We start from the raw sequence: 72,089 nt of genomic DNA on the forward strand, positions 1-72,089 counted from the left end.
TGAAACCCACATGGAGAAGAACCAAGCCTACCAGCTGAGAGCCCCGGCTGAATTCCAGGCACAACTAACACATATTTGCTACCACATGAATGAGTCTATGGAATGTCCAGCTGTGGCCGAACCGCTCCATCAGATGCTTCTGAGGCCATCAAAGATGAGCTGTCCACATAGTGACTGGCCCAAATTACATATTTTTTAGTAAAATGAAAAATTGCTGTTTTAAACCACTAAACATTGGCTGGTCTGTGAGGCAATAATAGACAACCAGAGCACAGTTAGAATTAGATCCTGTCTTTCTGTTGAAATTAGAGTTGGTTGAGTTGAACTGCAACATTCAGGACTGTACATTGCACAGAATATTCTACAAAAAAATAATGTGGATGTTCTCACATCTAGGGTTTTTGCCAGAAGAAATATAAGTGACATACATAAACAACACATACTACCTCTTAGGGGAATTATTACAAAATAATATTTAATTTCTTGAATACACTCTATACGCTACAAAGAGAGCGTGAACTCCATTAAACTGCCTCTAGTCTAGATATGATTTAGTCTAGATATTCCCCTCTCCTGACATGGTAGGGTGTAATACAAGTAACCATTAGAAATTTGGTCCTCAATTCTTAGACAGGAGAAGATGTTTGGATTTTAACAATATTTCTACCTTTTCAAGTCTTGGTAGGGGATGTAAGGATTTTGTGACATCTCACATTCACCAAATACTTCGTGAGCATCGATTATGTGTCAAGCACCGTGCCAAGTTCTGTCAGTACAGTGGTGAATGGAACAGACACTGTACTGGCTCTCACAGAGCTTACATTCAAGTAGAACAGACCGTAAACAAATCACTATATACCAAATAACTGATCATAAGAATTTTGCTAAATGCTACTAAGGAAAACTACAGAGTGTATCAGAGGCTTCATTAGCAGAATGCAGTCTGAACTTCTAAGACATTGGTGGTGCAATAATAGAATTCTTACCTTCCGTGCAGGAGGCCCAGTTGGATTCCTGGCCAATGCACCTCATGTACAGCAACTGCCTGCCTGTCAGTGGAAGCTTACATGTTTCTATGATACTGAACAGGTTTGTGCTGGGCTTTAAGGCTAAGACAGGCTAGGAAGAAAGGTCTAGTAAGCTACTTCCAAAACTCAGACAATGAAAACTCCATGAATCACAAGGGTCCATTCCACAGTGAATCTTGGGTGCAGGACCAGGCAACATTTTATTTCATTGTGCATAGTTTTGCCATGAGTCGAGGTCAAATACACGGAAGGTAACAACAACAATTTGAACTTGATAGTAAAAAATGCTTTCACTGGCAGCATATATCGAAATCTAAAGGATGAAGCCAGGTGGATCAGGGGAGGGCAGCTTTCCAATGAGAGGGCACCAGTGTGAGGTCCTGGAGTGGGAAGGAGCACAGGGCCTGCAGTAACAGAGAGAAGCTTGGACCAGAGCAGAGTGGCCAAAGAGGAGAGCAATTGGGAATGAGACCGCATGGGGTATCAGCAGATGGATTATGCAGATATTTTTATGCCATAATAATTTTGCATTTTAATTCTAAAAGTGAGGTGACAGCCATGACTAGTTGTAAGAAGTATAATGATCATACTGTTGTTTTGAAAATATAAATCACAAGAAGAAAACTTTTGGGCTAATGTAAAAAGTTATATAGCCTCTAACAAAGGAAAGTTTCATGGGAGAAGAACTTGTGGTGATATTGACACCTGGCTTCAGTTATCTAACGTTTTCCCAATAATTGGCCTTCACCATACCTTAATCCAAGGTTCTTTCCTGCTGTAAAAGTCTAAGTGCCTGTGGTTCTCATGGTGTGGGGAAGAATGTGACACAGGGCAGAAAGAAAGAATCAATTGTAACTTCACTCTTTCCTCCACATGAAGCAGCCCAAGTATGAGATATCCTCTTGTCCACCAGTAAAGAAATAGAGCTGATTATTCTGTAGGTGGCATTTTCTTTTTCAGTATCAAACTAATCAATGTCCTGCTGTGGTGGTAAGAGACACTAAATTGCTGAGCCGGCTGCCTTTCAGATGAGATAAAACTGAGCACCTGCACTTAGGTCCATAAATAACTGAGGGCTATTTTTTTTTTCCCCTGGGGATTGAGTTGTTCCTAACATTCCACCAAATGCTAACTTAGTGATTACACCATGTCTGTCTAAATTATCTTTGTAATTCCTGGAAAAAAGCTTCGGTTTGTCCAAAGCAAAAATATATTTTAAGAAGCACAAGCATATACTTGAACTACAACTTTTGGCTGAGCACCTCCAAATACACAAAACTCAAGAAAAAAAAAAAAAATCCTATAATTGTTCACTCTTTTTGTACTTGCATATGCCTAACCTCAAATCTGTTCCATTGTTGGTAAAGCCAGCCTAGATACATGATTATTATCAGTTTAATTTTATTTATAATCAAACAACCTTATTGAATAATAACCGTATGTCTACAATCATACTAGCAGTCAATCCTCTTACACTTGGTAACTTTTTAAGAATTAATCTTGTCCATCCTGACCTATGTTTCTAATGAAATTATTTTAGCATCACTTGTATGCGGGTACATGAGACATATTTGAGAACTCTTTTTTCATATGAAAAGATTTTCTCCTCCAAACTCATAAGGTATTCTCTCTCCTGGTGACTTTTCATATAAGTATTTATAAATCCGCTATTACCATAAGCATGTAATTTGTTAATGTCTCAGATCTCCCCTAAATGCTTATCCATAAAAATATATGGACAATTGAATAACACTCCACTTTTCATGCAGACACTTCAGAATCATATAAACAAATTTTGTTGTTTATTGTTGTTGTCATTGAGATGATTCCAAATCATGGTGATCCCATGTATGACAGAACAAAATTGCCCGGTCCTGCACCATCTTCGTGATTGTTTGCATGCTTGAGTCTATTGTTTTGGCCGCTGTGTATTTTGAATGCCTTCCAACATGGGGGGCTCAACTTCCAGCACTATATCATACAGTATTTTGTTTGATCCATAGAGTTTTCACTGGCAAATTTTTTGGAAATGGATGCCAGACTTTTCCTTCAAATCTGTTTTAGTTTAGAAGCTCCACAGAAACCTGTCTACCATGGATGACGCTGCTGGTATTTGAAATACTAGTGGCATAGTTTCCAGTTCATAGCAACACACAAGCTACCACAGTATGACAAGCAGACAGATGGGTGGTGGAGACAAATCCTAGGCCTTTTAATTATTACTCTTGACTTTAAAGTGACCTTACAGTAAAAGGGTGATGCCTAGTACATAAAACTTAGAACCTGGAGTTCTTAGAACTTTTACCAGTACCTTTTTTTATCTTTTATATCCACCTCATTCAGGAATTTCCAGTCCCATTATTACTCTTACCAGCAGACAAAGGCACTTCTTTGGTTCTTGTTATGGATTGATTTGTGTTTCCCAAAAATATGTGTTGTAAATCCTAACCTGTGCTTATAATCACATTTGGGAATGGATTGTCTTTGTTGTGTTAAAGAGGCAGGATTAGTGTATGGTGTATTTTGAGTCAATCTCTTTTGAGATATAAAAGATATTAAACAATCAAACTAAGAAGAAAAGATGGGTAAGGTAGACGACAAGACACACAGAGATCTCTAAAGAACAAGGAAGCAGAAGCTGAATAGACAAGGACCTTCCTCCAGAGCTGACAGAGTGAGAAAACCTTTCCCTAGATCTGGTGCTCTGAATTCAAATTTTAGCCTCTTAAACTGTGCAAAAATAAATTTACGTTTGTTAAAGCTATCCAGTTGTGGTATTGCTGTTATAGGGGCACTAGATAACTAAGACAGAATTTGGTACCAAGAAATGAGGATGCTGCTCTAACAAATACCTAAATTGTGGAAGCAGTATTGGAATTGGATAATGGATAGAGGCTGGAAGAGTTTTAAGGTCCCTAATAGTAAAATCCTAGAGTGCAGTGAAAAGACTGTTGGTAAAATTATAGACATCAAAGGCAATTCTGGGGAGGGCGGAGAAGGAAGTGAGGAGAGCTATAGAGAAAGTCTCTACAGAGAACGTTACTACAAGTATAGGCATTAAATGTGCTGTTGGTGAGGCTTTAGAAGAAAATGATGAATATGTGAATAGACAATGGAGGAAGGGCAATGCTTTTTTGCAGTGGCAAAGAATTTGTCAAATTACGTTCAAATATTTGGTGGAAGGTAGAGCTTGTAAGTGATGAACTAGGATATCTGGCTGATAAGACTTCTAAGCAAGATCTTAAAGAGGCTGTGTGGTTTCTCCTTGCTGCTTTTAGTAAAACCCAAGAGGAAAGAGATGGATTAAAAATGAACTGTGCAAAATAAAAACAGAACTTAAAGACTTGGAAAATTCTGTTGTACAAACTAAGGACACGTGTCCTAGTGTGTTCACCAATGATGCGGCTACACAATCTTTTACTAAAGAGATTAAGCCTATGACTGAGGGGTCTAACCAACTACCACAGCAGAAAGCCCATCAGCTTAGACTGAAGGGAATAGAGAAAGAACAAAAGGAGTTAACGTTGTCCACCTTTTCAAATTCTACAGGCGAGAAACAGGCCAAAGGAGCTACATCTGTTGACCTCCAAGAAAAGAAAAGGGCCATCTCTGGAGCAGCTCAGAGATCAGCAGAATTGGAAGGAGCACAGGAAGCAGGGCCTTGTCAGTTTCAAAGGGCAGGACCACTGTCTCTTGGCTCTCAAAGTGTGGGGCCACAGCCTTCTAGGTTTCAAAGAGTTAGATCTTCTCCAACTTAGTTTTGGGGTGTGGGGCCACTATTAGGGTATGCCGAGGGATGGAGCTGTTGCCCAATGCTGAGGAGACAGGACTGCCATGTCCAAGGGGCAAAAGAAAGGGGGCTGCTGGGACCAAGGAGGTGGGGTTGCTACTCAGATAGAGGGGGAGAATGGGGCTGCCTAAAGCCAAAGGAGCAGAGTTGCCATCCCAGAGGATCTGGAAGGTGGACTGAAGCCCAGGGCCAAGAGGCCTCCACCTGGAATCCAGGAGACGTGACCAATATCCAGAGTCTGGAGGGCAGGGCCTTTGTGCAGACGGTCTCAGAGAAGAGAAGATTATTTTCAAGCCTTGAAAGCTAATGTAAATTGTTCTGCTGGGTTTTGGGATTGCTTGGTGCCTGTTATCTCTTCTTTCCCTTCAATTTCTCCCATTGGTAAGAGAAATGTCTACCATGTGCCTGTTCTACCATTGTACTTTGGAAGCAGATAACTTGTACTCTAGATCTTACAGGTTTGCAGATGAAGAGGAATGTTGCCTCTTGATAGAATACACCTGAAGTCTCACCCATATTTGATTTAGATGATTCCGATGATGAGATTTTGAACTGGGAGTTGATTTAAGGTTTTGGGGATGATGTGATGGGGTGGATGTGTTTTGCACATGGTAAGGACATGAACTTGTCGAGGGGCTAAAGGGTGGAATGCTATGGATTGAATCGTGTCCTGCAAAAACATGTGTTAAAAACTAATCTCTACGCCAGTAGTTATAATCCTATTTGGGAACAGGTTGTCTTTGTTGTGTTAATGAGGCAAGATAAGTGTAGGGTGTATTTTAAGTGAATCTCTTTTGAGATATAAAAGAGATTAAACAAGCAAACTAAGAAGCAGAGATAGGTAAGATAGATGCCAAGACACATGGAGATCTCCAAAGAACCAGGAAGCAGAAGCTGAACAGGCAAGGACCTTCTTCCAGAGCTGACAGAAGAAGAAAGCCTTTCCCTAGAGTAGACGCACTGACTTCAAACTTCTAGCCTCCTAAAACGTGAGAGAAAAAAATTCTGTTTGTTAAAGCTTGTGGTATTTCTGTTATAGTAGCACTAGGTAACTAAGAGAGTCCTCCTGCCTCCCTTTCCAATCACATGAAATGGTCACCATGAATCAGTTGTTAATCGCTCCCTCCTGCCTGTTGTACGTACTTCAAATTCTGCAGCTCAGTTTTAAGACCCCCAATTAACTAGTTCTCATTTTTTTTTCATTGAACTAGGACTTGTTTTAATTTTATCTTTTATTAGAACAAGTCCACAAGAGCCATAGTATGACCTTGAGTGTATTCCACCTGAATTAAGCCACACTCTCAAGAATAGATTTGACATATTAAACACTAATGACCAAGGACCAGATGAGTTGTGGAACGACATCAAGGAAATCATACATGAAGAAAGCAGGAGGTCATTAAAAGGATAAGAAAGAAAGAAAAGACCAAATTGGATTTCAGAGAGACTCTGAAAGTTGCTCTTGGATGTAGATTAGCCAAGGCAAAGGAAGAAGTGGTGAAGTCAAGGAGCTGAACATAAGATTTCAAAGGGCATCTTGAGAAGACAAAGTAAAGTATTATAACGAAATATACAAAGACCTGGAGATAGAAAACCAAAACGGAAGCATACACTTGGCATTTCTCAAGCTGAAAGAACTATAGGAAAAATTCAAGCCGTGAGTTGCAATAGTGAAGGATTCTACAGGCAAAAAAATTTTTTGTTGTTGTTTCATTTGGTTTTTTTATTTATATATTTTGTTGTACTTTAGATGAAGGTTTACAGAACAAACTAGTTTCTCATCAAACATTAGTACACACAGTGTTCTTTGACATTGGTTAACAACCCTGTGACATGTCAACTCTTTCCCTTCTCAGCCCTGGGTTCCCTATTACCAGCTTTCCCACTCCCTCCTGTCTTCCACTCCCCGCCCCAGGGCTGGTGTGCCCCTTTAGTCTTGTTTTTTTCCATGGGCCTGTTCAGTCTTTGGCTGAAAGGTGAACCTTGGGAGTGACCTCATTACTGAGATGAAAGGGTGTTCCTGGGCCATATTCTCAGGGTTTCTCCAGTCTCTGTCAGGGCAGCAAGTCTGATCTTTCTTTTTGAGTTAGAATTTTGTTCTGCATTTTTGTCTAGCTCTGTCTGGGACCCTCTATTTGGATCCCTGTCAGAGCAGTCAGTGGTGGTAGCCAGGCAACATCTAGTTTTACTGGGCTCAGTTTGTTGGAGGCTGTGGTGGATGTGGTCCATTAGTCCTTTGGACTAATCTTTCCCTTGTGTCTTTAGTTTTCTTCATTCTTCCTTGCTCCTGAAGGGGTGAGAACAGGGGTGTATCCTGGGTGGCTGCTCACAGGCTTTTAAGACTCCAGGCGCTACTCACCAAAATACAATGTAGAACATATTCTTTAAAAACTATGTTATGCCAATTGAGCTAGACATTTCCTGAGACCACGGTCCCCACAGCCTTCAGCCCAGCAATTTGGTCCTCCAGGGAGTTTGGATGTGTCTATGGAGCTACCATGACCTTGCCTCGTACAGTTTGTGCTTGCTTCCCCAGTGTAGTGTACTTTCTTACCCTTCGCCAAAGTTACCAGTTACCTATTGTGTAGTTAGTGTTTTTCCACCCCCACCCCTCCCCTCTCTCGTAACCATCAAATATTGTTTCTTTTTATATGTGAACCTTTTCATGAGTTTTTACAGTAGTGGTCTTATACAGCATTTGTCCTTTTGTGATTGACTTATTTCACTCAGCATAATGCCCTCCAGATTCTTCCATGTTATGAGATGCTTCACAGACTCATCATTGTTCTTTATCATTGCATAATACTCTGTTGTGTGTATGTACCACAGTTTGTTTATCCATTCATCTGTTGATGGGCATCCAGGTTGTTTCCATCTTTTTACTATTGTGAACAATGCTGCAATAGACATGGGTGTACATATGTCTATTCATGTGATGACTCTTTTTTATCTAGTATATATTCCTAGGGGTAGAATTGCTGGATCATATGGTATTTCTATTTCTAGCTTTCTAAGGAAGTGTCATATCGTTTTCCAAAGTGGTTGTATCATTTCTACAGTGAAAATATTAAATGAAGCAGGAAACATTAAAAGATGATGGAAGAAATACACAGAGTCACTGTACTAAAAAGAATTGTTTGATGTTCAACCATTTCAGGAGGTAGCATATGATCAAGAATGGATGATACTGAAGGAAGAGGTCCAAGCTGCACTGAAGGCATTGGAGAAAAACATGGCTTCGGGGACTGACAGAAGACCAATTGAGAGGTTTCACAAATGCATGCAGCTCTGGAAGTGCTCATTTGTCTATGCCAAGAAATTTGGGAGACAGCTACCTGGCCAACCAATTGGAAGAGATCTATATCTGTACCCATTCCAAAGAAAAGTGATCCAAGAGAATGGAGAAATTATCAAACAACATCATTAATATTACACACAAGTAATATTTTGCTGAAGATCATTCAAAAGAGGTTGCAGCGGTTCATCGATAGGGGACAGCCAGAAATTCAAGCCTAATTCACAAGAAGATATGGAACAAGGCATATCATTGCTGATGTCATGAATCATGGCTGAAAATAGAGAATACCAGAAAGATGTTTACTTGTGTTTTATTGATTGCGCAAAGACATTCAACTGCGTGGCTCATAACAGCTTATGGATAACATCGTGAAGAATGGGAATTCCGGAACACTTAATTGTGTTCGTGAAGAACTTGTGCTTAGAACAAGAAGCAGTCATTCAAACAGAACAAGGAGATACTGTGTGTCTTAACATTAAGAAAGGTGTGTGTCAGAGTTGTATCCTTTCACCATACTTTTTAAGTCTGTATGCTGAGCAAATAATCCAAGAAGTTGGACTATATGAAGAAGAACAGGTCATCAGGTTTGGAGGGAGACTCATTAACAACCTGTGATATGCAAACGATACAACCTTACTTGCTGAAAGTGAAGAAGACTTGAAGCACTTACTGATGAAGATCAAAGACCACAGCCTTCAGTATGGATTACACCTCTACATAAGGAAAACAAAAATCCTCACAACTGGACCGGTAAACAACATCATGATAAATGGAGAAAAGATTGAAGTTGTCAAGACTTTCCTTTTACTTGGCACCACAATCAACGCCCATGGAAGCAGCAGTCAAGAAATCAAACGATGCATTGCATCAGGCTAATCTGCTACAAAAGACCTCTTTAAAGTGTTAAAAAGAAAGATGTCACTTTGAGGTCTAAGGTATGCCTGACCCAAGCCATGGTGTTTTCAATAGCCTCATATGCATATGACAGCTGGACAATTTATAAGGAGGACCTAAGAAGAATTGATGCCTTTGAATTATGGTGTTGGCAAAGAATATTGAATACACCATGGACTGCCAGAAGAGCTAACAAATCTGTCTTGGAAGAAGTACAGCCAGCATGTTCCTTAGAAGGAAGGATGGCAAAACTTAGTCTCACATACTTTGGACATGTTATCAGGAGGGACTAGCCCCTGGAGAAGGACATCACACTCGGTAAAGTTAGAAGATAAGTGAAAAAAAGGAAGACTGTCAACCAGATGGATTGACACAGTGGTGGCAACAATGGGCTTAAACATAACAATGATTGTGAGGATGGCTCAGGACACGTCAGTGTTTCATTGTGCTTTATGTAGGGTGGCTTTGAGTTGGAACCTACTTGATGGCACCTAACAACAACAATAATAACATTGAACTTTCTTCCACTGTTCCTCAAAGAACTCTAGCATTTCCATCAAGCTGTCAAATGAAATCCTTGACAACTTCTATATTTTCTCTGTTTATCATGATGTTGCTTATTGGTCCAGTAGTGAGGAGTTTTGTTTTCTTTATGTTGAGGTGTAATTCATACTGAAGGCTGTACTCTTTGATCTTCATCAGCAAGTGCTTCAAGTCTTCTTCACTTTCAGCGAGCAAAGTTATGTCATCTGCATATCGCAGGTTGTTAATGAGTTTTCCTCCAATCCTGATACCACATTCTTCTTTATATAGTCCAGCTTCTCAGGTTATTTACTCAGCATACAGAATGAATAAGTGTGGTGAAAGGACAACCTTGACACACAACTTTCCTGATTTTTTAAACCATGCAGTATCCCCTTGTTCTGTTTGAAAGGCTGACTCTTGGTCTATGTACAGTTTCCTCACGAGCCCAAGTAAGTGTTCTGGAATTCCCTTTCTTTGCAATGTTATCTATAATTTGTTATGACCCACACAGTCAAATGTGTTTGGATAGTCAATAAAACACAGGCAAACATCTTTTTGGTATTGTCTGTTTTCAGCCATGGTCTATCTGACATCAGCAATGATATCCTTCATTCCATATCCTCTTCTGAATCCAGCTTGAATTTGTGGCAATCCCCTGTTGAGGTACTACCGCAACCATTTTTTAATTATCTTCAGCAAAATTTTACTTCTGTTTGATATTAATGATATTGTTGAATAATTTCCAAATTCTGTTGGATCACCTTTCTTTGAAATGGGCCCAAATATAAATCTTTTCCAATTGGCTGACCAGGTAGTTGTCTTCCAAATTTTTTGGCATAGGCAAGTGAGCACTACCAGCATTGCACCTGTTAGTTGAAACATCTCCATTGGTATCTCGTCAGTTCCTGGAGCCTTGTTTTTCACCAATGCCTTCAGTGCAACTTGGAATTCTTCCTTCAATACCATTGGTTATTGAACATTTTTTATTTCCAGAAATGGTTGAATATCACCAGTTATTTCTGGTATAGTGACTTGGTATATTCCTTCCATCTTCTTCTGATGTATCCTATGTTGTTCAATATTTTGTTCATAGAATCCATCAATATTGCAACTTGAGGCTTGAATTTTTACTTCAGTTCTTCCAGCTTGGGGAACGCTGAGTGTGTTCTTCCCTATGGTTTTCTAACTCAGATCTTTGCACATTTCATTATAATACTTTGTCTGCTTGTGCTGCCCTTTGAAATCTTCTGTTCAGGTCTCTTACTTTATCATTTATTCTGTTTGCTTTAGCTATTCTATCTTCAAGAGCAAGTTTGAGAGTCTCTTTTGACATCATTTTTTTCCTTTTTTTTTTTCCTCTCTCTTTAGTGACCTTTTGCTTTCTTCATGTATGATGTTCTTGATGGTCATTAATGTTCAATGCTTCAAATCTGTTCTTGAGGTGGTCTCTAAATTCAGGTGGGATATACTCAAATTCATACTTTGGTTCTCATGGACATGTTTTAATTTTTTTCAGCTTCAACTTAAACTCACATATGAGCAGTTGATGGTCTGTTCTGCTGTCGGCCCTGGTCTTTTTCTGATTGATGATATTGAGCTTCTTCATCATCTCTTTCCACAGATGTAGTCAATTTGGTTCCTGTGTATTCCATCTGGTGAGGTCCATGTGTATACTCACCATTTATATTGTTGAAAAAATGTATTTGTAATGAAGAAGCCATCTCCCTTGCAAAATTCTGTCATGCAACCTCCAGGGTTATTTCTATCACCAAGGCCATATTTTCCAACTACTGATCCTTTTTCTTTGTTTCCAACTTTTGCATTCCAATCACTAGTAATTATCAATGCATCTTGATTGCATGTTTGGTCAATTTCAAACTGCAAAAGTTGGTAAAAATCTTCTGTTTCTTCATTTTGACATAAGAAGTTGATGCAAAAATTTGAATAATATTCTCATTAACGGGTCTTCCTTATAGGTGTATGGATATTATCCTATCACTGACAATGCTTTTCTTCAGGACAAATCTTTAAATCTTCTTTTTGACAATGAATGAGATGATATTCCTCTTCAATTTGCCATTCGTGGTGCAGTAGGCCATAAGATTGTCTCATTCAAAATGGCCAATACCTGTCCTTTTCCACTCAATTCCACCAATTTGAAGGGTGTCTTAAAAAAGAGAAGAGACACAGAACACAGACAGAGGAAAGACAGCCATATGAAGATGCAAGTATGTACCAAAGAATACCTGGGGCTACCTGAATACCTGAAAGAGACAAGACAGAATTTTCTTCTGGAGCCTTCAAAGAGAGGATGGCCCTGCCTACACCCTGGATTTGGACTATAAGCCTCCAGAAGTGTAAGACAATATATTTTTGTTGTTTAAAGCCACCCGCTTTGTGGTACCTTGTTATGGCAGCCTTATGAAACTAATACAAAGAAATATTTGTAACAGTAAAATAAAAAAAAAAGAGAGATCAAAAATAGAAGAGTAGAAAGGCATGAAAATTTTAAGATCAATACAAGCTGTCCAATGTCCAACTTATAGGGAGACCCAGAAAAAGTAAATGGAGGAAATTTAATGATGATGATGATGAAAATGATGAAAAAGTTTCCTTGGTCTGAAGGGCATAATTTTCCAATTTGAATGAGTCATCTGAGATCCCAGCAACATAATTAAAAAATATATATGTTTCAACTCATGGTGTAGTGACACTTAATATCATGGGGATAAAAGGGAGCTCTTAAAAACGTCCAGCAAGAATAAAAATACATCCCATTCGAAAGATCAAGAATCAGAATGACAGACTTTCTAAAGGCAGCATTGGAAGCTAGAATATAGTGGAGCAAAAGCTTCAAACTTTTGAAAACAAAAAGATAAAATATGGCAAATAGAAAACTCTAAAAACAACAAAAAATAAAACAAAATAGGTTGATAATGCTATGCAAAATTCAAGCTCTTCTACAAATGCAAGTTGTTACACAATTTCAACCTAAAATTCTTTAATCAGCCAAGTTATCAGTCAAGTATATTAAAACAAGATCTTTCAAAAAATTAATTTGCAAGCTCAAAAGATTTGTATAGAACCCAAACGACCCAATGCCATCGAGTCGATATAGAGATTGGCCAATTGCAAAGCATCCACCCTGGAGCTTCGAGGAAACAGAGTCAGGGTTTTATAGTAACAAGCTTATAGGAAACTTTAGCTACCTGGATGCCAAGTGAGTATCTGCTGGCTTGTGTTTAAACAACTTCTGTGATGGTTTAACTGTTCTTTGTTAAAAACAGGAATTGGTGAGGTCCTGTCTAACAAACAGGAGGTAGGAGGACCCCTGATAAACAGGAAATAGGTAGAGTCCTGACAAATAGGAACCTGACAGACTTCCTTTGGTTTTGTCTGTTTATTTGAGGTGGGCCCCGGATGAGTGATTCCATCTTGGGTTAATTATTTAGGTTATCAGGTATAAAGTAAGGAAAGAAATTTTAAGACAAAAAGCTAAAAACCAAACCATTTGCTGTTTGATGACCCCATGTGTGTCGGAGTAGAACTTCATAAGATTTTCAGTGGCTGGTTTTTTTAGAAGCAGATCAGGAGGCCTTTCTTCCCAGGTGCCTCTGGGAGGTTTCGAACCTTCTGCCTTTTGGTTAGCAGCCAAGCATGTTAACCATATTTGTACTACCACCCAGGGATTCCTTTTAAGACATAAGTGGTCTTTAAAAAAAAAAAAAAAAGTCCTATGTGTCCTTTCTCATGAATAGCTATTAGAAGATCTGTTACAATAAAATAAGAAAAAAACTAAAAACAGAAAAAGAGAATCCAAAAAACATGGAAGAGTGTCTCAGAGTGACAGCCCCAGCAGCTCCAGAGGGCGACCATTCAGGATTCATAGGGAGGTGATCTAGGAAGATCTTAAACTAGAACCACTTTCTGTTTCTATTGCCCCATAACCTAAGCTGGGTCTACTGATTAACTATGAACACATCTCTAGATAAAACATGGCAAATGGAAAACTAAAAACAACAAAAAACAAAACAGATTGATAAAGCTCTACACCAATTCAAGCTCTCGTTTTACAAATGCAAGTTGTTTTGCTCAATTCAACATAGAATTTTTGTTTGCTTGCTTGTTTTTTTTTCCCCCTAATAGGTTTGCCTGTGCAATTGTTAATGCTGTGACATAACTCTGATAAGCCTTTGGCATCTACTTATACCATACCTGCAGTGATGTCTTTCTCCTGTTACTGGAGAATAGTGCCCACTAACGTCTCCTTTTGTTACGGCAGCCCGGGTGTCAAAAATCTACCTAACCTAGGAGCTTGTCTTTGACAAGAACCAGACTATCACCTTCCTTCCTCTTCCACCACAGAAAAACAGATCCTTCCCCAAATAGGCACCACTACTTAAATTTTCAGCATTTCAAGAGTTACTCCAGCTGTTATTCTTAAAACCCTCGGGGAAGCAGGGATGTGAGAATGATTAGAAACTTTGTCAATAGAAAATCACATTGGTTTCTTTTCAATCTCCTGATCAGTGAAAAAACAAACAACTAATGCAAGGCATTGTTGGTTTGGCTGTCTCTAAGAGGAGTTAATGTGGACACATCTGATTACCTTAAAAACCGTTCTTGTCTTTCACTTTATCTTTAATGAGTTTGTCAGGTTGATCAAGCAGATGAAATTAGCCAAGAGCTGCAGCATCAATTTAATTTCATCTTGTTATACTATCAGTTTAGGAATACGTTTACTTTTTAAATAAATCAAGGTTAGTGTGGTTTAATTTTAGATTTCTATTGAAAAGAATCACTTATACCTGTTTATGTGCCATTAAGGTAGGTATTTATAAACTCTTGCTGTATAGGGAGACTTTAAATGATACCAAATTTTAGCGCTATAATGAACTTCTAATTGGTAAATTCAAGAAATCTTCTTCCTTGGTAGAAAATTAAGTAAAATAATTTTGGAAGTTCAGCACTACATGGCTCAGTATAGTACATGTTAATATTATTTCCCGTGGCTGTTTATTATTCACTGACTGTTAATAATTTCAATTATTTCAATGACTGCTCAGCTGAGAGTTAAGAAGCCTTGGTTGTTTATGAACTAAATATATAACCTTAAGAAAATCACTTAACTTTTCTAGATATCAATTTTCTCATCTATAAAATGAAAAGATTGGACAAAATTATCTTTAAAATAATTTCTAGGTCTAGTAACACATAATTTTACAGTTAATATCCTTGTGATAAGGAGCCCTGGTGTCACAATGGTTAAGCTTTTGGCTGCTAACCAGCGGTTCGAACCTACCAGTGGCTCCATGGGAGAAAGAGCTGGAAGTCTGCTGTGGTTAAGATTACTGTCGTTGTGTGCTGTAAAGATTACTAGCCTAGGAAGCACTCTGGGGCAGTTCTACTCCGTCACATTGGGTTACTATGTGTCAGAATTGACTCCACAGGCACACAACATGCTTGTGACAAAAAAAAATTGTTTTTGTTAGCTGCTGTCAAGTGGATTCCGACTGATGGTGACCCCATGTGTGCAGAGTAGAGCTGCTTATAGGGTTTTCAAGGCTTTGTCCTTTCGGAAGCAGATCATCAGGCCTGTCTCGGGAGGTGCCTCTGGGTAAGTTTCAATTGACAATGACAACCTTTTGTCCTGTAGTTGAGTGCTTAAGTGTTGGTGCCACCCAGGGAAGTTAATAACAAATTACTGACTGAAAAAAGGGAAGTAGAAAAGGTAGGAAGGGACAGGAAAACTGGACTAATGGAAACAGGGAAACTGAGGTGGAGAAGGAGAGAGTGTTGACACATCGCAGGTGGCAACCAATGTCACAAAACAATTTGTGTATTAACTGTTTAATGAGAAACCAATTTACTATATAAACTCACCTAAATCACACACACACAAAGAATCTTACTTGAAAAGTGACCATAAATGACTGGCTCCAAATTGGTAACCTAGGTAAAAAATAATTTATATGTTGTTTGAGGAAATTATTGTCATTGAGAAGGAAATGTGAGATGAAAAAGAGTTTATTCTAAATTGTTATTTTCCTTTTGAGCATTAATGCAAGTTTTGAATCTTGCAGTTCTTTATTAATACAATAATATTGGGCTTGTACTTTAAGTAGTAATTTACTCTCCCAATCTTCCTCCATTATTTAATAATAAGCGCTATCACATATAGGGGAAAGACTGGTGGCGTAGTGGTTAAGTGCTACGGCTGCTAACCAAGAGGTTGGCAGTTCAAGTCTGCCAGGCACTCTTTGGAAACTCTATGGGGCAGTTCTACTCTGTCCTATAGAGTCACTATGAGTCGGAATCGACTCGACAGCAGTGGGTTTGGTTTGGTTTATCACATATAAAGAACCAGGTGCTTATTATGAGCAATTTATGAACATTTTCTAATTTAATTCTCATAGTGTCCATCTAAGGTTAGTACTATTACCACAGTTGTATAGAGTAGTACACTGAGGCATAGTGAGGTTGAATAATTGGTCAAGATTAGCAAATGACAGATTTTTTTAACCTGGGGTCATCAGATTCCAAAACAACACCTTAACCACCATGGTGTCCTGCTTATATTTCTTCAGAAATAAATGTTTTAGTAAACAAATGTGCTATAACTTTCTCCATTTTCTATGACTCTATAAAATGTTGGACTACACATTTTCTTTTTTTTTGATGAGCAAGATTCTCACCATAACAGAATATAGGTACCCTGCCATTACACAAAAGTGAAAATGCTAACCATAGAATAAAGATATTCCTTTGCCATTTAGGTGAAACAAGATCTTGTGAACCAAGCAGAAAATTAAAACGAAAGACTTGCTTGCCATTGTCTAATTAAAGGTCATTTTGTCCGTGTACCACATGGAGCTACATTCTTGGGTGCAGACACAAAGTCAATGGCAAGTTAAAGAAGAGCACATTTTCCGGAAGTACAAGCCACTTCCATACTCAAGCCATTAACCAAAAACCAAACCAAACCTAGTGCCGTCGAGTCGATTCCGACTCATAGCGACCCTGTAGGACAGAGTAGAACTGCCCCATAGAGTTTCCAAGGAGCGCCTGGTGGATTCGAACTGCCGACCCCTTGGTTAGCAGCCGTAGCACTTATCCACTATGCCACCAGATTTCCACTCAAGACATTAAAGCAATGCAAATACCTGGTTTCAAAAATAAAGATAAGTGATCTCACAGGCAGTTGACAAATTTCATTTGTACCATTTAAGTGAAGAAAAAAGTAAAAACTGAACCTTCCTTTTTATGTAATCCTTGTTTTCTAAGCCATATCGACAGTGCGTTAGGAACTTTAAGAACTGTAAGATGCAATTTCAGTGCTTCTCTGGCTCTCCCCTTTTTCAAGAAAACCAGACTCGTCAGTTTACTCACAAATATGGATCAGTTCTATGTGCTGTGAATCCTTTCCTTCTCATATCTCCCTATATTCTCTTTGTCCCTCTGACGTGCTGTCCTTGAAATCCCTGTTTTGTGACTCCTGCTGTTGGTTTCTTTCTTTTTTTCTCAATTCATCGGAGGAAACCGAGATGAAGACCAAGGAAAGGCGGCATGGGGCAGGCCACCTAGGGCAGAGGAACCCTCAAGATTTGGACCTGGTCCACCCCAGTTTATGAGGAGACAACCGTGGGACTAGGCGGCGGGGGAGAAGAAAGCCTTATACTCAGGGCATGTTTCCATTGATGATCTTAGAGGTAGTAGGTGGCTAGCCTCAGATGCTAACCTTGGCTATACTAGTTACGAATACCATGTTATGAAATGAATAACTAAATGGCATTATGCATTTGCAAAATCTTAATTAATATAGTCATACTAACATAAAATACCTTGCATCAACTATATATTAATTGCCTAGTACACAGCTATACATTATTAAATGTGTCCTAAATAGGCTTTGAAAAGCTAAAGCACTTATTTATATACTCATTCAACAAATATTTATTAAAGACTTCCTTCAGTCATTTGTACAATTCAATCAGGATTGTAAAGGTTTTCTGCTATGTGCTTTGTTGAACAAGTCATGCAACTTCTTAAACCCTGTTTTTTTTCATTTCTATGAAAAGAGAATTTTACCGGATTATCTGTAAAGGTCTTTCCAGCTTTAAACTTCTATGATTTTTATGACTTAGTTCGTTTCGTATTTTAATAATTCTTTGTTTCCACTGTTGGATATCTTTAACTTATGCAGCATCCATTATCCTGATTGAAAAGTCCAAACGTGTGGCCAATTCTTGCATCTGCCGTCACGGTGCTCACAGGCTTAGAGTTATTAAAGTTTTCTAGGTCACAGACTAAATTTGGAAAATGGCAAGATTTTACGTAGCTACTACTTTAAGATTTAGTACCATAGTTTCTATTATCCCAAAATAGTCCTTGTTAACATTTACCTTCTACCTCTGAATATACTATAAACAGTCCCTTTACCTTTTCAAAATTAACAGCTATCGTGAGCACATTAAAAGGGCACCATTGTGAAGTTTGTTTTATAGCTCCTTCCATTAAAATGTATCATTTTCAACATCTCGCTGTTTTACTTCTTTTCCCTGGCGTTGAGCACAATTACCACACTATTCTTATAACTCTGCTTTAAAGCTCTCCACCCAGCTGAAAGCCACACTATATCGTTAACTCCACAAGGCCCAATAACATTTTCCCAAAACATGTTGTGACTGTCACCACTGGAGAGCAATGCTTTTAGGGGAAACTGTGGGGTGAGTTTGCAGTGCGTTCCTTTCTTTCTTTTCTGCTCTCCTAATTTCAGATAATTATTGAGTCACAGTTTATTACCTAATTGTGTACATGCTGTGGTATTCAAGTACTTTCATTTATATAGTTGACAGTAACTAGAATTTTCTTCGGTATAGTTATTTTTTCTTCAGATTTGGGAGGTGAAACTGCACTCCACTAATTGTGTATACTTGGGAGCCCAGGATAATCCTAACTAGAATGTAATCAACTGTAGTCATTAGGGAATTATGCCATGGACCTTGGGAAGTTACATTAGTTTTTCTCTACCAAGATAACATCCAGTGGGAGCTATACTGAGATGTACATGAGCTGTAGACTTTATCTATAACAGAGGGAGCAAGGTCAGGGTAAGAGACCTGAGCCACTTCAACTAAATAAAATTAGGCTTAGGTTCAGTACTCTGGTACCATTTTTAACATTTCTAGTCTTGCGCCTCTTAATGGTTTCAGAAAGCACATAACTTTGATTTTCATTCTAATTAATTTGTTGGGCAAATACTTGGAAAAACTCTTAGCTTATTTGAATTTATCTATTGGTCACTATGAAATAAATTTTTTAAATAGAGTTTGATTTCACTGCTACCTTAAAGAAGGTTTATAGGTGCCATTTTTAGTTCAAGGCGCCATTTGGTTTAAACGTCTACACAAAAGGGTCTCTCATTGGTAGAGACTAAAATTTATCAGCAATATTTAAAACATGCTCGACAGTTTCTCCAAATTGGCCTCAGGCTCCATTCTTGTCAGGGCTCTCACTGGGATTTCATATAAAGATTGTTTATCTGTCAAAATGTGCTCCCAAGTCCATGTTTCGGGAGCAGAGAAGCATCAAGCATTCTAAAGAAGTCCAGGGGTTTTGACCAAAGTCAGGTGAAAGAAAATAAAGTGATTCCAGGCATAAGTGGCACCTTACGATTCTTTTTAACGCAGATTTATTGAGATATAATTGACATATAATAAACGGCACATATTTAAAGCTTACAATTTGACCACATCCCATTCATTATTCCCCAGAATTCCCTCCTGCCTGTCTGTAATCTCTCCCTCCCACTTCTCCACCTACCTCCGGCAACCACTAATTTGCTTTCTGTTATGATAGATTGCATCTGCTAGAAGTTTACATAAATGGAATCATACAGTATGTATTCTTTTTTTTGGTCTGGCTTTTTCATTCCGAATAATTAGTTAGGGATTCTCCCATGTTACTGCATGCATTAATAGTCCACTGCTGTTATTGATGCGTAGTATTCAACTTTCTGGATAGATCATGATCTGTTCACCTATTGACGGATATTGGGATTGTTTTCAGTTTGAAGATATTACAAATACAGCTGCTATGAGCTTTCATTTACAAGTCTTTTTATTTTTTGTGGACATTTGGTTTCATTTTTCTCAGGTAAAATTCTAGGAGGTAAATAAATTTTGGTTCATATGTTCCAAAACCCAGAAACCCACTGCCGTCAAGTCGATTCCGACTTATAGCGGCCCTATAGGACAGAGTTTTATAGGACAGAGTAGGACTGCCCCATAGTTTCCAAGTGTCAAATCGGTTGAAATGTGGGTTTCTGATAGGCAGCATGCAGTTGGGTCTTTTTTTAAAATCCACTCGGACAATCTTGGCCTTTGAATTGAGATGTTTAGGTGATTTAAATGTAATGCGGCTATTGATTTGTTTGCGTTTAAATTTACCACGTTGCTTTTTGTTTCCAATTTCTTCCATCTGTTCTTTGTTCCCTTTTCCCTCTTGTTCTGCTTTTTCGGGGATTATTTGCATGTTTTTATGATTAGATTGCATTCCCCCTTTGTTGGTTTATTAGCTATAATTCTGCCTTAATTTTTTTTTAGTGTAGTGGTGTTCTAGGGTTTACAGTATATATTTTTATCTTATCAGAGGCTGTCTTCCAGTGATATTATACAATTTCATACATATAGCGTAAGAATCATACAACAGTATGCTTCCATTTCTCACTCCCAATCTTTGTGCTTTGGCTGTTACACATTGTCTTAATTATCTAATGTTGCTATAACAGAAATAATGCAAATGGGTTGCTTTAATAAACAGAAATTTGTTTTCTCACAGGAGGCTGAAAGTCTGAATTCAGGATGTCAGTTCTCTGGGAAGGCTTTTTCCCTCCGTCGGCTCTGGGGGAAGGCCTTGTCTCTTCAGTTTCTATTCCTTGGCTCCTTGGTGATCTTCATGTAACATGGCATCTATCGTCCCTTCCCCCGTCTTTGCTTATTCACTTGTTTGTTTAATCTCTTTTATATCTCAGAGCAAACTGGCTTAAGAAACACCCTACACTAAATCTGTCTCATTAACATAACAAAGAAAATACATCCCCAAGGGAGATTATAACCACAGGTATAGGGTTAGGATTTACAACAGGTGTTTTGAGGAGGGAACACAATTCAACCCATCACATATATTTTCTTCCCCGTATGCCATGAACCTCACACAATATGGCCTTTTTTAATTTTTATTTTTTGGGTTTAAAAAGTCAATTAACTTTTAAAGAGATTTTAAGAAGGATTTTATATTTACCACATATTTACCATTTCTAGTGTTCGTTATGTGGTTTCACATTTTCTTGAGGCATTGTTTTCCTTCTGCCTAAATGATTTCCTTTAACATTTCTTGTGGTGCCGGTGTGATGGTAATGAATTCTTTCATGCTTTGTATGTTAAGAAAAAAGTCATCATTTGGTTTCATTTCTGAAAGATGTGTTTTCTGGGTATAGAATGTGAAGTTGACAGTTTTTTCTTTCAGTGTGGTGTGTCACTGTCTTCTGGCTTACGACATTTCTGATCAGAATTCTGCTGTCATTTTTACCTTCGTTCCTCTATATAGTATGTCTTTTGTGTGTGCGTGTGTGTGTGTGTGTGTGTGTGTGTGGCTGATTTTAATGATTTCTCTTCATTGCTAGTTTTAAGCAATTTGATTATGATGTGTCTTTCTATAGTTTTCTTCGTGTATTTTATGCTTGGGGTTTATTGAGCTTCTGGAATCTGTGTGCTTAAAATTTGGAGACATTTGAAAATTTTGAGGTGCATATTTCTTTAAATATTTTTCTCTGCATCCCCATTCTCCATCTTCTCCATTCTAATTATACATTGCTCTAATTACATAGTACTTGAAGTTTTCTCATTGATTGCTGATGCACTTTTATTTTTTAATTCTTTTTTTTTTCTCTGTATTTCATTTTAGGGCATTGCACTGGTGGTGCAGTGGTTAAGCATTTGCTGCTAACCAAAAGGTTGACAGTTCGAATCCACCAGCCACTCCTTGGAAACCATATGGGGCCGTTCTACTCAGTCCTATAGGGTCGCTACGAGTCGGAATCGGCTCGAAGGCAACAGGTTTTGTTGTTGTTTTTGCTATTCAAACTTACCATTTTTTTCTTCTGCGGTGTCTATTAATAACATCCAGTGTACTTTTCATTTTAAAATTACATTTGGGATTTTTTGTATCTTCCATGTTTTTACGTAACTTGTTCAATCTTTCCTGCCCCTTCTTGAACATACGTAATGTGGTTATAATAACTGTTTTAATATTCTTGGCTACTAATTCTATTACCTGTGGTATTTCTGAGTCTGTTTGCATTGACTGATTTTTCTTCTTATGAGGAGTACTTCTTGTTTGTTTGTTTCTTTACAGGGCTGGTAATTTTTTGTTTATGGTAGACTGTCTGGATTTCTGTTGTCGGATACTGGATATGTTTGTATTTCTATAAGTATTTTTAGTTGCCACCCTCCCTCCCCAAGATGCAGTTAAATTACTTGGAAACAGTCTGATCCTTTCAGTGCTTACTTATACACTTTGTTAGCAGAGAGTTTTCAGGACCCCTTTAAGTCTAGGGCTAATTTTGCCCTGATCACTGGGGCCCTGCCCTTTTGAGTACTGTACCTAATACCCATGATGTGAGGTTTTTCACTCTGGACAGTTTGAACACAAACTATTCCCATCTTTATTTAATCTCTAGAGATCTGCCTTCTGCTCTTTTCAGATGGTTCTTTCCCTGGCCTCAGATATCGTCTTCTCATTTGTGTACTGATCAGTATATAGCTGAAGACTTGAGGGAGATCCTCTGCAAATCTCTAGAATTCTCTCTCTCTCTCTCTGGGAAGTTCTCTCTTCTTCAGTACTCTGCCTTGTGAACTCCAGCTGCTTTGGCATCCCTGAAATCCCAGCTTCATTTTCTCAACTAAGGGTGTGTATTGGCTTCCTAGGGCTGCCATAACAAAATGCTGCAAACTGGGCAGTCTGTAAGAACAGAAATTGATTGTTTCACAGTTTTGGAGGCTGGGAATCCAAGATTAGGATGTCAGTCATGTTGATTCCTTCTGAGGCAGAATCTGTTCCAAGCCTCTCTCCTGGCTTCTAGTAGCTCCAGGGATTCGTTGATTTGCAGGTGCAGCATCACTTAATGTCCCTCCTCTGTCTCATTGTCTCCATGTATCTTCTCTTTATAAGGACACCAGTCACATAGGATGAGGACCCACGTTAAGCCAGTATGACCTCATGTTAGCCGGACTGATAACATCGCCAAAGACCTTATTTCCAAATAGGATCATGTTCATGGGTACCAGGCGTGAGGACTTCAACATATCTTTTTGGCAGACACAATTCAATTCATTAATAGGAAGATAGCCAGGCTCTGCCCAGGTTTCTCTTCCTTCTGCTGTGACCTGAAAACTCTCTGCAAGCAGTGGGCAGGGAAAAATCACAGGACTTAGCTCGTTTCCCCTCTCTCATGGATCACTGTCCTAGTTTGCCTGATGTCAAACATCCAAAAAATACTGTTCAAACATTTTCCCAGTTTTATATATTTCATGCAGGTGGTAACTCTGGCCTCTCTTACTCTATCTTGACCAGAAGTGGAAGCCCAACCTATGAATCTTAACTTATTAGCATTTTGATTTACATTTATCAACTAAATTCTTAATATTAACTAGTCTTAATTAGATTTCTTTCTTATGGCCAGGTTGTATTGTCTGAAAATGCTTCTTCCTCCTCTAGAATTATTCATTCATATTCGGTTTATTCATTTTTCAATTCCCACCTAAAGACCCATGTTTTTATAAATTGTTTCCACATTTTCAAAATTATTTTACTCTTATAGCATTATATTCTATCCCATATTTTTCTGAATTTCACTATTTAGATTAATGTATAATTTCCTTTTCAGTTATCATTTCATAAATTTATCTTATTTTGATTGTAAGCTACTTGTTAGAAGGGACTATTACTTTAGATATATACTCAATGAACCAAAATTAGCACTGAACAATAAGCATGAGAAAACTTCTCCTGTAAAGGGCTACATAGCAAAACATTTTAGGTTTTTCAAGGCTTATCATCTTTTTTTTTTTTTTGGATCATCTCTGTGGCAACCACTTAACGCTACCATTTTAACCTGAATGCAGCCATAGACAATAAGGAAATGAATAGATGTGACTATGTTCTAGTAAAACTTTATTTACAGATACAGATAAAATGGGCTGGATGTGACCCATGAGCCATAGTTTTCTGGTCCCTGGTATAGAATATAAAAGATGTTTTTAAATTTTTCACTTGATCAGTAAGTTGGTCAAGAAGCATTTAGTGAGCATCTACTATGTTCCAATGATGAGGAAAAAAACACATATTGTATAGGCTAGTAGTCTCAGTAGAGAAAAAAATCAAGTATTGCATAAATTCTGGTATAAATTTGAACTATATTAACCAAAAACAAATCAAACCCTTGCCATTGAGTCAACTTCAACTCGTAACAACCCTGTAGGACGGCGTAGAGGTCCCCATAGGGTTTCCAAGGCTGTAAATCTTTATGGAAGCAAACTGCCACATCTTTCTTCCACAGAGTAGCCAGTGGGTTCCAACCTCCAACTTTTTGGTAACACCAGGGATCTTACAAGCTGTAGTAAATGATATAAAAGCAAGTTACTTGGAGGTTGTGTTAGGCAGAATTTCAAGATGGCCCCCAAAGACTCATGCCCTTCTATAATCCTTTCCCTTTGAAATCAGGAAGAATCTGTGAATATGATGGTATATCCCTTCTGTGAGAATGTTACAGTATATGGAAAAGGTGGAGGAATTTTACAGGTATAGTTAAGATCCATAATCAGCTGATTTTGAATTAACCAAAAGGGAAATTATCCTAGGTAGATATGATCTAATTAAGTCAGCTCTTAAATGAGAGATTTTCCTGCTAGCTTTGAAGAAACAAGCTGTCATGCTGCAAAAGGGTCATGTAGCTAGGACCTGAGTCCACCCTCTAGGAGCTGAGAGTGACCCCAAGACGATGCAAGAACATGGACACCTCAGTCTTACAACCTCAAGAAAATTAATTCTGCCAACAAACTGAATGAGCTTAAAATAGTACCCTGAGCCTTAGATGAGGCTATCCACTTGAAATCCTTGATTTCAGTCTTGTGAGACACTGAACGGAGGATTTAAATACCTATGCCTGCAGAACCTGTGAGATAATAAGTTTGTGTTGTTTTAAACCTCTATGTTTGTGGTAATTTTAGTGGTGGAAGAGAACATGGAACATTCAAGGAACCAAAAGAATGCTTGAGGTTGGAGTGCAGTGACTCAGAAGGAGAATGAATTGAGATGAGGCTAGAGAGGTAACCTGGGCTCTGTAAATGTCCAGTCTTTCTGTTAAGAGCATTGAGAACTTAGGAAGGGTTTTTAATGTGTGTTGTAGCAGGGAGAAGAGGGTGGGGTGACTGAGGATACTGACATGATTGGATTTAATATTTTGGAAAGATTAGTTATAAAGTAGGTATAATTTTAAGAGGGCAATGGAAACCAGTTAGGAATGCGATGCTGTAGTCTTGGAGAAGGAAATGGGCAATATAGAGTTGAGGAGTAGCTGTGGGGGCTAAATGTGAGTAGTTTTGAGAAATATTTAAGAAGAGCCTTGGGGACAGCCACATGGAGATATTAGGCAGAGAGCTGAATGAACTAATTCAAAGTTAAAAGGATAGGTCTGTACTGGAGAAAAACACCTTGACCTATAGAAGGTAATTGAAGATGTGGGTATGTATGAAATAATCTAAATTATCATATACTTCAACACTTAGCATCTGAGTAGTAGAACGTAACCTTACAAAGAAGACTTTTAGTGACCAGAGCTCCAGGAGGAAAGGAAGTGTGTCAAAGAAGTCAAGAAAAGAGTACAGTCATCCCTCTGTATCTGTGGGTGGACTGGTTCCAGGACCTCACTCAGATATAAATGTCCATGGATGCTCAAATCCCTTATATAAAATGGCATAGTATTTGCATATAACCTACGCACATGCTCCTGTATACTTTGTCATCTCTAGATTACTTATAATACCTAATGCAATGTAAATGCTATGTAAATAGTTGTGAATGCTTACTCTCAGCACAATACTTTCTCAGCCTTTGCAAGCACTTTATTACATACCAGAGAGATCATTTTTGCTGCTGTGGGGACAGCACTGACACTTCCATGAATTTCAGCTTCTTCCTGCTCCATTTGTTCTTACGGACATTACAGCCCACTTTGGCAAGCGACATGCCACTTTCCAAAAGATCAAAGATTTTTATTTTCTTGTTGAGAGATAGCACTTTACAGCCCTCCTTAGCCTTTGAGGGATTGCTTTGACCACTTCATTTCTTTTTAGGAGCCATTTTGTCATAGAAACAAAAGGTACACACAACACGAGGGAGACCGGAGGCAAACAATGCTCAAATGACCGGTGCTGGAGAGAGACTGAGGATCTGTGAGATGGCGGGAAGCTACAGCAGGTTACACCTGCACATCACTTCATTCACATGGATTCAACGTAGCGCTCAGCACATGGCATACTGAAGTTTTGCTTTTTGGAACTTTCTTTTTTTTTTTTCTCAAACATTTTTGATCCACAGTTGGTTGAATCCGTGTATTCAGAACGTAGAGGTACAGAACCCAAGGATATCAAAGGTCCGACTGTATTATGGAAAGAGAAATTTGGAAAGGAGGGAATGGTCTAGAGTATAAACAAATGCTGAGAAGTCAAATAATATTAGGTCTGAGAATGGCAGTTTTATTCTGAAGCTCTTAGAGAACACTGTTACAGTGAGATAATGAGGGTGGTAAGGAAAGGAAGACTGGGTCATATAGACAGCACTCTGGAAAGCTTGGCTGTGAAAAAGGGATGAAGGGAGGACTTTAGCTTGTTTACAAAGAGGTGTTAGTGAGACTTTTTGTTTGTTTTTTGCTTATTTATTTATAAATAGGAAATATTTAACTTCCTTTAAATATCGCAGGAAAGATTCAGCTAAGGAGTGAGTGATTAAGTAATTCATTACTGCTGTGCTTTATTACTGAGTGTGACTATCCATCCTATGGCACATGAGAACGTTTTTATTTCATAGCATAGTTAGATCCTAAGACATAAGAGCTATTTTTTTTTCCTTTAAATTCTTTTCTTTAGTATCGTAGTTTAAATTAGAATTACAAATAACTCCAAGGGAAGTTTTTTTGTTTGTTTGTTTGTTTCCAGTCAAAAGCAAATACAGGAGCTGATTCAGAGCTTAAAGTGCAGGATGGTTTGTTGTTGTAAGCATATTCTGACACAGTTAATGACTTACTGAGGCAGCACCCTTTTTATAGCAGTGCCTCTATTCCGAATACCGTATAAGCATCTGCAAGACAGGACCACTGCTCTCCAGAAGCTCAGTAAATGAACAAAAGCACAGTAATGTTTGTGAAATTCTAATGGGAATAGATGCTAAAGGAGAAACTCTGTGTTTTTGTAGTATCATTAAATTCCATTTTTAAAGAATAAATTATTGTCCTTAGTAGTCCATGAAGTCCCTGGGTAGCACAAAGAGTTAATCACTTGACTACTAGCTAAAAGGTGGGCGTTCAGTTTGAACTCACCTAGTTTCCATGGGTGACAGGCCTGGCAATCTGCTTCCAAAAGGTCAGAACCTGTACGGAGCATTTCTGTTCTGCTGACATGGGGTTGCCACAGGTCAGAATCCACTAGACAGCAATTAACAACAAAAAGAAGTCTACATAATGTTTTCATTTTGTTTTTCTGATACATATAAGAGACAGAGTCAAGAAATTGCATCATTGCCTACCTTAAAAAATCAGATTGTATTCATGCCACAAAATAGATTTCTAAAAAAGTCATCCTTATTCATTTTTTATTAGCAAGCTTTACATATGTAGTCAGTCTTAGCGGTCAAACTTTATTGTTTTAAATAGGATCACTTCAATCTTCACCCTCCCAGACATCTCTTTCCCTCCTGAAATTCCCATTAATTTTTCAGGCAGCAGTCAGGACTTTTCTATATGCCCTGTCCTCAGGGTATGTTTGGTACTGCAAAACTGCTGAATCATTGCTCACTTTGAGTTTTAAAATAAGGTTCTGACGCATACAGCAGAACCTATAGCTTTGAAATAAATGAGGGTGGGTATCGTGAGTACCAAAAGCTTATGATAGGGGAAGACTAGATGCAGAGACCTGAAGGTCCCCAATCATCTCTAGAAGACTGCCTAACTTCCATCACCATACACAATTTTACATGAAAGCTTTTCTGAAACCGTTCTTAAGCCAAATAGTAAGTGATTCTACATATAAACTTGGGATAGGAAACACCCCCCCGCAATGTGCCATTTTTTAAAAATAAAATTAGAGGAGATAGAGGAGTGGGGTTATCATTGCTGATAAAATTAGCACTTGGAACCTGTTACCTATCTCCTCTTGCTTATTAAGTTAAATTATCAGTCTTTAAGATCAATATGATTTTGAAAATCACTACCCATGACTTTAAAATGCTTTTCTATTTCATGCTACCATATAAAAACCAAAACCAAACCCATTGCAGTCGAGTCAACTCCAACTTATGGCAACTCTATAGAACAGAGTAGAACTGCCCCATAGAGTTTCCATGGAGTGCCTGGTGGAGTCAAACTGCCAATCTTTTGGTTAGCAGCTGTAGCTCTTAACCACTATGCCACCAGGGTTTCCTGCCACCATATACATACCTCATAACATTATGTAGATATTTCATTTGACCAGTGACAGAACAGACTCATAATGTCCCCAAACTGTCAGGGCAAAAGAAGTTCCTGATGTGTTTTAATGGTACATTGCCAAGTCACACCCTGTGTGGTTTTTGAAGTAACGAGCATTTATAATGGATCCTTGTGGCATGAACTTAGTGAATTTCTTCCACATGAATATTTTAATTAATTGTGTTTATGTAGAAAAAATTAGATATTATTTTTTGACAGCTAGATGCTGTGATATACCATCACTTGTGTTTCACTGCTGTCTTCTTCTGAAAACTAATGGATAAAATGTATAAGCTGCTTAAATGTATTTGGGTGACTTGATTTCTGAGGTCTGCCAAATCACTTCCTTTTTTGGCTTAAGAATTGTTTGAGAATAGCTTTCATGTAAAATATGGTAAAATCATTTATTAAGATATCTATGCCTATATGCTCAGAAAAAAAAAATTCTGTAAGCAAGAGCATAGAGTAAACTGTTAACAATAGTTAGCTCTTGAGAAGGAGATTGAATGGCTGTGGTACAAATGGTTGTGGGGTTTGAGAAGAAAGAATTTTACTTCTTTCCTATGTAAAACACTATACTGCTCTTTTTGGTTTTTAAACAATGACCTGGTAATACTTTTGTCATTGAAAAAATGTATGTGCCTTGAGAAACTCACCCGGTTTCTTTTGTGCATTTCTCACTTCACATTTTAGAATGCATTTGTCATTTTTCTAAGTCATCACTGTTCCCAGTTTTGCATATAGAAGCACACCAAAAAATACTATCTCTCTCACTAGACTTAGGATGCTTTTGTTGTTTTCCCCTTTCCTCCTTTTCCTACAGAGAAGTGTTCTTAAAATGAGCATACTAAGATTAAGTAAAAATTAGTAATGGCACTAAATTCTAACGATAGAAATTCAGTAATATCCATCAATTACATGTTACGGGTATTTTGTCTATATATCACCTCCAACCTTATTTTAATAGAGTGAGTGCCTTTGGCTTAGTAGCTGTTTAGTGGACTGTTTCTAGAATTGACCTTTCAGCAATGTGATAGATGATGCATTCGTGTTTTGTACAGGCAATGACAAACCCAGTCAATGCTTATGTTAATTTTATGATTCCTATAAAATAAGAAAGACAGTAAAATAGAATATGAATGTCTTTAGACAATCATTGCTCTGTATAAATAAGATTTTTAATTAAGGAAGAAAACACATATTACTTATTAATTTAATCTTAGTTGTTGTCATTGTGTGCTTTTAGTTAGATGGCAGAGATTCATGTCTGAAATACCATTGTACCTAATAAAATTCTAGAAACTGTGAAATGAATGCTGTGAAGAAACTGAGTTGATTTTTCAGGGACATTCTCCAGGTAGAAATTTTGTTTATCTTGTTTTTGGTGATGACCCTAAAGCCTGTAATTTTTTTTGTCTGAAAACATGTAGGTTTTTTTTTTTTTTTTTTAATGTCACGTAATAACATTCCTTTTTCCAAATGATTTTAATACAATTTCAGCTTTCATGATAATTTCCTTGATAACTGTCATGGATTGAATTGTGTCCTCTGGAAGTATGTGTATCAGCTTGGCTGGGCCATGATTCCCAGTATTTTGTGATTGTCCACCATTTTGTCATCTGATGTGATTTTCGTATATGTTGTAAATCCTAATCTCTAATGAGGCAAGTTTTGATTATGCTAAGGAGGATATGGGTGGTATGTAACACCCTTGCTCAGGTCACATACCTGATCCAATGTAAGGAGAGTTACAAGGAGAGGGAAGTGAGCAGAGAGGGAGACCTCATACCAACAAGAAGCAGTGCCGGGAGCAGAGCGTGTCCTTTGGACCCGGGGTTCTTGCGCAGAGGAGCTGCTAGTCCAGGAGAAGATTGATGAGAAAGGCCTTCCTCCAAAGCCAACAGAAAGAGAAAGCCTTCCCCTGGAGCTGAAGCCCTGAATTTGAACTTCTAGCCTACTTGACTGTGAGGAAATAAATTTCTCTTCGTTAAAGCCATCCACTTGTGGTAGTTCTGTTATAGGAGCACTAGATAACTAAGACAATAACTAAATTCTAAATGTATCAATTGAGTAGAAAAAAGAAATGACATTATTATAATTTTGGAGACAAATCCAAATAATAGAGAGGAAACCTACGTTGAGTTTGAGCATCTTTATATTCCAGATGTTATTCTTGGCACTGGGGCACAGTAATGACCTAAACAGAAAAAATTCCCTGTCCTAATGGAGCTTGTATTCTAGCTGATAAAGACAAGCAAGATGAAAGGTAAATAAGTAAAACATATACAGTGAAAGCTGTGAGATCCAGAACTTGATGGGTCTGCCTTGTTTTTCCTAGCCTCACAAATTTTTGGCCTTTGACAGGGTGCAGTCTTATCACTTTGCTACGGCTTATTACGGTGGAAAATATTTGAGTTTTTCTTCCCTGACAGGTTTCTACCTTACATGGGTTCTGGCTTTTACAGATTTACTGTAGTGTGTTAAAAGGAGCCCCGGTGACACAGTGATTAAGTGCTCAACTGCTAACCAATAGGTTGGCAGTTCAAACCCACTAGCAGCTCTGTGAGAGAAAAATGCGGCAGCCTGCTTCCGTAAAGATTACAGCCTTGGAAGCCCTATGGGGCAGCTCTACTCTATCCTATAGGGTCACTATGAATTGAAATGGACTGGATGGCATGGATATTCTTTGTGAAGAAGTAGTTTTGAAATAAGAGACAGGTATCATAAAACACTCTGCTCCTGGCACTGCTTCTTGTTGGTATGAGGTCCCCCTCTCTGCTCACTTCCTTCTCCTTGTAACTCCCCTTACATTGGATCAGGTATGTGACCTGAGCAAGGGTGTTACGTACCACCCGTATCCTCCTTAGCATAATCAAATCTTGCCTCATTAGCCACAGGCAGAGATTAGGATTTACAACATATCGGAGAATCACATCAGATGACAAAATGGTGGACAATCACAAAATACTATCATAAAACTTAAATTTTTATATGATAGGGTTACTATTATCTATTCCACAACATGGGAAAATATAACTCTAAAAATCTTGGCTAGAGTTTGGTCCTATTGTGGGGAAAGCAGAAAAAAAAAAAAAAAAACAGCAAAAACACAACTTTTGAACAAAAAGGTTGGCAGTGGGGTACCTGTAGCTGAGTAATTATATAAACTGGATAGTCCTGCGGAATCACTCTATTATTAAATACAATTACTTCTTTTGTTAAACATGAACTACAGGCATTTCCCGGGTTATGAATGAGATCCGTTCCTAATTCTGTCTTCAAGTCAAATTTGTAGGTAAGTCGAACAGATCCACTTAGTTCCTATTTAAGGTCAGTTAGTCAAATGTTTGTTATGCACCACGTAACATCCATTTGGGCAACGACTGCATATATGCCTGTGGTTTTCAATATAATAGGCTTTATGGGGGTTGGTTTGTAACTACAGGTTGTATGTAAGTTAGACATTCACAACCTGGGGACTGCCTGTATATAATGTGGTATTCTCACAACATCCAAATCATATAATGTCTTATTTCACAGAACATGTTGTGGACATTAAGTGCTACATGACTGTATATGGTATATGTTTTACCTTCCTATGCATACAAAACACTTAAGAAACACTTCCAAATACACTAAAACAGTTTAAACTTGATAAATATAGTAGTGTATGCATTCATTATTATAAACCATTGTATTTAACTCAAATTTTTAATAGAATAGGCCTTACGGTAGTTTGTTCTTGATTACAAGTTATCCATAAGTCGGATATTCTTAACCTGGGGACATACTATATGTGGCACTTTACCTACATTATCCCAAATCTCTAAAAGAATCAAGCTGCAATGTAAGTATTTTGCCTTCCATTTTACAGTCTAGGAAGCTGAAGCTTAAAAAAGTTAAAATAATGAGGCAGAAATCTGTCAAATCTGAGCCTTTTCTCACTGTTAGACAGCTTCCCTTCCATTAAGCTGTAAAAGAAAATCACACCTGGAAAATTTATCAAGGAGAAAAAAAAAAAGAAAAACCAAGGAATATTCCTAGAACTCATTCCATGAAAGGGGGGAAAACACCAAAATAAATGGTGTTTTTGATTCCCTAAAACTTCACTTTTCACCACGCAAGAACTTTTGCTTTATGTTTAAAACATTTCAGATAGAGAGATTCAATCAATGGAGCTGTTAAGCAAATACCCCATTGGTGAATGGGACCAATGGCTTGTATGAGCAAATACCAAAATTAAAAAAAAATCACTATGTGGCTCTAAAAATAAAATTAAAAGACGAAACAGATACCATAATTTCTGGAATGGTTTCCTCAAAGAATAAATGTAATTCAACTCACCCTTAACAATCAAAGAAAACAAAGACCTGAAGTATTACCTCAGGAAATAAAACGTAAAAGGTGTCAAAATCAGAATAAGTGAACATAAACAAACAAACAAAAAAATTAGTAAGCCAAGCATGATTTTTAGCAGGCTGATTAAGCAGAAAATATAGAAAACAGTGTGTACCCTAAAACATGAAAGAGAGATGGGAAGTATCAGGACTTTTTGCTACTAAGTCATAGAGTTGTGTTTTGAAGAAAACAGAAAAAAATAAGTAGAAATAATTATAAGACAACATGGTCTGTCAGATATCAGTGGAAAAATTAGAGAAAATATTGTTAACTACATACCAGTTCCATATATCTGCATATATATTTTAATGTTACCTTATTAAACTTTTGTATCACCTCACTTACTTGCAAGTATCAATGCTTAGTGAAGGAAAAGTGTTTTTGAAAATTAACATTTGGTCAGTGTCATGGATTGAATTGTGTCCCCCCAAAATACCTGTCAACTTGGCTAGGTCACGATCCTTGTATTGTATGATTGTCTACCATTTTGTCATCTGATGTGATTTCTTATGTGTTGTAAGTCCTATCAGTATGATGTAATGAGATGGATTAGTGGCAGTTATATTGATGAGATCTACAAGATTAGATAGTGTCTTAAGCCAATCTCTTTTGAGATATAAAAGATAAAAATGAGCAGAGACACATGAGGACCTCATACCACCAAGAAAGCAGTGCTGGGAGCAGAGCTTGTCCTTTGGACCTGACGTTCCTGCATGGAGGAGCTCCTAGACCAAGGGAAGATTGATGACGTGGACCTTCTTCCAGAACTGACAGAGAAAGCCTTCCCCTGGAGCCGAAGCCCTGAATTTGGACTTGTAGCCTACTAGACTGAGAGAATAAATTTCTCTTTGTTAAAGACATCCACTTGTGGTATTCCTATTATAGCAGCACTAGATGACTAAGACAGTCAGATAACAGGCTCCAGTCTTGATGAAGAAACTTCAAAGTTCTTCAAGATGACCTATTCATACTGGCCTCATGTGGCTGAGTTCCTCCCATAACCTCAGTTGAATTTCATTCTATTTTGTCCGATGAATCATCTTTATCTTTTTATCTGGGGAGGGTCAAAGATCAGATAGCTGGAGAGAGCTATGACAGAGGAGGAGCAGTGGTTAGTTTTCTTTGACTCCACTCCTCTTCCTCTTCATCTCTGGATGCTTCCTTTCCTGCCCCTTTGCTGTCTTATTTCAAAGCAAACTTCTTATTGGGGCAACTGCTTATCTTCTGCAACATTTTGCAGTAGTACAGAAAAAGCATATTCGGGTTGAGAAATGAGGGAGAAAGAATGTGCTTCATGGTTTGGTCACACAATATAATCCTCTAGGAGCCCAAGATAGAACTGCCATTTCCTGTTCTTATATTAGCAAAATTATTTGCAATAATTTTTATATATTATTGTGAAACAGCATAGTAATTAGGAGGATACACTTAAGTATCAGACAGAACTGGTTTCTGGGTTCAGGCTTTCCACTTACAAGGTGAGACTAGACAAATGATTGGCTCTCTCTAAGCCTTAGTTTCCTCCAGTGGCTACTAGTAGAATTTAGGAATGCAAAGGAAATAATGCATGGAAACACACTAAATTCAGTGCCTGTAAAAAGTGGACAACGGTAAAGTATTTTTATTATTACCTGTGTGGCTTAGACAAGTTACTTAACCACCCTGTTGCCTCAGTTTTCGTATTTGTTAACTGGAGATAATTATGTCATCTGCCTCACAGAGCTGTTGTAAGGGTAAAAAACAAACTCAAACCCATTGCCATCAAGAAAATTCCAACTCATAGCAAACTATAGGACAGAGTAGAACTGCCCCATTATAAAGCTGTAGACTTTATGGAAGCAGACTGCCACATTTTACTCCCATCAGTACAGCTTGGACTTCTTCCTTCAGTTCCATTGGTTCTTGATCAAATACTACCTTCTGAAATGATTGAAAGCCGACCAATTCTTCTTGGTACAGTGACTCTGTATTCCTTCCATCTGCTTTTGATGCTTCCTGCATCATTTAATATTTTGCCCATAGAATCCTTCAATATTGCAACTCAAGCCTTCAACTTTTTCTTCAGTACTTTCCGCTTGAGAAATGCCAAGCATGTTTTTCCCTTTTAGTTTTCTAATTCATTATAATACTTTACTTTGTCTTCTAGAGCCACACCTTGAAATCTTCTATTCAGCTCTTTTACTTCATCATTTCTTCCTTTTGCTTTAGCCAGTCTATATTCAAATGCATGTTTCAGAGTCTCTTCTGACATCCATTTTGTTCTTTTCTTTCTTTCCTACCTTTTTTAATGACCTCTTGTTTTCTTCATGTGTGATGTCCTTTATATCATTCCCCAGCTCAGTCATTACTCTTCAATGCATCAAATATATATTGTTGAGGTGGTTTCTAAATTCAGGTGGGATATACTCAAGGTCATACTTTGGCTCTTGTAGACTTGTTTTAATTTTCTTCAGCTTCAACTTGAACTTGCATTATGAGCAATTGATGGTCTCTTCTGCAGTTAGCCCCTGGCCTTGTTCTTACTGATGATACTGAGCTTTTCCGTCATCTCTTTTCACGGATGAAGTCGATTTCATTCCTGTGTATTTTGTTAAGATCGACATGTATAGTCGTGCCTTATGTTGTTGAAAAAAAGGTATTTGCAACGAAGAAGTCATTTGTCTTGCAAAATTCTATCACGCGATCTCTGGCGTTGTTTCCATCATCAAGGCCATATTTTGCAACTACTGATTCTTCTTTTTTTCCAGCTTTCACTTTCCAATCACCAGTAAATTATCAATGCATCTTGATTGCATGTTTGATCAATTTCAGACTACAGAAGTTGGTAAAAATCCTCAATTTCTTCATCTTTGGCTTTAGTAGTTGGTGTATAATTTGAATAATAGTCATATTAACTGGTCTTCCCTGTAGATGTATGAATATTATCCTATCACTGGCAGCATTGTACTTCAGGATAGATCTTAAAATGTTCTTTTTGACAATGAATGTGGCATTTTTTGAGGGTGTAATAATACTCAAACTAAATTGTAAAATGGATCAATTTATCAAGTAACTTTTCATCTTGGTACAAAGATTCAAGAGCACTGGGATTCCCAAGGTGTTAGAACAGAGCCTGTGGGTAAAATAAAATCAGAATAGGAAACAAAGAAAAAAAGTGTGAAAATCACCAAAGATAAACACTGCTACTTTAAAGTTTGAATGAGGGTTTTATCCAAACGATTGAAAATTTTGAAGTTGCTGTTCTTGTTCTTACCTTGATGCAAACATAGCTCCAGAAACATTTGAGCAGAATTTGATTTACAAAAAATTTCCTCAGAATGCTACAGGAGCCAGTGCCCAAGGTAGTGTGGCTTCTCTCAGAAACTTTGAAATAAATGGATGCAGTCATTTGGATCTTCCATAATGGGAAAAGAGGCTATTGATAAGAAATGGCTGTCTGCTTAGTCTTTTGAGTAAAAAAAATGCAATAGAAAATGTGCATAAAAAGAAGGAATTTGAGGAGTTTGGGCTTATGTAAAAGAAAATGTTCTCAGTGAAGAAGTCACTAAATTATAAAAATCATTTATTATCTAAAAAGGGAGATGGAACTGGAAATTCATCATGGGATATATTAAATATTACAGTTGGAATTGAACTGTTGATTTTAGTGACCTTTACCATGTAGGGTCATGAGCAATGTGGTGAATCCCAATTATAGAGACAATAAATGTGAACATTTAAGAGAAAGTATTCCCACCAGGCAGACATTTTGAAGTTGACTAACCTTGTAAATTCTCTTTTGGCACAAGTATAGAAATATCCAGATTGAATTTCTATGTATTTGAATTTACCATGTAATAAGCAATCAGGAGATAATTAGCAGTCATTGATTTCACTTTAACTTTCCAGACTCAGCCAAGTACCGGCAATTTCATTTTGCAGGGCTGTAGAAAAGTGACTGTGGGTGATATAACATGTAATCAAATTAGTTCCATTCTGATCAAATCAAGATTAAGTACCTTTTCTCATGGGTGTATAGACAGAAGTAGAGGTGATTCTATATTATAAACACTAGGACCAGTCTGAGGCGAAGTCAAGTAATGGACTACCAAAAAAAAAAAAGGATTTTGTGGACCATTGTTGAGCTGGTTGACTCAAAATACTTTTCCTATCAACTTTCACAGAGTAAGTCTGAAATTTCTACCATTAAATTCCTTTGTTTGAGTTGACATCATGTCCAGAAGATATGATTTGAAATCTAGAAATAAGTCAGCTGAATAGGATAATAAACATTAACACATTTACTTTCATTAGTTCTCAGATAAGTTTGCTGTTGTTCAGCTGCTAACCGAAAGATCAGCAGTTCGAATACAACAGCCACTCCTTGGAAACCCTATGGGGCAGTTCTATTATGTCCTATAGGGTCACTGTGAGTCAGAATCAACCAGATGGCAACGGGTTTGGTTTTCTGTTATGTTATTTCCGTGGAAATTGTCACTGACTTGACAATTTTACTTAAACGTGGTTCTTTTATAACATTTTCAAGAAGGGATATCACTAATACAATACATTTTGGGTCAAAAGGTGTCTCAATCATTTAAAGTTACTTTAGAGACTCTGAACCAAGTGTAATAACATGCCTTGCTACATCTAATATAGAAACACAAAGAGTGAAACCCATACTTGTAAGTTCAGCATTAACTCATTATCATTTTTATCTGTGTGGAAAAAAAATAATACTTGATCCCTCACTTCATATACAGAAGTTGATTCGGCATGGGTCACAGAACTAAATGTAAAACCTAATGCTGTAATTCACCACTTGTCTGTCAGTGGCCTCAACCATAGCAATGATTGTGAGAATGGCACAGAACCTGGCAGTGTTTTGTTCTGTTGTATATAGGGTCACTACAAGTTGGAACCAATTCAAAGGTACCTAAGAACAAGTTTATGCGGCCTTTTCTGTCTCTGGGGCTCATATTTTCCTTGTGTCTTTGGTGTTCTTCATTCTCCTTTGCCCCAGGAGGGTTGGGACCAAATGATGTACCTTAGATGACCACTTGCTAGCTTTTAAGCCCCCAGATGCCACTCACCAAAGTGGGATGCAGAACATGTCTTAACAAACTTTGTTATGCCAATTGACTTTTTTTTTTTTTTTTTTTTTGCCCAAATTTATTTTTATTTTGCATACATAGGAAACAGGAACCTATCAAAAGAACAGAAAATAAGGAAATGAGCCAAACATTGCAGAGGAAAAGCATGCACAGATCAGCTTCAAGTTTTCTCCTAACCACGGGCCCTACAGGACCTGGTACGCCAGGGGCTGCCACTCACTCTACAAGGTGGGGACAGCCCACCAGCAGCACACAAGAAATGAGAATGGCCGGGAAATGTCACCAGAGGTGGTTTCAGTACACAGTACCAGTGTCCACTGGGGGTTCTAGCCCAGGTTCAAGGGAACACAAAACGCACCTTACACAAACATGGGAATATAAAATTGTTGAGCACTACCAATCATCTGGTCTCTTGAGATGATGTGCTATCAAAAAGATCAACAAAATTTAGTCATAGGCCTTTGGGTGCCTGTTCAGCCGGACCCTGTGCAATTCCAGGGCCAGCTCTCCACGTGCTAATTGAAGATAAAAATGCGAAATAAATGGCCTAGAGGAAGGTGAGCTTTTGGACCCTGTGTAGTTGTTCCTTGGTTGTAAACAGCAAACGTTGTGCTTTGTCTTCTCGTTTAAACCAGGGAGGCGAGTGTGGGTAGGTACTGCAGTCAGTGACAGGAGGTCAGAAGTCACACAAAGGTAGCATCTGTGTTCACAAACTGTGTTCCCAAGCATTTCCCGTGCAATTTCCTAGGAGGCTCCCAGGTCTCTATCCTCAAACAAGTCGTGGAGCAGTGACTTCTGCCCCATCCCTACGGCTCACTCCCTACCCCTTACAAGAAGTCCCTGGGTGGTGCAAATGGCTAACGTGCTCAACGGCTAACTGAAAGATTGGAGGTTCGAGTCCATCCAGAGGCACCTCGGAAGAAAGGTCTGGCAAGCTACTTCTGACAATTTGCCATTGAAAACCCTATGCAGCGCAGTTCCATGCAGACACACGTGGGGTCCTGATGGGTCTAATTCAACTCTACAACAACTGGGTTTTTACCACATACAAATACCCTGGCAAAGCATGGAGGCCAAGACTCCTGGTCTGGGGTAATGAAAATACTCAGCATCCTCCAGTGAGCTGTCCCTCTGCTCAAGTTCAAGGAGTAACAATTTCTCAAGAGGCTCCAATTAGATCGTTTCAAAAATAAGCACTGCCCCTTCCCCACTACCTACACTACTACACACAGGGGGACTTAGGTGTCTTGGCTACACTGCTTCACCCTGCTATATGACACACCGGGTCTACATTTGGGTTTGGGTACACTATCAACACTACCAACTATGCCAAGGACCAGAACGGCCCTGCTCAGGTTAGCAACTCCAGGTGAGACATGTTTCTTATCCAGGGGTTTGCATTCTAATTTCACTAAATTCAGTAAAAATCAACTTAGTATTTTTTGAAGAAATCTCTCTTCAGCCCTGGGATGTCTGCTTTCTCCTCTTTTTCTCAGCTTGCTCCCGCTCCTCAGAGGCCAAGACACACCTGCTGAGATCAAATGCCACCACAGCTGCTCCAGGCTCAAAACCGAAGTCTCTACTCCCACGGGACACCTCCCCCCTGGAGTCCACTGTGCCGTCCATGCCAGGTATGCCCGAGTGGGGCAGTTCTGCTTTGAAAGTGTCCATCAAACCCACCATCTCAGAGCTGCCTTCGGAAGCAGCAAGAACCTCTAGGTGTGATGACAGACTGAGCGGCCCTGAGCATCCCAGGAAGACACACTCCTCATCCGACCTCAAAGGGCAGGACATTACGCACGTGCTTCCTCAGACGCACTGGAAAAGGGCGAAGAATTTTTCTCCAAGTCAGACCAAGAACTCATAAAACGTAGCATTCCAGATTGGGCAGGGAGTGATTTCCCGTGACTGTAAGAAATGTTCTGTAGTGGTTCTCAGGGAGCTGTAGACATCCAGCTTCATTCCTGGAGGTGGAAGCGGGGCCGCACCTGCTCTTCCCAGCCCAGTTGTGCAGAGGGGATGTCTTCACAATGAGCCACTGAGGTGCGCAGGGACAGAGCAGGGCCCGGACACATCCTCCTGCTGCCTGTCTCCCTCAGCGCATTCGGCTGAAAAAGACCCGCTGGGGCTCGGCTCTGAGTCAGTCCCTTCCACCGGGCCATCTCCCTGCAGTGGGCAGGCGTTTCGATCTTGTGGAGCGAAGCCTGCCTAGCGCCCCAACAGAATGCCGCACCCTGGGCCCTCTGCGCGTGCTCACCACTCAGCTGCGCCCCCCATTCCACACCCCCCCCCCGCCCTCCTCCTCCCAGTCTCTCTTTTGAGGATCTGGGTTCACCACCCTAGGAGACTGCAACCCTCGGCAACTGTCACCGCACTGCCTGAGAGCACAGATTACACAGAAACAAGTGAGAGGAGACACAGTGTGAATTCAAATATTGGTCCTCCGTGGAAACTTGAAAGGGAGCTGTGCTTGCTTTGAAGAGATCAAAGTGAAATTTGCCCTTAGCGGCTTGTCAGACCGCTCCTTACAGGAACACTGACGGGGACAGAGAAGGCTGGGTGTGGGCCTGTGGGACCCGGGAGCCCACTTGTCTCCCTGCAGTGTGGCCGTGGTGCCTCTTCACACGGGCAGGTGTCCCCGGCCCCCGCTTACTTGGCCTTCACCACCTGTTCGTATGGGGGCGGCGGCGTGTTGCAGTAGGACGGGGGCGGAGGGTAGGCAGTGCTTCCCTGGGGTGAATTGGGTTGGACCTGGAACGCCATCGCCATGGGATTCCCAGCAGGGTTCAAGCCTGGTCCTCCGGGGTCGGTGTAATACGGCGGCCCTGGCTGCTGGGCTCCTGCAGCAGAGTTCGGGGGCTGCCTGGTGTAGGACACGTTGAACGCAGGCTCCTCAATCAGTGGTGGGGGGTACATCCGCCTCCGGATGAAGAAGCCGGCACCACAGCAGAAGAGCACACCCATCATCAGGAGGAACCAGAAATACCAGAGCCTCTGGATGGAGAGCGCCCGTACACAGCATCTGGAGCCACAGCAGTCCTCATAGGAGCGGCATATATAATACGTCGGATAAAGTCCTTCAAAATACCAGCAATGCTTTTTGGCCTCTGTGCACTCCGCCAGCAGCGCGAGCAGCAGCGCCGCGAGCGTCCAGGGCAGGCGGCTCATTGCTCCTCTGCGTCTTCTCCGGGCGCGCCCGGCTCTCGGGGTCGTAGGCGCGGGTCAGCGGCGCGTCCCCCGCATGGCGGGCGCGGGCAGGAGCGGCGATCCGCAGCCGGAGCCGGCAATCGCTGGGGACGCGAGACCGCCAATTGACTTTTGTATACCCTGAAACCATGGTCCCCAGACCCCTGCCCGTGCTACTCAGTCCCTTGAAGTGTTTGGTTGTATTCAGGAAAGTTCTTAGATTTTGGTTTAGTCTGGTTGTGCTGACTTCCCCTGTATTGTGTGTTGTCCTTCCCTTCATCTAAGGTAATTTTTATCTATTATATAGTTAGTGGTTACCCCTCTCCCTCCCACCCCACTCTTGTAACCAGCAAAGAATGTTTTCTTCTGTGTTTAAACCATTTCTTGAGTTCTTATAATAATGACAACCTCAACCTTTTCTCCATTTATCACGATGTTGCTTATTGGTCCAGTTGTGACGATTTTTGTTTTCTTTATGTTGAGGTATAATCCATTTCACACCCACTAATACGGCTAAAATTGAAAAGATTGATAACACTAAACATTGGCAAGGCTATACGGCAGCAGGAATGCCCATGCATTGCTAGTAGGAATATAAAACAGACCAAACATTTTAGAGAATTGCTAAACATTACAGAACATTAGAGAATAAAGGTAAATATTCATCTACCATTTGACCCAGCAAAGAGAAATGAAAACATAAGTTCACAAAAAAACTCACACAAAAACATTCATAACAGCTTTATTCAAAACCAAAAACTAGTAACTCAAAAGCCCACGAACATGTGAGAGTGTAAGTAAATTGTGGTATATTCATACAATGGATTATTTATTACACAACAATGAAAAAGATCAAGCTACTTCATGTAACAGCATGAATGGATCTCAAAAATATTGTTAAGCAAAGAATGCCAAGAATAGAAGAGTATATATGTACTCTATGTCTCAACTCCTATGAAGTCCCAAATCAAGCAAATGTATGATGATAGAATCCAGAAAGTGATTGCCTATGGTGGGGTGGTGGTGGTGAGACTGCCTGGAAAGGGGCTTGAAGGAACTTCCTGGAGCGATGGAAATATTCTCCATTTTGTTTTGGGTGGTGGGTTCATGGATGTGTAAAATTATCAAAGTTTTAAATTCTGTGCATTTTTGAACATATTAGTTGTATATAAATAAAAAAATAATCCTTAGATTATTATAAATTGAATTTATATTCTTTGCCAAGCACTGTGCTAGTGGCTTCATAAACAGTATCTATAAACAAAAGAGTCCTTAGGTGGCACAAACAGTTAAGTGCACAACTACTAGCCGAAAGGCTGGTAGTTAAAACACACCCAGAGGCAGTTTGGAAGACAGACCTGAGAATCTGTTTCTAAAAGATCAACCTTGAAAACCCTATGAAGCAGTTCTACTCTGCATACATGGGGTCACCGTAATTTGGAATCAACATAACAACAATGTCTATAAACAAACCTACCAATCCTGTGGGATAGGTATTTTTTTCTTTAACATATGAAGAAATTGAAACTCATTAGATTAACTCCATGAAACTCATATGAATAGTAAAATGACAGAAATGAGATTTAAACCAAGGTTTGACTCCAAAACTCATGTTCTTTTTAAATGCCATACAACCTCCGCTTTCATAACGAATGCCTATTATAGCTCCTAATGATAAAATAAACAGGCTTGGGAATCTGAGGACGCAGTTGAAATAAATGGAGCTGATATGATCTGATGTCTGAAATTTTGTTTGTAAGAATTTATATGTCACAGAGAGAAGCACAAAAGGATTTTGAGCACAATAATGAACTCTTATAACACTTATTATGCAAATAATCTGAATATGAACTATTTTAAGAAGGTAAGTTATTTGGTGCATGGACCTGTTTGAATAAATCACTTTATGATCTGTTCTTTTCATAGAATTACAATTGTCAAAAGTGTGTAGCCAGAGAGGTATTTTTTCTCCTTCTATTGTTCCTTGCTAAAATAGCACCTTATACTTGGAGAAAGCAACTGTAGAAATGTGGAGAACAAATATTCGTAAATAATACTGGAGTAAATGATATAACTAGAGAAACTTACCAAAATTATTTTTCCATAAATGAGTCCCCCTCGCTCTTTGTCACAGTGCCCAGATTTCTCTATTACAGATTCATATCTTTTAGAGTTTGAAAGTTTTTTGTTTTTTTGTTTTTTTGCTCCTGAATACCTTATTGAAATGTAAATTCCTCTTGGAAGAGGTGAAATAGTAAACATTACCAGTAGAAACAGAAGTCTGTGGAAACCCTGGTGGTGTAGTGGTTAAGAGCTACAGCTGCCTGCCAAAATGTTGGCAGAGGTTCGAATCCACCAGCCTTTCCTTGGAAACTGTATGAAGTAGTTCTAGTCTGTCCTGTAGTGTTTCTATGAGTTGGAATTGACAGCAACAGGTTTGGTTTTGGTTTTGGTGGATTAGGAAGCAGAAAAGAGAAGGCAATGTCAGAATAGGATAGTCTATACTGTTGCTGTTGTTAGCTGCCCTGGAGTCAGGCCCAACTCATGGTGACCTCATGCAAAATGAAAGAAAATGTTGCCCTGGTCGGTTGTGGATTGGATCGTGGTGATCCTGAAAGCTCGGCTGAAACCTGTTCAGCATCATAGAAACAGTCAAGTCTGTACTGACAGATAGTGACTGTGCATGAGGGTACATTGGCTAGGAATTGAACTCAGGTCTCCTGCGTGAAAGGCAAGAGTTCTACCACTGAACCACCAATGCCCCCCCATCAGTCTATATTGCAGGAGCATATATAGCCTGAAATATCAATGGCTTTACACAAGACTTATTTCTCACTCACAGTTTCTGCCAAAGGATGTGGCTTATATCACCTCTACAATATCCCCTTGATCAGAACTCAGTCTCATAGTCCCACTTATTACAGAGGATGCTGGGAAATAGATTCCTATGTGCCCAGGCATAGAAAATAAAATAATGAACACACAACATTGTCTATTGCATAGCAGAGTTTTCATCAGTGGTGAGAGGGACACTGAAAGTGAGTTGGGAAATACTACTAATATGAATTTAACCAATTTCAGGAAACATCTAGGATGGCCTGCCTTATATAAAAATGTAAAATTTAGAAATTACAGCAACCACATTCCACATATACCTTCTCCCAGTGTTGCTTTCTGTCATCAGCATGGGTGTTGACTGCTGTTTTGATTGCTCCGTCTTGTTAACTCTCAAAGCTTATCCTCAAAAAAAGATTTAATCTTTTCTACTAAGTCATAGGGAATTCACTGTTAGTAACATGACCATGCATACTTTCCTATCTTGTTCACATCTCTAAGAAGTTAATAGATTGGATTATGTTTTGTTCATTTTTTCAAGTAATGTGGACCCAAGAGAATGCTACCTATTTTAATTTTGTACAAAAGGGAAACATTTCATTTACAGATTCTGTATACTCAATGGCACCCTGGTGGCACAGTGGTTAAGAGTTATGGCTACTAACCAAAAGGTGGGCATTTCAAATCTGCCAGCTGCTGCTTGGAAACCCTAATAGGGTAGTTCTACTCTGTCCTACAGGGTTGCTATGAGTCGAAATCGACCCAACAACAATGTCAGTTGCTTTGGATTACTGGGCTGGACTTCCAGGAAAAAGAGATATAAAGGAAAATGAAATGTGAATTGCAATCGAATTGATATTCATTTATTTAAATAATCCTTATGGCTTAGAGATTTTCCAAGTCTTCTTCTCCTGATTTACAATTACAATGAATGTGCCATTGAGCAGTTAAAAGACAGTGAATGAAATTTTGTTTTTGTTTATTTGAAAATCATCTTTATATATCATTTTAGATATCATTTTATCACTAAGTAGAAAGATTTAAGCAAATAACTTCTACTTAGCTCTGGAATATCTTTTCATCAGGATAAGGTGATAAAAAAATGAATTCTTTACAGACACTTCAAAAGGTTTTACCATTCTTTTACACAAAACACTGTTTTGCATCATCTTATGTAATAAGAATTGATAGCTCAATTCAGTAAGATATTTACAGTAATTACTCCTGACACTGTCACAAAAATCTAAGTGCTCAACAAATATTTCACAAATATAATGAAGATGGTTATACATGTGACGCCTCATTGTATTTCTTTGCAGGTGTAGCAGAATGCCTGATGATTCCAGTAACTGTAGAAGTCAATTGGCAGGTGATAAATTATTTTCACAAAATGGTTGAATCAATATCAGCCTCAGAGTAAAAAAACAGTGTTGGCCTTATTATTAGTAGAGCAACACTGATTGTTTCTGAAGTCATTGCTTTCTAAGTATGAGAGTTAAATAAATCATGGGGTTATTAAGGCCTGGAGAGAATGGCCCCCAAATAAGAAGGTGAGTTTCCTGTACATTATGAATGAAAACCAAAGCTAAAACCACCACCACCACGGCAACATCCATCTTCTAATTTCTTATAATCACATGCATTTGGTTGTTAAGGATTTGATAGAAATAGTGTTTTATACCTTGTCATTTAGATGGAAAATTCTGGTCACGTTGAGTATTTCTTTCAGGATGCATGGCTTTGATGACTTTGATCCCTGTTCTCTTTCTTTTTGTCTTGGTGGTCATAATGCAATAATTTGTAAGAATAGGGAGATGATGAGGCTGAATAGAACAGCTGTGTGATTGATCATTGCAGTGGTCAGAATCCAGAGGGCCGAATCAGCTAACTGGGGTGAGGATTAGCTCAGGGAAACTGCTGGTTGATGAGCACTGCCTCTTCTGAGCTCCAACACAACATGACTCGTCCTTCAACCAATGCATCTGAAATATGAGATTGTGGGACGAACTTGACTCAAAGTGAGGGTGCTTTCCCGAAGGAAAGGAAAAATTAGAGAGTGAGAAAAAAAGGCTTGATTATAAGCACTATGATTAGGACCATGATGACTACAGTTCAAGTCAAAGCATAAAAGTCTTTTGGTTGTGTTTTCTTTTTTTTTCCCCCCTCGAAACAGGCATCAGTGAACACAGCAGATGCAGGCTTGACTATCCTCAGCGGTGACCTTTGTTCAATCTAAATCTAACCTCCTTATAATCTTAGTCATTCAAATGTTTGGAATAAGATTTTAAGAAGAAAAGAATATATATATATATATGTATATCATGAAAATACTAATACATGTGCTTTCTAAAGGTTATGGGGGTGGGGGGGCAATGTAGTGGTTATATTTCCCAAAACAGTACAAATTTAAAGTTAAGCTGAATAAAGTCTATCTTTTTATTAAGAAGTCAATGCTCAGCATGCAGATCAGACAAGCATTACTTCAGGTAGGAAATCTTTCTTCCAGCTTCATCCCTAAACACTTAACTTCCTCAGTTCATATATACCATACATTTCATAAATGGAGAAGAAGCCTCTCACTCCAATTTAAATCCAACTGGCAAACCTGCAAAGATCATATTTCTTTATTTTCTAATGTTTCTTTCTAATCATTCTTTCCTGGTATGAGCTTTTGTATGTGGGAATCTTAAGGGTAAGGGAGGGGTTTATATTTGGGAGTCATTAAAGGGGAGATGAAAGTAAGCAAACCGAACTTTGGGTTCTTTAATTTTTTTCTAAGTATACAATTTCGTTCCTATTGCTTCAGGAATGAAAAAAATCGATCACATGAAAGCCCATGTGAATAATTTAATTCCCAATAACATGCTTCCTAGATCTGACCAAATTCTAACCTATGTTTGGAATAAATTTATAACATAAGAGAAGTAAACTTGTCTGAAGCATTAGAATACTTTTTGGTGCAGAAAAGGAGTTTTGAAACATCAGTTATTTTTTTTTAACTGGAGAAATGGAATTTTCTGAAATTGATAACAGTGTAGGGCTTGTATATAAATTAATGTCTGTTTCTCGATAATTTTCTAAATGTTATTTATAAGTGGAACTCATAAAAGAGAAGATAGTCTTTATCTTTCCAGATCAATTCCTCAAATTTTCCACTGTTAAGAAGCCATTCCATCTCTGAATTATTCACTGCCACAATAAACATTTATTGTAGATTGATTTGCTGATCTATGTATAGTAAGTACCAGAATCAGTCTTCATGGCAGTGGATCAAAACCTTCCATTTTCATAATACAAAATTCATAAAAACTAAAATAGGCAAATCAAATTTTCCCAAAACATTTGGCTTACTGATAAGGATCTCATCATTTCTAGAGCCTGAAAAGTGGCATATTTTTAATTTAATTAAATGCTAACTTGAACATTTGAATGCACTTTTTCCAAGGCTGCATTTTAATCTATATACCTAAGTAATTCTGAATTCAAACTGGAAATGTGCGCAATAATATAACAATTAGCTCAACAATTACTCTTGATTCTTCATAAATCACTCTTGATACTCACAGTGTTTAGAATGTGGCCCAATAATTCTACACTGGAATATTGAGATAAGATAGTTTGTCCAGATGAAAATAAGCCATTTCTTAGGTGTTAAAATTACCTATTTACTAAGTTTAATAGGAGACTAGAAATTTCATATATCAAAGAGCATAAAGAAGATGTTGAACATGAAGGAAAAAATGTTGGTGAAAAGGCAAGGATAAAGCATCATGATTTTGAATCCATATAACTGAAAAACTCATGTGAAGAAATATATTTATTTTATATGTATATTTACATTGATAAGAATAAATTGATAAATTACCTAGAAATAGACCAAGTCTGAACACAGCAAATAATTTCCCATCAAAATTGCCCAAAAGGGGGAAAAAAAATGAACTGATTCAGGAGGCTGAGGATGCTTTCACTGAGTATTCAAGAATAGGAAGAAATTTTTTCATTCATTCAGTGAATATTTTCTGTGTACCCTCATACTACGTATCAGATACCAGGACTAGAGTGATGAACAAATTGAATAGAATGTCTATACTCTCATGGAATTTCCAGTCTAGCAGAGGAGACAGACCCGAATTGAATTGTAGTTGTTGTTAGGTACCACAGAGTCAGTTCCTACTCATAGCGACCCCATTCACAACAGGAGGAAACAATGCCCAGTCCTACACCATCCTCAAAATTGTTGCTATGTTTGAGCCCATTGTTGCAGCCACTCTGTCAATCTATCTCCTTGAGGGTCTTCCTCTTTTTTTCTGACCCTCTACTTTCCCAAGCATGATGTCCTTCTCCAGGGACTGGGCCCTCCTGATAACATGTCCAAAGTATGTGAGAAGTCTCTCCATCCTCTCTTCCAAGGAGCCCTCTGGCTGTATTTCTTCCAAGACAGACCTGTTTGTTCTTCCGGTAGTCCATGGTATATTCAATATTCTTCACCAATACCATAATTCAAAGACATCGATTCTTTTTTAGGTCTTCTTTATTCATTGTCCAGGTTTCGCATGCATATGAGGCGATTGAAAATATCATGGCTTGGGTCAGGCACACTTCTAGTCCTTAAAGTGACATCTTTGCTTTTTAACACTTTAAAGAGGTCTTTTGTAGCAGATTTCCCCAAAGCAATATGTCATTTGATTTCCTGTGCTGCTTCCATGGGCGCTGACGATGGATACAAGTAAAATGAAATCTTTGATAAGTTCAATATTTTCTGTGTTTATCATGATGTTGCTTATTGGTCCAGTTGTGAGGATTTTTATTGTCTTTACAAATTGAATAGATGTTCTATTAACCCTGGAGTCTCTTGGTGGTGCAAATGGTTAATGCCCTTAGCTGCTAACAAAAAGGTTGATGGTTGGAGTCTACCCAGAGGTGCCTCAGAAGACAGATCTGCTTCTGAAAAATCAGTCATCAAAAACCCTGTGGATCACAGTTCTCTTCTGACATATATGGGATCACAGTGAGTCAGAATCCACTTGACAGGAACTGGAATTACCCTAGTGTTTAGTTTTAGTCTGAAATGTCAGTGAAGAAAGAAATGATTCAGCTAATAACAGAAGGATAAGGAGTTAACCAAGTCAAGGAAAGGGTACAAGTATTCCAGGTAGAGGAAATAGAGGCAAAGGACTAGGGTAGGAGCCAGCATGACCCACTCAAGAAACTCAGAGGAATTACTGGGGCAAAGAGAGAGAAGGAAACAGTGTGAGGTGGGAGAGGTGAACCTTGTATGATCTTATAGGCCTTGTTAAGAACTGTGTTTATTTTTTGTTGCTGTTGTTTTTTTATTCCAAGAACACTCGGTGTTTAAAAGCTTTTATTTATTTATTTTTTTAAGGGAGTACTGTGATCAGACGGGAGCCCCTGGCAGCTTAGTGGTTAAGTGCTATGGCTGTTAACCAAATGGTCAGCAGTTCAAATTCACCAGGCACTCCCTGGAAACTCTATGGGGCAGTTCTACTCTGTCCTATAGGGTTGCTAGGAGTTGGAATCGACTCTGTGGCAACACGTGATTTCAGGAATCCTGGGTGGCACAAGAGGTTTGAAATAACTGCTAACAGAAAGTTTGGTGGTTCAAACCCACCCAGCACCTCTGCAGAAGAAAGTCCTGGGGATTTGCTCCCATAAAGATTACAGCCAAGAGAAAGGATATGAAGAGGCACTTCATTAAAGAAGACATTCAGGTAGCTAACAGGGACATGAGGAAATGCTCACGATCGTTAGCCATTAGAGAACTGCAAATCAAAACTACTATGAGATTCCATCTCACTCCAACAAGGCTGGTATTAATCCAAAAAACACAAAATAATAAATGTTGGAGAAGTTGTGGAGAGACTGGAACACTTATACAGTACTGGTGGGAATGTGAAATGGTACAACCACTTTGGAAATCGATTTGGTGCTTCCTTAAAAAACTAGAAATAGAACTACCATAAGACCCAGCAATCCCACTCCTCAGAATATATCCTAGAGAAATAAGAGCCTTTACATAAACAGATATATGCACACCCATGTTTATTGCAGCACTGTTTACAATAGCAAAAAGATGGAAGCAACCAAGGTGCCCATCAACAGATGAATGGATAAATAAATTACAGTATATTCACACAATGCAATACTATGTACCGATAAAGAACAGTGATGAATCTGTGAAAAATTTCATAACATGGAGGAATCTGGAGGGCATCATGCTGAGTGAAATTAGTCAGTTGCAAAAGGACAAATATTATATAAGACCACTATTATAAGAACTCGAGACATAGTTTAAACAGAGAAGAAAATATATTTTGATGGTTATGAGCGGGGGAGGGAGGGATGGAGGGAGAGAAGTTTTCACTAATTAGATAGTAGATAAGAACTATTTTAGTTGAAGGGAAAGACAACACAATACAGGCAAGGTCAGCACACTGGACTAAACTAAAAGCAAAGAAGTTTCCTAAATAAACTAAATGCTTCGAAGGCCAGCATAGCAGGGGCAAGGGTTTGGGGACCATGGTTTCAGGGTACATCTAAGTCAATTGGGATAATAAAATCTATTAAGAAAACATTCTGCATCCCACTTTGGAGAGTGGCATCTGGGGTCTTAAATGCTAGCAAGCAGCCATCTCAGATGCATCAATGGGTCTTAACTAATTTGGAGCAAAGGAGATTGAGGAGCACCAAAGACACAAGATAATTATGAGCCCAGGAGACAGAAAGGACCACATGAACCAGAGACTACATCAGCCTGAGACCAGAGAGCTAGATGGTGCCTGGCTACAACCGATGACTGCCCTGACAGGGAACACAAGAGAGAACCCTGAGGGAGCAGGAGAGCAGTGGGATGCAGACCCCAAATTCTCATAAAAAGATCAGACTTAATGGTCTGACTGAGACTAGGAGGACCCCGTGATCATGGCTCCCAGACCTTCTGTTGGCCTAAGAAAGGAACCATTCCCAAAGCCAACTCTTCAGACAGGGATTGGACTGGACTATGGAATAGAAAATGATACTGGTGAAGAGTGAGCTACTTGGATCAAGTAGACACATGAGGCTATGTTGGCATCTCCTGTCTGGAGAGGAGATGAAAAGTCAGAGGAGGTCAGAAGCTAGCCAAATGGACACAAAAATAGAGAGTGGAGGGAAGGAGTGTGCTGTTTCATTAGTAGGAGAGCAATTAAGAGTATGTAGCAAGGTGTATATAAATTTTTGTATGAGAGACTGACTCGATTTGTAAACTTTCACTTAAGTCACAATCAAAATCAAAAATAAAAATAAAAAGATTACAGCCAAGAAAACACTATGGAGCAATTCTACTCTGTAACATATGGGGTTTCTATGAGTAAGAAGGAGGACTTAAGTCGACCACAGCTAACAACAATAACAACTATGACCAGAACTGGATTTTGAAAAGATCACTCTGTTGATGCTAAGGTAGAGAATCCGTTGAAGGGGAACAAGAGTAGATATGGGGGATATATTTTGGAGGCTATGGTAAAACATAAGGAGGGAAATGGTGCCCTGGTTGTGCAGTGGTTAAGTGCTCAGCTGCTAACCAGAAAGTTGGCAGTTCAAACCACTAACCACTCTATGGGAGAAAGATGTGGCAGTCTGTTTCATAAAGATTACAGCCTTGGAAACTATGGAGCAGTTCTATCCTGTCCTATAGGGTCATTAAGAGTTGGAATCTACTCAATGACATTGGGTTTGGGTTTTTTTGGCTTTTTTTGGTAATAAGCAAGGAGAGAGATTTTGCCTGCTTAGACTAGGCTGGTGGCAGTAGAAATGGAGAGAAGGGAATAGATTTGAAAAATACTAAGATGTAAATCAATAGATGCCAGTGTTGGGGTGGATATGAGGATGTGGGAGAAGAATTTCAAGAGTGTTCAAAAGTTCTTGAGATTTAGACAGAGGGAACGTTAAGATGAAATTTGAGGGTGTGGATGGGGAGAGTAGAGCATGAATTTGGATACAGGCACCTTGATTTTGATGTGTCTTTTAAGGATCAAAAAGTAAAAACAAAGATTTGTTTATATTCCTCCAGAACTCAGAAGAGTAATCTGAACCAAGGTAAAATGTGTGAATCAACAGTAAACAGGTTGTAGTCAAAGCAGTGGGAATGAATGAAACAGCCTTGGAGCAAAAAGAGGAGAGGGCCAAGTCTTGAGAGACCCTCCATTTAATGGATAGGTAAAAGAGAACAAACTTGCAAAGAAATCTGAAAAGCAGCCAGGCAAGAAAGGGAAAACCTATTATTTACGAGAAACCAAGAGAAAAAGAGTATTAAGAAAAGGCAAAAAGGCAACAATGTCACATGTATCTGAGAGGTCAAGACTGAATAATACCCACTGGGTTTTGTGATATATAGTCCATTCATGACCTAGGGGGAAAAAAAAAGGAAGAGGGAATTCAAGTATCAGATAGGTGGTTGGATGAGAAATTCTAAAGTTCTTCTCATCTGTAAGATTCTTCAAATCTTTATCATTGAAAAACATATTTCTAAATTATTTTTTAATAAGATCCTTATTTTGCCTGTCTTCTCAAAAATGTTTTCTAAATTTGGTACAATATTGATTAGAAAAATTACAGTGCAATTTTATGTAAGAATGTTTATAACTTTCAAAGCCAATGGTCAAAGTGGAAATATTTATTTCTTCTGTTTTAATAAAAACTCTTCAGCTAGGTGCTTCCTGCTTTTCCTCTCCACAAATCACATAACGTTCAAATTGTAATCTCAAGATTTATTTTAAACATCTTTATTCTTTCCTTAATCTGGAAATCAATGGGACATATCAAATTCCAGTCACTGCACTAAATTACAGTTCTTCAGAAGTGAGAGAGATACTTTCCTGGTGATAAATTCATCTAAGTCTGGCAAAATCCTAATAGCCTTTAAGATGTTGTCACAGATTGTTTTCTATTGCTAAATGGCAGTTGGGGGCTATTCTTAGGGAAATAACTGATTCATTGCCTGGTTTGTAATATGGCTCCCACAATGCATTGTGCTATAATTTCCCTGACTGTATAATATATTACCAGCACTGATCTCTATGCAGAAGTTTTTAGATGTAGTTATATCAGTGATGGTCTGATACAAAGCATTATACAAATGCAAAATCTTTCTTAAAACATAATTATCTCTGATCCTCATTTTCAAGCTTCATTCTTCCCCTGTGTTGGATGGATTTTAATTGCAGATCTCTGTAGCTGGCTGAACCCACTCTGAGAATTTCTGGATCTCCAGCTAAACCAGGTGCCCTTATAAATAAATTATTACTTTGTCTTCCCACCATGGACTACTTTAATATCATAACCTGAACTTGCTCTATGAATAGCAAGCAGTTAAAGGGAATTGCATTCTTCCTTCTTCTGCTCCATTGCTAATGGCTCTTAAATATAGTTTGGCTGAGATGACAGAAAAGACCTCTGTGGTGGGCTCCCACTTTTCTCTCGGCTGCTCTCTGGGATTACTCCCATTAGGAGTAGTAGCATCCATCTGTACTCTTAGTAGTTTTTCCACCCACAACTTCTAGAGGAACTCCTTGGCAACCAGTGTGGCAGCAACAGCCTGCTTTTAGTGGTTCTCAAATTAGTCGTCTTCTCTTGGAGTCAGCACCTCTTAGAAGCGAGGTTCAATGACCCTGGCTCCTGGGGCTTTCTGCACTTCTTGTGAGTGGGAACTGTTTAAACCTACAGTGTTTGCTGCTTTTGGCTCATCACCATTAGCCACTCTTAGAGCCAGCCTGTGGAGGGTCTCTAGCATTCCTTGCTCCCTCTTTGGCATTCTTAGCTAAATCCCTAACCAGTAGGTAATGCAGAATCACTCCGAAGTTATATCTGGTTGTTAGACAAAAAGGTCCTTTCTAAACATGTGGAATGGTCTTGAAGGCTACATTCTTGCAAAAATAGCCCTTTAAAATTATTCATTTAAAATTATCTTAGAGTTAGGAAGAACAAAGTCGTTAACACGTGCTATGTAGCCACTCTCTTGATTTTTTCTATCTATTGTATTTATCTGTGCCCTAAAATTAATTTATTAAGAGTAAGTTGTTTAATTATTCTTGTTCTCTCCTTGAGGGTAGACTCCTTCCCAACTTCTAGGTAGCGACCCAATGCAGTATAGAGCAAACTTGGATACTTTCTTTTAAAAAAAAAAAAGCCCCTAATAATACACAACACGGTTTAGCAATAAAAGAAGCCATGGTGGCACAGTGGTTAAGAGCTCAGCTGCTAACCAAAGGGTCAACCCATGGTTCAAACCCACCAAAAGCTTTGTGGGAGAAAGATGTGGCAGTCTGCTTCTGTAAAGATGACAGCCTTGGAAATCCTATGGGACAGTTCTAATCAGTCCTATAAGGTTGTTATGAGTTGGTGATGGGTTTGTTTTGGTTTGGTTTGGCTTAGCAATAGGTCTGGTGATCTCATACTCTACAAAAAAGAAAATACAGCAGGTTAGCTATAGTCATGAGACCTGAAATTGGAATAACCTGCACTAAATTCCTGCCTCTCCCACTTACTGATCGTATAACCTGGGCAAGTGACTTTACCTTCCCAGATTTCATTATCTTTGTCTGTAAAATGAGGATGATAATAATACCTACTGTCATGGATTGCATTATGTTCCCCTCCCCCCCCCAAATGTGTGTATCAATTTGGCTGGGCCATGATTTCTGGTATTGTGTGGTTGTCCCCCATTTTGTGATTGTAATTTTATGTTAAAGAGGTTTAAAAAAAAGAGGATTAGGGTGGGATTATAACACCCTTATCCAGGTCACATACCTGATCCAATGTAAAGGGAGTTTCCCTGGGGTGTGGCCTGCACTACCTTTTATCTCTCAAGAGATAAAAAGGAAAGGGAAGCAAGCAGAGAGTTGGGGACCTCATACTACCAAGAAAGAAGCACTGGGAGCAAAGCATGTCCTTTAGGCCTGGGGATCCTGCACAGAGAAGATCCTAGTCCAGGGGGAGATCGGCGAGAAAGAGCTTCCTCTAGAGTCAACAAAGAGAGAAACCCTTCCTCTGGAGCTGAAGCCCTAAATCTGGACTTCTAGCCTATTAGTCTGGAAGAAAATAAATTTCTCTTTTTTAAAACCATCCACTTGTGGCATTTCTGTTGTATCAGCACTAGATGACTAAAACACCTATGTACATGGATATTATGGGAGCCTGACCCACAGTAAGCAGTCCGTAAGTTTTAATTTGGCTCCAAGTTTTCCCACGCTACTCTTAGATGCACAGAAAATAGAATTTTTTTCTTTTCTAAAATTGTTCCTGAGCTGTAAAATGAACCTAATGAACCAATCTGGTAGCTTTAGTTCAATGCCGTTTCTTTAGTAATGTTTGGTGTGCTAGGCTGAGTAATGCGACCCCCCCCCCTCCCCATAGCCACATCCTATTCCCTGTAAACTGTGCCTATTACCTTATATGGCAAAAAAAAAAAAAAAAAAAAAGACTTTACAGATGTGATTAAATTAAGGAACTTGAGAGGGAGAGGTTATCCTAGATTATATGGGGGGACTCTAAATGTCATTACATGTATCCATATAAGAGAGAGGCAGAGGGCAATTTCACACACACACACACACACACAAGCACACATACCATACACACAAATAGTATACACACACACGCGTGCATGCTCGTGCACCGGAGAAGGCAACGTGAAAGTGGAAACAGAGATTGCAGTGACACAGCTACAACTCAAGGAATGCTGACAGCCACCAGAAGCTGAAAGAAACAAGGAATAAGGTCTCTCCTAGAACCTCCTGAGGGAGCATGGCCCTACCAACACCTTGATTCTAGCAAAATGAAACTGATTTTGGACTTCTGGCCTTCAGAGCTGAAAGAGAATAAATTTCTTTTGTTGTAAGCTACCAGGTTTGTGGTAAGTTGTTACAGTAGTGACAGAAAATTAATACCCTTGGTCTCCTTAGAAAAAAGTAATCAATGTCAGATTTCTATTCCCCATCCCTTGCATCCCTCAAGGTGATTTTAGGATACATGAAGGGTAGATGAAACTTACTGTGTCCTCATTACAGCAGAGAAGTGAGGGTCCAAAGGCCCAGGTGACACCCTTGTACTCTTTGCTGGTTTCCATGAAGATGGCATGTGACTTTCTATACCCTGCCTCTCCTGCTCGCACCCTAGCTCAGTTCTGGACTTGTGGGGCTTGTTGACTAGTGTTTCTCTTGGTTTGAAGATTGTCCTGTGGAGCATTCTAAATGACCCAGCTTTTCCTTGGATCTTGATGTTACTCAGGAATTCTCCTCCTTCTCTCCCAAATTACCTCTGGGCTGAAACCTTAAGAAGTAATATCAGAACCTGCATGTCTTCCTTCTCCTGTTATTTCCCAAGGTCAGAAAGGACAGCCTCCACTTGTACTGTCTCTACATCCTGTCCTCCTTGCTCACAACTTCAGCCTATGACTAAAATTTAAAGGTGGATTGAATACAGATATAGAAATGAGGTTTACTTATTAACAAGGGAGCTTGGGTTGAGAGCCATTTCAAAATACTATATACCTGTTCCATTTCCTTTGTATTAAATTTTATACCCTCTGTCTTTCCCATAGCCACTTTCCAAGAAAGCAAATGTTAGCTTTCTGAACCAAGTTTATTTCTCCTTTCACTCCCAGGTCCTCCAAATTCAACCAGAAAACCCTGGACATCAAGAGGCAAGTCCTGGCCCCCACCCCTGGGAGTTGCTACACCCCAGGGACTTGATTTCCTTCCAGCACTGAGTCCATTCCTTTTCCAGCTAAACAAGTGTAGAATCAAGGAGAAATCTTTAGTGGGTTAACCAAAAAACCAAATCCACTACTGTCCAGTTGATTCCAACTCGTAGTGACTCTGTAGGACAGAGTAAAACTGCCCCATGGCATTTCCAAGGGCATAAATCTTTACGGAAGCAGAATGCCACTTCTTTCTCCCACGGAGCAGCTGGTGGGATTGAACCACCAACCTTTCAGTTAGCAGCAGAGCTGTTAACCACTGTGCCACACCAATAGGGGAGGTGGTATCATCTCTGCTTAAAGGCAGGGAAATTGTAATCTGGCTCCTAGATCCTTTCAAGCCTCTCCCTTCCTTCTTGTCTAGATTGAGAGAGGAAATAGTTGAGCTGAGCCACCTCTCTCAAGACCACATGATTCCTCACTTTGGCTTTCCAATTGGGCTTGGTTTCTGCATCATTAACTGTGGGTTATTCTCCCCCACCACCACCCCCCCGCCCCGGTTTGGGTAAGAAGTCTCTTTAAATTTGATCTTGCTTTAGTTTTACGTCTCAAGTTTTCACTCATAGAATTGGGCTCCCCTTTCTTGGGTCAAAGAAGGGAGCTTAAAGATAATTTTCCTCTCCTGCCCTTTCTTCTTTCAGCTGACTGTCCTGTATCTTCCTGTGCATTTCATTTCTTTAGCAGAGTTGTTGCCTTGACCTCAAGATACTAAGTACAAATTTGAAATCAGTCCAAAGTGCAGATATTTGCTGCAGACGGACTTTTTAAAGAACAATCTTGACTTACTTCCCCAATGTGCAGTCCCTACCTTCCCCCAAGTGCTGGGTTATTTTTTCTTTTCTATTCACCCCTAATTGTTTTTATCTCCTGTGCAAATGCATATACTTGATATCAGAAGTCAACTCACTTTTGAAAGGGATGGGCATCTTATTTGGTCTCCTAGTGAGGGTTCACTCAGGTCTGGGATGTAATTTCAAGAGCCACCTCCTACAGAAATAGCCACCCAGCTGGGTTGCAAAAATCCAAGGGACCAGCCAGATAAGTTTAACAGAGTTTCTAAAAATGTTGGGGGAGTTTTCATTAAGAGGTATGACAAGGAAATTAACTTGTAACATCCCAGTTGTTGTTGTTGTTATTGGGTGCCATTGAGTCAATTCCAAATCATGGTGACCCCATGTGACAGAGTAAAATTGCTCCATAGAGTTTTGTTGGCTGTAATCTTTATGGGAACAGATTGCCAGGTCTTTCTCCCATGGAGCAGCTGGGTGGGTTTGAACCACCAACATCTCAGCAGCCAACTGCTTAACCATCGCACCACCAGATCTCCTTGTAGCATCCCTAGCATATGCCTAATAAGGCATCAGAAATTATGCACTTTTTTCTCATTATTTCTTTATGTTTGGGCAGGAATGCATGGGTTCTAATTTGGTTGGGTCAAGGAAGTGAGGCATAAAGGAACCTCCCTCACAGTACAGACCTTGGACCCCTTAAACTAAGTTAGTGAGAAGGTCGCCTGATAACCATGGCCATACCTTACTACCTTGGGGACCCAGGAAAGGATAGCCCTCACAGCCAAATGTAGCCTGATCTGTGGGCATAACACTCGGAAAATATAAATTCAAGTCAGAGATCTTACCTCCATCTCCAGCGGTGGAGGAGGGTCAGATGAAACGTGAAGATGAGAGTGAAAGTGCTTTTCAGGAATCCAAAAAAGTTATTGCGAAGTGGTGGAGGATTTTGCCAAATAATACCATGAATATTAATCTGTGTGTTTTCCTTTGTTCACTACCTAGTCAGAGCCATTCACATTGCCTCAAGAAGTCTAAATAAAAATAAATAATAAATTTAAATTAAAATAACAAAAAAGTTAAAAATAATCTTTGCTGAGTTTTTTCTTTCTTCAAAAACAGGCTTTAAAAAATAGAAAAGAAAGGAAATGGACCAGAACACATACACATAAATACTCAGAACATTGTTCTATTGGTTGGGTTAAACAGGGTTGAAAGGGGTGAGATAAAGAACATGTAATAGAATGAGTGACTTTTTAAATGGCACTTAAAAAAATAAAGCAAAACAAGCAAACAAAACAGGTTTTTTCGTTGCCATTTGAGCAAAGTTACAGGTGGTCTGCAAGGAGACAACTCATTCTCCATCCTTGTTACTGGCATATGGGCCGCCCGTCTACATTTGCCTGTACTTAGTGTGGGGGGGATCTAGTAGCAGGGCAGTTACCTGTGCACCTAGATTTATGAAGCTCAGGATACTTTTAAATCACCTCAATATCAGTGGATGTGAGTAGTCTTAATCCTCAAAGGGCTGATGATATCCTACAACAACTGACCAACAGGAGACCATTCTCCTTTACATAAATGATTATTATTTTATAGACATAGTCATTACATATAAGCAAAACTCGTTACCTTAGATGATATACGAATGAACAATTCAGAGAGGAATCCGAAGTAACTAATTCAACAATAAATTATTAAATATTTAGAAGATCATGGCTGTTTTCTTATGACTTTAATTTAACCAACTGATAATGGAAGTAAGATCAAGCAACTAACATAAAATAACCATAAACACCTATTGTTATTATTATTTGATATTACAACAAGAGATAGTTGTTTCGATATTTTAAAGATACTGTTTATCTAATATTTAAACCGATACAAAAAAGTGTGTTTTTTTCCCCCTACTCTTCCCTCAAGTAATATAAGATATTGATGTTGGATAAGAAAATATGTCTGTGAAGAGAGATTTTAATGTTCAGCAGCCTATGGCACATTCAATCAAAATAAAGATATTTAATAGAAACAAATCTACTTAGCTCAGTTGGTAAAGGATAGGAAGAAGTCAATGTGGGGACAAGAAGATTCTAAGCTAGTGAATTTGGGGAAATATTTTGCTCAGGAGCAGCTAAAGCATGTATGCATTGGTTGAAAGACACCCAGAGCGTTGTTGTAAGCAAACGGAAAATCTGTCTTCTGTGGATGATTCGGTACAAAACAAATGTGCAGTAGCACCAGCTCAGCATGCTGGCCTCCGTGTAGGCTGGCAGGCAGCCAAGGTACAGCCTGCTGAGAGAGAAAATGGAAAAAAAAAACGTGAAGCAGCTGCACAAGGTGAAGTCTGCTGGTGGACGTGGAGACTCTCCTGGGCACGCTGGGGAAAGAAAGGTCATAGTCTTGCTTGTGTGGCACCTGCAGAGCTAGGGCCACTGCTTGGATGTCCTAGTTTCATCTAAGGTCGGGTCCTTTTTGTGGGGCAAAAAGTACATCTATACAAACTGTCTCAGATCTTGAACTGAAGTGTGATGTTAGGAACAGATATATTCTGTTATGGGTTGAATTGTCTGCCCCCCAAAAATGAGTTGAAGTTGTAACCCCTGGCCCATGTGAATGTGACCTTATTTGGGAATAGGGCCTTTGCAGATATAATGAGTTAAAGAGAGGTCATACTGGAGTAAACCCAAAACCAAACCCATTGCCATGAAGTCAATTCTGGCTCATAGCAATTGCTTGTGGAATTGAACTACCAACGTTTTGTTTAGTAGCCGAGCTCTTAACAGCCACGCCACCAGGGCTAAACTGGAGTAAGATGAGTCCTAATCCAATATCATTTGTGTCCTTATAAAAAGAGTCAAAGACACACAGACAGCCATACAGGAAAGACAGCCATGTGAAGACAGAGGCAGAGATTGGAGTAATGTTGCCACAAGTCAAGGAATGCCAAAGATTGCTGGCCATCACCAGAAGCTATGAGAGAAGCATGGAACAAATTCTTGCTCAGAGCTCTTAGAGGGAACCAACCTTCCTGAAACCCTGATTTCAGACTTCTAGGCTCCAGAATACGAGAGAACAAATTTCTCTTGCTTTAAACTGTACACTTTGTGTGATTTGTTATGTCAGCCCTAGGCAACGAGTACTTTCAACATTAGCCACTTTGTTTTAGCATCTGTCAGTTGTATGATACCTAGATTTCAAAATCTATTTATCATTTCTGGGCTACAATAAATGATTCCCAAAAATTAATACATTATATGTAAATGCCTCATTCAGAGAAAGCACAGGACAGAAGTGACATTATAGCAGAAAGTTTTTCTGGCTAAGAGCACAATGAGATACTCAGTCTTCTGATCACAGTTTCCAGATGCAGAGTCCTAGTTAACCATCTTCCACTGCATAATTGTTGATCATAAAGCTCAATTTCTTTGAAGACTCTCCTAACCTCACCAATTCAAGATTTTTTTTTTTTTTGACAAATCCTATAGTTCATTGAACAGATGTTTATCGAGTCCCTACTGTGTGCCACCGGTAAACAGTTCTGCATCAATTCTTCAGTCTTTCCTATTGTTCATTGTCCAGCTTTCACATGCGTATGAGGCAATTGAAAAGACCATGTCTCAGGTCAGGTGCACCGTAGTCCTCAAAGTGACATTTTTGCTTTTCAACACTTTAAAGAGGTCTTTTGCAGCAGATTTGCCCAAAGCAGTACGTCATATGATTCCCTGACTGCTGCTTCCATAGGCGTTGATTGTGGATCCAAGTAAAATGAAATCCTTGACAACTTCAATATTTTCACTATTTATCTCATGTTTCTTATTGGTCCAGTTGTGAGGATTTTTCTTTTCTTTATGTTGAGGTGTAATCCAAACTGAAGGCTGTGGTCTTTGATCTTCATTAGTAAGTGCTTCAAGTCCTCTTCACTTTCTGCAAGCAAGGTTGTGTCATCTGCATAATGCAGATTGTTAATGAGTCTTCCTCCAATTCTAATGCCACATTCTTCTTTATATAGTTCAGCTTCTCAAATTATTTGCTCAGCATACGGATTGAATAAGTATAATGAAAGGACACAACCCTGACACACACCTTTCCTGATTTTAAACCACACAGTATTCCTTTGTTCTGTTCTAATGACTGCCTGTTGGTCTATGTACAGGTTCCTTATGAGCACAATTAAGTGTTCTGGAATTCCCATTCTTCAAAATGTTATCCAAAATTTGCTATGATCCACAAAGTCAAATGCCTTTGCTTAGTCAATAAAACACAATTAAACATTTTTCTGGTATTCCCTGCTTTCGGCCAAGATCCATCTGACATCAGCAATGATATTTCTCATTCCACGTCCTCTTCTGAATCCAGCTTGAATTTCTGTCAGTTTCCTATCCATGTACTACTGCAACCGTTTTTGAATTATCTTCAGCAAAATTTTGAGCATGTGATATTAATGATATCATTTGATAATTTCTGCATTCTGTTAGATCACCTTTCTTTGGAATGAGCACAAATATGGATCTCTTCCAGTCTGTTGGCCAGGTAGTTGTCTTCCACAATTCCTGGCATAGATGAGTGGCACTTCCAACACTGCATCCCTTTGCTGAAACATCTCAGTTGGTACTCTATCAATTCCTGGAGCGTTGTTTTTCACCAGTGCCTTTAGTGCAGCTTGGACTTTTTCCTTCAGTGCCTTTGGTTCTTGATTATATGCTAACTCCTGAGATGGTTGAACATCAACCAATTCCTTTTGGTATAGTTACTCCTTGTATTTCTCCCATCTTCTTTTGCTACTTTCTGTGTTGTTTAATATTTTGCCCATAGAATCTTCCAAAATTGCAACTTGAGGCTTCAGTTTTTTCTTCAGTTCTTTCAGGATGGGGAATGCCTTCCCTTTCGGTTTTCTAATTCCAGGTCTTTGCAAATTTCGTTATAATACTTTGCTTTTTCTTCTCCAGCCACCCTTTAACATCTTCTGTTTGACTCTTTTACTACATCATTTCTTTCATTGGCTTTTGCTACTCTATGTTTAAGAGCAAGTTTGAGTCACTTCTGACACCCATTTTGTTCTTTTCTGTCTTTGTAATGACCTTTTGCTTTCTTCATGTATGGTGTCTGATGTCATCCCACAATTCTTCTGGTCTTCAGTCTTTAGTGTTTAGTGCTTCAAATCTATTCTTGAGATGGTCTCTGAATGCAGGTGGGATATACTGAAGGTCATATTTTGGTCCCTTGTGGACTTGTTTTAATTTTCTTCAGCTTCACCTGGAACTTGCATATGAGCAATAGATGGTCTGTTCTGCAGTCGGCTCCTGGCCTTGTCCTGACTGATGATCCTGAGGCTCTCCATTGTCTCTTTTCACAGGTGTAGTCGATTTAATTTTTGTGTATTCCATCTGGTGAGGTCCACATGTATAGTCGCCATTTATGTTGTTGCAAAAAGGCATTTGCAATGAAGCCGTTGATCTTGCAGAATTCTATCATGTGATCTCCGGCATCAGTTCTATCATCAAGGCCATATTTTCAAATTACTGATCCTTCTTTGTTTTCAACTTTTACATTCCAATCACAAGTAATTATCAAAGCATCTCGATGGCATGTTTGCTCAATTTCAGACTGCAGAAGTTGGTAAAAATCTTCAGTTTCTTCATCTTTGGCATAAGTGATGATATGCTACCTCCTGATATAGTTGAACATTGACCAATTCATTTTGTTCTAGTGTCTCTCTGTATTCCTTCCATCTTCATTTGGTGCTTCTTAGGTCATTCATTTTTTGCCTACAGAATCCTTCAATATTGCAACTCAAAGCTTGAACTTTTTCTTTGAATCTTTCAGGTTGAGAAATGCTAAGCACTTACTGGCCTAGCATATATAGTTATTTATCATTTTTCTGACAATGTGTCATCTAGTGCCACCAACTTGCATAGCTCTAGGTGACACCATCCATGTTGTTTTCTATGTAAATTACCCGCTTGGAGTTGTGCTATGAGGACGACTGTAAGTTCCTTGAGGGCAGACACAATGTATGTTGTTTCTTGAAGTTATCCCTATGACTTAATGGAAGATGCTGCACATAGTAGTTGATCAATTAATGGAAGCAGGTTATCATTGCAATGACAATTATGATGAACTAATCTCTTCTAAAGAATCATTTCAAGTATATGCATAGGTTGTTTAAGTTGTTTGGTCCCTGAAAATTCAGCAATAAGTGCTCTTTCAAGATCTTGTTCTTCCTCATTTTGAGAATGTGAACAGTTAATGTATTGGGGAGAGATTTCGTTGTATTATCAAGAAAAAAAATGAGTTTATACCAAATTCAGGTAAAAATGATGTAGCTATAGATTACCATTGTTTATTTTAGCCAGAGACAAGAAACATCTTTGCTTTTGTCCAAATATACATGCAATCCAAACTATTTTTTGTAGTAAATGAAATAGAAGTATTAACATTTTTATCATCATGCGCATGGTTACAATTCTTTATTATATTTTATTACTATTAAAATCACTAAAGCATACTCAGAGATCTCTGAAGAAACTTGTTCCCCATTGTTTATCTAGATCATTTGGAAAAGAGTTAACCCTTTTTGTCCTGATTTCTAAATGAATTTCATATTCAGTGATAATATTTTCAGTTATCTTGTACGTATGAGATAATTTCACAACTCATATTTTGAAACTATTTAGTTTTGACATATTAAACTTTACAGTTTATTTAGTTCCCAAAGAGAATTGTGAGCTAATATAATTGGAAACTGCAAACAAAGAAACAAACAAAAATCAAAAATCTAATTTGCAAATATATACTGTTCAGAAAAGTGTTAGGCCTTAGACTGAGACACAGATGATTTTAAACCATGGTCCTTTTGTTTAAAGAATGTATAATGGAAACAAATGCAAAGGGTATAAAACAAGATATTGACATAAAGGCTATATTTTGTATTTAGGGTTGTTGTAAATGTTCGAGAAGATTCCAAAAAATCAACGAAGAATGGAGTCTTCATGGAGGGGTTGAAGCTTGAACTGGATCTTGAAAAATGACTAGGTCCCACTCCCAGTCTCCATCATTGCTGGAATAACCCAATATTCAGTAAGCATCATTGGACTAACTTAAGGCCTACGCACATGCTTTTTCTTCTGCCTGAAATGATTTCCCCCCTTCTCCCACGCACTTTGCCTGGCTATCCCTATTCATCCTTAAGGTCTCAAATTAAGTGCAACTTTATCCATCAGCCCTCCTCCACCCCAGAGTAGGCTATTTCGCATTATATCTTCTCATTACACCCTGTATTTTTCTTTTGCTGCATTTATCAAGTCTACAGTTAAATACTTGTGTAGTTATATTTTTTCCAAAACAAAAAAAGACTTTATTGTGATAAAACATATAACAAAAGACTTGCCGCTTTAACCATTTTTAAGTATATAATTTGGCGACATTAATAACATTCAGCATGTTGTGCTATATCACCACTATCCACTTCCAAAAGTTTTACTTCACTTCAAACAAAAACTCAGTGCTTCCTTCAGCAATAGCTCCCGTTTCTCCCTCTCTTTGGCCTTTGATAGCCATTAATAAACTTTTGTCTCTGCATTTGCCTATTCTAGGTATTTCATGTAAGTGGGATTGTATAATATTTGTCCTTTTGTGTATGGCTTATTTCATTCACCACAATGTCTTCAAGGTTCATTCATGTTGTAGCATGTATCAGAACTTCATTCCGCTTTATGGCTGAGTAATATTTCATTGGAGCCCTGGTAGATTGTACAGATAGACCACATTTTATTTGTCCAGTCATCTGTTGATTGACATTTTAGTTTGTTTCCACCTTTTCGTTATTGTGAGTAGTGAAACAGTGAACACCGGTGTACAAGTTTCCACTTGAGTCCCTACTTTCAAATTTCTCAAGTATATTCCTAGGAGTGGAATTGCTGAGTGATACGGTAGTCCTATGTTTAGCTTCTTAAGGAACGACCATACTGTTTTCCACAGCAGCTGCACCATTTTTTGATCTCATCAGCAATTGTAGTAGGTTTCCAATTACTCCACATCCTCCCTGACGACACTTGTTATTTTCTGTTTTTCTTACGAAAACTGCTGTAGTGAGTGTGAGGAGGACCCCTTGTGGCACAGTGGTTAATAGCTCGGCTGCTAACCAAAAGGTTGGCGGTTTGAATCCACCAACTGCTCCTTGGAAACCTGATGGGATAGTTCGACTCTGTCCTTTAGGGTCACTATGAGTCAGAATCTACTTGAAGGTAATGGGTTTGGTTTTTGGTTTGGTGATTGCGTGTGAAGTGGTATCTCATTGTGGGTTTTTTTTAAAAAAACATTTTATTGTACTTTAAATGAAAGGTTACAGAGCACATTAGTTTCCCATTAAATAATTTAGATATGAATTTTTTCATGACATTGATTGCAATCCCCACAATGTGTCAGCACTCTCCCTCTTTCTACACTGGGTTCCTTGTTTCCATTCATCTGTGGTTTCTGCCCCTTCCTGCCTTCTCATCTTTGCTTTTGGGCAGGTGTTGCCTATTTGGTCTCATATACCTGATTGTTCTAAGGAGAACATTCTTCACAGATATTATTGTTTGTTTTATATAGGCCTGTCTAATATTCAGCTGAAAGGTGGAATTTGGAAATGTTTCAATTCTGAATTAAAAGGGTATCTAGGAGCCTTAGTCTTGAAGGTTCCTCCAGGCTCCGTCAGACCAGTAAGCCTGGTCTTATTTGTGAGTTTGAATTTTGTTCTACATTTTTCTCCTGCTCTGGGTGTAGCTCTATTTTAATGTTGTGCCTGTGATAGCTAAGGTTATACATCAACTTGGCTAGGCCATGCTTCTCAGTGGTTCGGCAGATTTTATGTAATCATCCTCCATTTTGTGATTTGATGAGCAGCCAATCAGGAGAAGCCTCCAGCCTGATGCCTGACCCACGGATTTAGGACCTGCTGGTCTCCAAAACTGTGTGAGCCATTTCCTTGAAATAAATCCCTCCCTCTCTCTAAATAAATGTGTGTATGTACTAACTCTATGGGGGCAGTTCTACTCTGTCCTATAGGGTCGCTATGAGTCGTAATCGACTCGACGGCACTGGGTTTTTTTTTTTGTTGTTGTTATGTATGTATATATATATGGAAACCCTGGTGGTATAGTGGTTAGGTGCTATGGCTGCTAACCAGAAGGTCAGGAGTTCAAATCCACTAGGTGATCCTTGGAAACTTTATGGGGCAATTCTACTCTGTTCCATAGGGTCTGTATGTGTCAGAATCGACTCAAGTGCAGTGGGTTTCTTTTGCTTTATATATATATGTATATATGCTTCACTGGTTTTGCTTCTCTAGAGAACCCAGCCTAAGACAGTGTCCTTGCTTAAAAATGTAGATTCCAAAGGATGAGGATCAGAGATCAGGTATATTTTGTTCTTTATCTAATATGATGCCTGACACATTTTGAATGAATGAATGAGTGAGTCAAGCGTAGCAGATGTTGGCAGAATAAAGGTGAATAAAACTTGGAATCAGCTTTGAAGAATACATAATGTAAGAAGAAGAGCAGGCGTCCATAAAACAGTTAAAATTTTTACGGCTAAATTTTCTGGAAAAGTTTTATAATAAAGAACATTCAATGGGGAGAAAATTTATACTGTTCCTGACTTTTGAAGATCACTTTGTCCCACAATATATAATTCAATCTACCTAATGTAAGCCTGAACGGGTACAGTACAAGATCTACTTGCAGATTTTAAAGAATTATGAGACGAGTGCCTTTAGCAGAGTAAATACATTTGAAGCATAGTACCCTTAAAATGAATTACAACCTGAAATAGTACACTGGGGAGAGTGGAGAGATTCAGATTCTCTTTATTCTTTGATTTCTTTTCCCCTCATTTATATGTAATTATCCTTCTCTGTTGTCTTTGGAATTATTGTTTTATGTTTCACATTTTAGCTTGTTTATTATGTGACAAGATTTATAATCACCACACAAAAATAACCAGCAGTTATATGCATTTACTATTTTATGAAGCAAAAGAGATGGCAATTAATGAGTTTTAGAACACTGGTAATTTTGTTTTTAGGCATAGCTTTCCTGGTTTTTTTTTTTTTTTTCCTGGTATTACTCTCTATACATAAGTTATCACACTACTCAATTATAGTGGTGATAATTGTGTTAGATGAAAGAAATGATAATTAAGAAATGCAATGTATGTGTGTGTGTGTAAACACAAACATCAAGTATGAAAATTGTCCTTAGTGAGGGCTTCAGAGGACTATAACTAACTCAAACAGGCTAAGAATTTTAAGGCAAAATGAAATCAGAGAAATCAACATCTTCTCTTGTTCAACGGAAACCTAAGAACCTGACTAAAACGTCATCCGTGATTGTAATGTGAAGTAAAAATTTGCTCAAGGAAGACAGTCAGATCTGAGAGTGTAAGTCCACACAATACTTGGTTATTTCTATTCTATCATACCAGAAACTTGCTTGCCCACGGATGAGCTTGATGGATAACATCAACACTGCTGGTAGCAGGAAATGGAGCTCAGTCACCAAATGTTCGCCATGTAAAATCTTGGGTCTGGTCTTTAGGATCTTTCACAATAAAGAGATATTCAATGAAAGAGTGTGCTCTTCCTTTTTTATTCAGTGTAGGTAAAAATCCTCCTCTTACTCTAAATTAAAATGTATAAATACCACCTGTGTAAACCAGTTGCCGGGAAGTCAACTCCAACTCACACATGTTAGAGTAGAACTGTGTTCCATAGGGTTTTCAATAGCTGATTTTTCAGAAGTAGATCAACAGAGCTTTTTTCTGAGGTGCCTCTGGGTGGAGTTTTCCGTAACACCCAGGACTATCACATATGTGGGCATATGTAATATAATATTTAATATTATGCATAGTTGAATCATTTAAGGATACATTACTGAGGAGTTATATAAGAATCTGACTAACAATGGCTTAAAAAAAGAGTTAAATTAATTTTCTTATTAACAGTAATTCTGGAGGAAAGCAATACAGGGTGAGTGTAGCTGCTCAAGGAAGTCATTAAAGAAAAATACTGCTTCTCTGTTTGTGTTCTGCCATAGAATGAGGCTTTCATCCCCATGGTCTCAACGTAGATGCACTTCCAAGTAGCACATCCACATTCTAGATAAGAGGAAAGGAGAAGATAAGGGATTTTTTTCATTATTGAGACTTTATTTGGGAAGGGATGCTCTTCCCACAGACTGTTGTCTACATCTTATTGGACAGAATTATATCACAAGGCTACCTCCAGCTGCAAGGTTGGCTATGAATTTGAGTATTTTGATTTCCAGCCTCTTGGAAGAGGAAGGCAAAGGGGGTTGGAATGGGTGTTGATTGAACAACTTAATAGAATCTATCACGACTGTACTTAAGAATTTCTACCCTCCCTTAGAGAGATCCTCACAACACGGATACTCAGTAAATGTAAATAAATGATAACCACTCCAAATGTAGTGTCAAAAAAGTAACACTTTTATGGATTCACATATTCTGTGGGTCACTAATTCAGACAGAGCACTGTAGGAGTACCTTGTCTCGGTACCACAAAGTCTGGGCCTCAGCTAGGAGGATGCAAATAGCTGGGGGTGACTTTAACCACTTGGGGGACTGGAATCATCTGAAGGCTGTTTCCCTCACATGTCAGGCGCCTTGGTTGGGATGACCTAAATGCTGGGCTGAGCATGACTATCGATGAGAGCAACTACATTCGGCCTTCTCATGTGGCTTGGGCTCCTCTCAGCATGGTGGCTGGATTCTGAGAGACTATCCAGAGAGTAGTTGTGCCAAGAATCAAAGACTGAAGCTTCATGGCCTTCTATGACCTAGCCCTGGCAATCACATAGTTATGTGCATGTAGAAACAGTCACAAACCCATCCAGATTCAAGGGGAGTATACAAGGACCACCACCTCTCAAACAGGAGAAGTGCCAAAGAATTTTTGGCCATTTTAAAAAGCTGCCACAGTAAAAATGATGGAATTAAATATGAAACATGATTCTCTAAGAATGATTTTTCTTCAACTTTCTTTTCCACATTTCCCATTCCTACTGCACACCATGAAAATATTCTGTTAAATCTATTAGAAGAAAGCTTCTTTCCAGTATTTCTGAAGGATGGGTGGGCTGTTTCACCCACTGAGCCGGAGGAGAGCATGTGGGGTCAAGGCTGCACCACTACTGTTAGCCTGCCACGGAGTCTGATTAGTGAGCATGCCCAGGGCACATAATGAAACAATCCTGTCTTCACACTAAATAGCTGTCCTGTAAAGATGTTGTAGGGGTTTTTCAGTGTGTAAATTCTCTGAGTGTAGAAAATAACTTTTCTATTTTCTATGCAATTTGGGATGTATGGCCTATTTTGTACCAAGACAACCAGATGTAAGGTTAGATCATTGAAAAGACACAGTGAAGCGGAACCAAAGAGGCTCCTCATTATCTGAAGCTAAGAATGGCATGTGGCTACGTTCTTTACAGCACAGGAAAAACATCATAACAACATTTCTGAGTAAATTAGGCCAATGAAGAACAATTTCAGGCATTAGATACCATTTCTGGTTTGAAGGCCCTTAGAGTAATATTCTTTGCAGGAAAGTGCAGTGCAACGATCAAGGGGGAGAACAGACCAGCCCTTGATTTAATCCTGGCTCTGATGCTTACTAGCTCTCTGACTCTGGACAAGTTTACACAGCTCTCTCTCAACTTCTTTTTCTTATCTGAGAAAATGGGGATAAACAGACACTGTGAGAATTAAATACACATTCTCCTGGGGTACTTTTGCCTCCCTGAAATACCCTCCCTCTGTCACTATTCCTAAAGATGGACAGTCTTCATATATCTGAATGAAGTTAGTCATTCTTAGAAACTGCCTGTGAGGCATCAAGGACTAGGCAACTATTTCCCTTGTTGTTGTTGTTAGGTGCCATCGAGTCAGTTCTGACTCATAGCTACCCTGTGTACAACAGAACAAAACACTACCTGGTCCTGCGCTATCCTCAAAATCATTGTTATGCTTGAGTCCATTGTTGCAGCCACTGTGTCAATCCATCTTGTTGAGGGTCTTCCTCTTTTTTGCTGACCCTCCGCTTTACTAAGCATGGTATCCTTCTCCAGGGACTGATCCCTCCTGGTAACATGTCCAAAGTATGTGAGGAAAAGTCTCGCCATCTTGCATCTAAAGAGCATTCTGGCTGTACCTCTTCCAAGACAGATTTGTACGTTCTTTTGACAGTCCATAGAATCTTCAATATTCTTCTCCAACACCATAATTCAAAGGCGTCAATTCTTCTTCAGTCTTCCTTATTCACTGCCCAGCTTTCAGATGCACATGAGACGATTGAAAACACCATGGCCTGGGTCAGGTGCACCTTAGTCTTCAAGGTGGCATATTTGCTCTTCAACACTTTAAAGAGTTTTTTTGCAGCAGATTTACCTAATGCAATGCATCATTTGATTTCTTGACTGCTGCTTCCATGGATGTTGATTGTGGATCCAAGTAAGATAAAATCCTTGACAACTTCAATCTTTTCTTCATTTATCATGATGTTGCTTATTGGTCTAATTGCAAGGATTTTTGTTTTCTTTATTTTGAAGTATAATCCATACTGAAGGCTGTGGTCTTTGGTCTTCATCAGTTAAGTGCTTCAAATCCTCTTCACTTTCAGCAAGCAAGGTTGTGTCATCTGCATAGCGCGGGTTGTTAATGAGTCTTCCTCCAATCCTGTTGCCCCATTCTTCTTCATATGGTCCAGCTTCTCGGATTATTTGCTCACTGTATACATTGAAAAAGTATAGTGAAAGAATACAACCCTGATGTACACCTTTCCTGATTTTAAACCACACAGTATCCCCTTGTTCTGTTCCAATGACTACTTCTTGATCTATGTACAGGATCCTCACGAACACAATTAAGTGTTCTGGAATTCCCATTCTTTGTAATGTTACCCATAATTTGTTATCATCCACACAGTCAAATGCCTTTGTATAGGCAATAAAACACAGGTAAATATCATTCTGGTACTCTCTGCTTTCAGCCAGGATCCATCTGACATTAGCAATGATATCCTTTTCCGCATTCTTTTCTGAATCTGGCTTGAATTTCTGGCAGCTCCCTGTCAATGTACTGCTGCAACCACTTTTGAATGATCTTCAGCAAAAACTCTCTCTCTTATGTGCTCTCAAATAGAGCTCTGGGCTTACCCCTGTCATAGCACTTAACATTCAACATTTCACTTAGCAAGCTCTTACTGAATAACGAGTATGTGCCAGGTAGTGTACTAGAGTCTGGAAATGCAGCAATGAATACAACCATGGGGGCTCTGTCCTTGTGTTTTGTATACTCTAGTGGGGCAAAAGAGACAATAAACAAACAAGCAAATAAGAGGAAAAATAATTTCATGTACTAACGATAGCTGTAAGGACCTAAAGAGTATGATAGAAATGAGAGTGGCTGGTGTGGACAGGCTAGTCTAGAAAGGGCAGGATAGGAAAGTCCATGCAATGATATGGCAGTTGAGTGGAAACCTGAATATTGAGAAGGAGCCAGACGTGAACTCAGTAGCACACACTCTTGTGAGCCCTCACAACAGCTTCTTGAGGTAGATACTCTTCTTACTTCCGTTTTACAGATGAAGACAACAAGGTAGAAGGGTGAAGTAATTTGCCGAAGATTACAGAGCTTGTGGGTA

At 38.9% G+C, this 72,089-nt stretch overlaps 1 protein-coding gene and 1 non-coding gene across 2 annotated transcripts; both read right to left on the minus strand.

The window, feature by feature from the left end:
• Positions 1 to 37,881: 37,881 nt before the first annotated feature.
• On the minus strand, positions 37,882 to 41,124 carry LOC126064450 (vesicular, overexpressed in cancer, prosurvival protein 1). The gene has a single exon (XM_049863570.1). The coding sequence runs from the start codon at positions 40,991 to 40,993 to the stop codon at positions 40,475 to 40,477; it is 519 nt and encodes a 172-aa protein (XP_049719527.1). The 5' UTR covers positions 40,994 to 41,124; the 3' UTR covers positions 37,882 to 40,474.
• A 2,577-nt stretch (positions 41,125 to 43,701) lies between these two features.
• On the minus strand, positions 43,702 to 43,772 carry TRNAE-UUC (transfer RNA glutamic acid (anticodon UUC)). The gene has a single exon. It is a non-coding gene; the product is annotated as a tRNA-Glu (tRNA).
• Between the last annotated feature and the right edge of the window lie 28,317 nt (positions 43,773 to 72,089).

Source organism: Elephas maximus, chromosome 2 (assembly GCF_024166365.1).
Source record: "Elephas maximus indicus isolate mEleMax1 chromosome 2, mEleMax1 primary haplotype, whole genome shotgun sequence".
Taxonomy (NCBI): Eukaryota; Metazoa; Chordata; class Mammalia; order Proboscidea; family Elephantidae; genus Elephas; species Elephas maximus.

Excerpts from the sequence above, each read along its gene's own strand:
- LOC126064450 (XM_049863570.1), bottom strand. The coding sequence starts at position 40,993 with ATGAGCCGCCTGCCCTGGACGCTCGCGGCGCTGCTGCTCGCGCTGCTG.